Source organism: Besnoitia besnoiti (assembly GCF_002563875.1).
Source record: "Besnoitia besnoiti strain Bb-Ger1 chromosome Unknown contig00014, whole genome shotgun sequence".
Taxonomy (NCBI): domain Eukaryota; phylum Apicomplexa; class Conoidasida; order Eucoccidiorida; family Sarcocystidae; genus Besnoitia; species Besnoitia besnoiti.
The window spans coordinates 1152100-1208712 of NW_021703916.1; the positions used below are offsets into that span (position 1 = coordinate 1152100).

General features: G+C 59.6%; 8 protein-coding genes across 8 annotated transcripts; 5 read left to right on the forward strand and 3 right to left on the reverse strand.

Moving 5' to 3' along the window:
* Window positions 1-2084: 2084 nt before the first annotated feature.
* Window positions 2085-8012, forward strand: BESB_026370 (uncharacterized protein; the record flags this gene model as incomplete). Its single annotated transcript, XM_029361317.1, has 10 exons — window positions 2085-3269; window positions 3948-4335; window positions 4652-4778; window positions 5078-5283; window positions 5685-5770; window positions 5956-5986; window positions 6436-6562; window positions 6833-6846; window positions 7388-7485; window positions 7752-8012. The coding sequence occupies 10 exons, from the start codon at window positions 2085-2087 to the stop codon at window positions 8010-8012; spliced, it is 2523 nt and encodes an 840-aa protein (XP_029215672.1).
* An 860-nt stretch (window positions 8013-8872) lies between these two features.
* Window positions 8873-11337, reverse strand: BESB_026380 (uncharacterized protein; the record flags this gene model as incomplete). Its single annotated transcript, XM_029361318.1, has 4 exons — window positions 8873-9057; window positions 10140-10181; window positions 10703-10795; window positions 11076-11337. The coding sequence occupies 4 exons, from the start codon at window positions 11335-11337 to the stop codon at window positions 8873-8875; spliced, it is 582 nt and encodes a 193-aa protein (XP_029215673.1).
* A 3381-nt stretch (window positions 11338-14718) lies between these two features.
* BESB_026390 (HEAT repeat-containing protein) lies at window positions 14719-22501 on the reverse strand (the record flags this gene model as incomplete). The annotated part of the gene is made up of 13 exons (XM_029361319.1): window positions 14719-14887; window positions 15407-15621; window positions 15984-16148; window positions 16390-16770; window positions 16994-17085; window positions 17514-17618; window positions 18089-18149; window positions 18585-19082; window positions 19432-19872; window positions 20283-20374; window positions 20659-20956; window positions 21294-21404; window positions 22214-22501. 13 exons carry the CDS (start codon window positions 22499-22501, stop codon window positions 14719-14721), a joined length of 2916 nt encoding a protein of 971 aa, XP_029215674.1.
* A 3238-nt stretch (window positions 22502-25739) lies between these two features.
* Window positions 25740-29534, forward strand: BESB_026400 (uncharacterized protein; the record flags this gene model as incomplete). The annotated part of the gene is made up of 1 exon (XM_029361320.1): window positions 25740-29534. The coding sequence occupies one exon, from the start codon at window positions 25740-25742 to the stop codon at window positions 29532-29534; it is 3795 nt and encodes a 1264-aa protein (XP_029215675.1).
* A 2591-nt stretch (window positions 29535-32125) lies between these two features.
* BESB_026410 (exonuclease) lies at window positions 32126-35553 on the forward strand (the record flags this gene model as incomplete). Its single annotated transcript, XM_029361321.1, has 4 exons — window positions 32126-33030; window positions 33670-33841; window positions 34485-34722; window positions 35057-35553. 4 exons carry the CDS (start codon window positions 32126-32128, stop codon window positions 35551-35553), a joined length of 1812 nt encoding a protein of 603 aa, XP_029215676.1.
* Window positions 35554-37026: 1473 nt separating this feature from the next.
* On the reverse strand, window positions 37027-47691 carry BESB_026420 (helicase associated domain (ha2) protein; the record flags this gene model as incomplete). Its single annotated transcript, XM_029361322.1, has 16 exons — window positions 37027-37150; window positions 37506-37787; window positions 38191-38340; window positions 38599-39399; window positions 39581-39869; window positions 40258-40538; window positions 40972-41796; window positions 42038-42220; window positions 42902-43039; window positions 43535-43632; window positions 43772-43996; window positions 44188-45016; window positions 45540-45732; window positions 46273-46351; window positions 46834-46965; window positions 47533-47691. The coding sequence occupies 16 exons, from the start codon at window positions 47689-47691 to the stop codon at window positions 37027-37029; spliced, it is 4788 nt and encodes a 1595-aa protein (XP_029215677.1).
* Window positions 47692-49072: 1381 nt separating this feature from the next.
* BESB_026430 (uncharacterized protein) lies at window positions 49073-50233 on the forward strand (the record flags this gene model as incomplete). Its single annotated transcript, XM_029361323.1, has 1 exon — window positions 49073-50233. One exon carries the CDS (start codon window positions 49073-49075, stop codon window positions 50231-50233), a length of 1161 nt encoding a protein of 386 aa, XP_029215678.1.
* A 3193-nt stretch (window positions 50234-53426) lies between these two features.
* BESB_026440 (uncharacterized protein) lies at window positions 53427-56320 on the forward strand (the record flags this gene model as incomplete). The annotated part of the gene is made up of 3 exons (XM_029361324.1): window positions 53427-53976; window positions 54508-54874; window positions 55405-56320. The coding sequence occupies 3 exons, from the start codon at window positions 53427-53429 to the stop codon at window positions 56318-56320; spliced, it is 1833 nt and encodes a 610-aa protein (XP_029215679.1).
* Window positions 56321-56613: the final 293 nt, after the last annotated feature.

Genomic DNA, 56613 nt, shown 5'->3' on the forward strand with positions numbered 1-56613 from the left:
TACCGTGTTACGCCATGGGGGGCTGGGCACCTTCCGTTGCAGCAGGGCGTCTTGTCTGCAGCCCGGAGGGCTGGGCTTCTCGCAGCCATAGATAGCTTGGACCACGTGGATGAGTCGGTGACAAGCGCTTTCCTGCCTCAACAGCCTGAAATTTTGGGCGTTTCAGAGTAAATTTGGCAGATCCGGCGGACAGCTCCTTTTGTCTTGATTGGCGCTTTGTAGTCTTTCGTTTGAGTTCTTGCCAGGGGGGCGCCTCAGACAGTTGGAGTGACCATTTCCATGTCTGACACGAAAGCTTTTTGGCTCCGTCGGCGCAACCGCCTGAGCTGCGTGGCAAGCAGGCAAATCGCGGGGTTTTGACTTGTGGCAGGTGATTTCTCCACCTGCGGACGGGCTACCGTCCCAACGCTCGCTTTGCGTTCTCTAGTTATCACCAGGTTTGCATGCACGACATGACGGGCCGCCGCGAACCCGCAGGTACGAACTCGCCTGCTGGGGGGGGGCGCCGGTGCGCGTGGTAAAGTGGACGCTAACGTGGCAGTGTCATCAAACGAGATGGGGGTCGCTCTACAGGGACGCCGAAAGGTGATGCAGGAGTTTGTTTTGTATGTGGTGTGTCACCCATGCATGGTTTTATTTGGTAGAGATACTGACATTCGTCGATGGGGTGACCAGCTAGGGCTTCCGATGCTGGTGTCGACTCTACTGCGTCCAATATGCAGTGCCGTCCCTTCTCCATGTCCCTCCTACCGTAGACAGCGGCGGTGTAGCCTGGAGTTTTACTGGCTGGGGTTTTCACTATGACAAATACGCCATCCTCAGTTTTTCCGACTTTTTTCCACAAAAAGTGAGGAGTCCACCTCAAGAACTGCTGTGTTTGTGCGCCGCGAATCGTCCCGTTTTCAGCGCTGCTGGCCTCGGTCATTGTCGCGCGGACCAGTTTTATAACCGCTTGGCACACGGTGAACAGTGGTGCGGACCCTCCAGCGGCGGATGCGGATCTCCTCTCAGTTGTTGCGTATGCTTTCCCTCGTTCGCGTCGCTTCCTTCTGTGCATCACCTGTTTCAGAAAGCAGCTCTTCAACCGCCGTGTAGGTGCCTGATACTCTTCATGTTCTGTCCACTGTATTTCAGGGCGTGTGGCGCTTGCCAACTGGTTCACAGCCAGTTGAGCTGCGGGCGTGGCGGTCGCAATGACTGCTGCTCGCCGCAGGGACGTCATTGCATCGATGAGAAAGTGTACCCAGTGTAGTGCAACATTGCTCCTGATCACGGATGCTGTTATTCTTTGGCTCAATGCGAACCGTGAAAGAGAGAATGTGATTTTTCCGTCGTTTCGGAGGCTACTTCGCGCCCCGGTTCCGCTCTACACTAGCAAATCTGGCGCTCTCACCAGTAGTGAGTAGGTGAAGGTGTTCACGTCAAACCGGGCTCTGGATGCGCGTGGAGCCCTGGACTATTCCAGAAGCCCGTCGAGTCCAGCAGCGGTTGCTTCCGCCGCTGCGCAACGATCAAACGGGGGTCGCGTGTGCGTAAGCCTCGCTGGTGGTCGGCGTTCCAACCGTCGCGCATATTCATTTTATGTCAAATGAAGCGAAACCTGGTGTTTCAGTCCTTGGTGCGGCACGGTGCGCGGACAGAGATTCCGCTAGACTGTCCTGCGCAAACTAGGCGCCCAAGCAGTACACGTGCGATGGACGCCCTCGTGGACATGCGTATCGCTGGTTGATCGTATTCACCGCTTCTGTAGGGTTCGTTTCTCGACCTCAAAGCACAGGAGCCCACTGAGGTCGGGCGCGGACTCTGCACACACAAGGGAGGATCCTCGGGCAATTTCAATTCTGTATCAAAACTACCGTCGTGATTGATCGCGGTGCCAAAGCTGTTTGCTCAGTTCATCAACGCGCAGCCGGTGTTTCCGCCAAGACGCGCAGCCCGAGCACAGGCTAGTGTGCCAACAGGCGCGTCTGCAGCAGATTCTCTCTTGTGTTTCCGCATCGGGGGCCGCCGCACGTTCGCGTGAGGCTTGCCAGCGGTTGGCGCCGAACCGGTTTTGCAGACTAAGACTCCAACGCGGAATGCGTATGCCGGCAACGCCCGGGAGGCGGAACGTCGGCGCCTTTTCCGCTTTCTGTGAGGGGCGTGAGAGGTGGGCAGCTGGAAGGTCAGGCCGGGTGAGCGAGCTTCGTGTGATGCGGAGCGGCGTCCGCGACGCGAGTGAAGACGCGGAACAATCCAGGCACCGACCGAATGGCGAGATTCGCCGAGTTGATGTCGTCTCTCATAGGGCTGAGTCGAGACTACCAGGTGACGTAGAGCGGACCCTCCACTGCGGCTCGTGTATACAGGAAGGGTCGGCACTCCTTCAGCGTGTTCCTTCAGACTGCTGTTCGCAAGCAACTCGCGCCAGCACGAGCAGTTGCCTTTCTCGAAGGCGCAGTCGCCCCCCTCCCTCTGGGGCCAGAAAGCTGATTGCTGCTTTTGCCAAAGGGACACACGCGCCCCCGGACAAGTCCGCAAGCGACGAGCGAGAGGACGCCGTCGCGGTGGAGGAGCTCCCTTTCGGAATCGAAGGCCTTGCAGCTGCATCGTCGTGGCGCGACAGCCGTTGGCGCCTCTTAATTTCGCCAAGGCCCTGCAGAGAACTTGAAACCGCTGCGGGCACGCACTGCGAGCCTGCGTCCCCGCACTCTTCCAGCTGCTCCAAAGCGATGGCCAGCGGAAGGAGCGCGGGCGCGCCGTGCTGTGACTCATCGGCGGGCGGCCAACCGTCCAACGAGGAATCTCGGCGACAGCCGGAGCTCCCCCCAGTCGCGACCGGGACGACTAGCAGTTTCTTCGCAGCTTCAGATTCTCAATCCCCTGTGCAGAACAACTTCTCAGATCTCGAACAAACGACATGGGAGCGAGGAGAGAAGAGTTCTTTCCCCATCGCCGCCCCGAAGCAACCAGCTGAACGCGAGGGGCTTGTGTCAGGGAACGGCGCTCATGGAGGGCCGTCAGCGACGCCACCTGGTGGCGACGGTCTCGGCGCCCGGACGGCAGGAACCGCTTCCGTCCTGCGCGGCGAACAGAAGACACTGGCAGAAAAGCCCGAAGAACGCAGCGGCTTTCGCTCCACGTCGAAGCACGAAACTGCGGGCGACGTTCAAGAGGAGCTGTGCCTCAGCCGCCAGCCGGGACGGTGTCACCGGCAAACCTCGCTGTGCCATCTGCGCGCAACTCAGAGCGACCGGGAAGACGAGGCATCTTCCAATGAGAAGGGGATCGTATGGCGCGAACTCGGGAATATCGCGATATGTAGATCTACGTCATTACCTTGTCGGCCGCTCTCTCAGGTAAACATGCTGAAGAGCGCAGACCGATGAGACGCCCCTCAGCAGCAGGCGAACACGATCAATGACATGTTTCAGCTGGGAGCATCGTGGTCAGCAGGGCAGGGGACGCCCGCCATGCCGCAGAACGCGTAGCGCCTTGTCTCTTCTCTAGAGGCCCCATGCAAATAGTTCGAAAGGATGCGCAGAATGGCTGTATGCAGAAGGTGCATGGAGACAGTTGTGCAGCGAAACGCGTAAAAGGACAAGAGATATATTTGAAGTAGGGCTCCTGCTGTCGTGCTGGCGGGAATCCCGGAGGAGGCCGGGCTGCGGAGGAGCGGCTCTGGGCGGCCTATGTTGTAAAAGAGTGAGGCACATCCCGAAAGGTGCTGTATCAGATGGCAGCATCCGCGACGGTCACTCAGCAGACAGCTGTTGTGTTTACTTAGCCGTTGTCGTCCTGTTTCCTCACGTACTCAACCGCTCGCAGCACTGAGCAAATCACGTCCGAAGCCAGGCAATCTTTGCACTAGGTTGCTGGCGGGTGACAGCCAGCTCGCCAACAGGGCGTGTGTTTGGCATAGAGCTGATGCGCCTCTCTCTTGCCGTGTCTCTATCGTTGACATACAGGAGGGTCCAGATCTTCCGCGAAGCTGCGGAGACTCCCCTGTCGTTGCCGCCATGCAGCAGGCTCAGAGCGGAGCGCTTCAGGCGATTTCCTCTCGCAGCAAGCCTTCGTCCTGGCTGGACGGATCAGAATCAAGCAAGCCTACGCCGCCAGGCCGTCGACACACGGTTGGTGCTGGGTCGTCGTCGTGCTGGGAAAAAGCCAGGAGTCAGGTTTCGTTTGAGTGCGTCGACGGCGGGTGCCTCCGCCTTCGCCACTGTTGGAGCTGTCGGTCCGCGCTAAACGATGCGAACCGCGCTCGTCGACATGCTGCCCTCTGCCGTTCCTGTCACAACAGGAGGGAGCTCGCCCGCTGGAAGCAAATGACCGACTGGAGGGCGTCTGTTGAAGGTGAGTAAACACCGCTGCGTTGTGGAGGCGTTGCAGAAACTCGCGGCTCGAGGCACCGCAGAAAGTGACAGACTACGCCACCAGCCGACACCGCGTGATGCAGTTGGGGCCCGTCGGCCCCACAACGCTCGCCGCCTTGGCAAGGATGGTGAGGCACACTGAGAAGGTCTCCTCAGACGGCATCGTCCAGAATCTTCTTTGAGTGTGTCCAAGCGACCGACGCGATGAGACTGAGCGCCGGCGGCAAATAGGAACTGAGAGCGCAGCGCCTTCCTGGAATTCGGGGTACCTCCTTTGCCGCTGCCCGCGCCTGCAGGCATTCAGTTTCTGTCGCTCCAGAAGCACTACAAATATCAGCTGCCAAACCAGCTTGACTCGGCGGCGTTCTCAGTGCACAACAAGATTGAGAAAAGGCTCTTCTTTGTCGTCACGCATACCACCGAGTGAGTTAATCGTGTGCAGCACATTCACACTGCTGGCAGGCGTGAAACTTGTGCTTCCATTATGGCCGCGGCCTCTTGAGTGCCGACGATAGGCTGATGCGTTGGACGCCTCTCATGCGCTGGCCGCAGCCACTGTTGTCCGCGCGTTCCAAGGTGCATGCCTGCGAACACGCCAGAAAAGTGGAGACACTGTCAAGAGGCCGCTGGCGTGGAGGCGCCCGCGCCGCCTGCGAGTAAGAGCCGGGAGCGGGCGGCCAATGGTTGAGGGCTATGATGCGTTTCGCATTCTCTTCTTGCAGGCCTCGAGCTTCCCACCTGCCTGCCGGCTGGCATATGTCGCTCTATTTGCCTAATCCGTCAATTCAACATGACGTGCTGAACGTGACAGACCCCAAGTCGACAGAAGCCTTCACAGTCATTCGCGCAGACCGGCCCTGCGGCCACTCGCTGTTGTCGTATGTGTCTCGACCTCCCGTTACTGTGAAGGAGCTCGTGCACTGCCGAGGTAAGGGGGGGAAATGCGGCTCACCCGACGTGAGTTTAGGGAGCAGCCCGCTTGAATTCCTACAGCGCGCCAGTCTTTAGAGCCCTGCCGGCTCAGCACCTCTGGCGGCTTTGCGGTCACGTACGCCACCACACACGCGAAATCGGCGATCCATCGACATGCAGCTGACTGAAGGAAGAAGGGGGGTCGCCGGTGCGCAGCGGCCGCCGGCGCCGTATCTAAGCTGGATCAGTTCATTCCTCTCGAGTTCGTGGGCACATGAGCGGCCCGATATGGGCGTGTGCTCATTGTCGTTTATCTACTGCCTTAAAAACTGTATAATTACTATATTTAAGAGTTAATACAGAGAGGGCAGAGCGGTTTAATGAATGGCATCACATATATGCGGTCTCATTTTGCAGAGTCAAAGACGACGAAAAGGAAGGTCCTCGGCTATATCACGATGTCGCGTTCGCCCTTCACCGTTCTGCGCGTCCGAGATGCGCAGGTAGGTCCTATTGCAGCTCTCGTTTCAGCTGACAGCTGCTGTGCTCGCCTTCTGTTACACTGCGTATGGACTCCGTGTTCTTTGAGGGAGTTCAGCGCCTTCCTGGAGCCGTAGTGCTTATCTAGGTGCCCGTCATGGCTGCCAGAGAATAGGTTTCGAGTGCCTGATGTCTTGTTACTCTGCAGCGCCACAAACTGTTCGACCTCGTGCGACATAGTAAGTGTTTCTGAGTTAGATGCGTCTGAAAGAACGCCCGAGGGCGATGCGGCCCAACCGGTTTTGGTGCCTATCCCGATGCAGGAGAGAAAACAAAATAGTTTCTCGTGGATGTGAAGCGGGGGACACGAATTTAGACAGTCCGACCGGAAGGCGGGTGTAGGTTTCCGGAGTGAACGGCTAGCAGGGGCAGAAGGGCGGCGGGGGGGGGGGGGGGGGGGGGGGGGGGGGGGGGGGCGAGGGGGGGGCAATGGGCGCGGTCGTGGGGCGGCCCTCTTTTGGGGGGCAGCATGGCTGCCACGTACGTTGCGACGGATGCAATAACGCCTTCCGGCAGCGCTCGCGGCATACCAGTCCAAATGGACAGCCGCGCGGGTTCCTCATTAATGCGCAGAAAAGGGTTCATCCAGGGGGCTGCGAAGGTGCGTGCTTTGTGTGGCGTTTACCAGGGAAGGGCAACAAAGAGCGGCTCTTGCCCCAGGAGTGGGTGGCCTACGGGGCCAGCAAGAGTCAAGCGATGGCAGAGGTGACGCTTTTCTTGGACGAGTGCAAATCAATCGCCGGGCGAGATGCCACGTAAGGACTCGAAACCTCACTCATGGTGCACCCGACCCTCCAGACCAGTCTTCCGTGACATAAAGGTATAGAGGAGTGCGCGGAGCAACCGTCGGCTTGTAGCGTTTGTGAGAGCGGGGGGGGGGGGGGGGGGGGGGGGGGGGGGGGGGGGGGGGGGGGGGGGGGGGAGGGGGTAGAAGGGGGGTGGGGAGGGGGGGTACAAACTGTTTGTGCCGCGGCTCCTTTTTCAAAGGATTATCTACTTGTGTGATTCCATAAGGTCCTCGGCAGCTTCGTCACCTCAGGTATGGACCGTTTGGACGCCGCTGAGTGTGAGGACGTCTGTGTTTTTGGCCTCAGGATACTATTTTCCGACGAAGCGAAGGCGACGACGAAAATGCTGGCGCTCGTTTGCCTTTGCTACATTCAGCTCCTCTCGTTTGGCCGCTGCGGTGGCGCTGAAATCTGAGGGAGTCTTTGGAGACGGCGAGCTCTTTCGAGAGCTGTGCCGGCCGCATATGCATAACAGTTTTTTTTTTGGCAGCGACTTCTCTGCAAGGGTACCAAAGGGACCAATGAAACCACGCTGCTCATCGCGTGGCTTTTTTGACGGATTGCGTTTTGGCAGTCACTGTGACATTACAGTCTGCGTGGCAGTGTACAGCACGTGGGGAAGATTTTGGTCTCTAGCCTTCGCACATTACTGCGCAAGGCTGGAGCCAGTGCATATCACCATCGAATCGCGCTTCGCTTTTCGTAAACACAGTTGTGAACCAAGAGGGCCCCGCGGGTCGGTGACCCGGCGTGCGTCGTCCTACCTTTCACTGTGGATTCGTATGCGGTCAGGCTCTAAAGAGAGCAGGGTGGACGCGTCCACAGCACAAATGATGTCGCTCGCTGCTGCACTGGGAGTCGATGGCTCCCCAGTCGATCTGTATGGCATGGTACCGACGCCGCGCGGGCCGTTGGACTGCGGAGTTCCATCTCAATAAAGCGCTGGTCCTTGGGGGCATCCCGATGAGATCGACCACACCATAACGGCCAGTGTCGCCAAGATTGTGCAGAGCATTCAGTCGCGAGCAGACGCATGCGGATATGAGGGTTGCGGCCATGCCTGGTATCTTCCAGACGAGGAGTTCTGGCAGCCGCAGCTGGGTTACGTCTATAAGCGCCTCCAGCGAGCAGCGTGCGATTGACATGCGATGTGCAGAAGTGGGTGGCGACCGTTGGAGGGGTGCTATTGGATGGCACGTGGACAGAGTGCGCCCAACAGGGTGGACAGGGCCCAACGCAGTGCGTCAACGTCGGCCTGTGCCTCATTCGACGACCGCCAGGAAAGGGGCGCCTGACCCATTGCACTCAGCTGCGTTGCGAGTGTGGCTTACTGGAGGACGAGAAGCGCCTCCGGAGAGGCGTCGAGGAGGAAAGAATAGCAGGCGGAGTCGTGGAGCTTGATGCCGGCGTGCATTAGCCGAAGCAACACTGAAGTCCGTCTGTGGTCGAGGGTGAAGGCAAGCTCCATGACTGATTCAGGGAAAAACACTTCACGCGCCAGGGTGCAGAACGAAGGCTTCACCGTGTGTAGTGTGTGTGAAGCGTCTGCTCCAGCCGTAGTGGCGACTGCCCGGGGTCGCCTGCATCCGAATCTGTATGTCGGATGAGGAGTCCGGGATGCGCGCATATCGGGAGCGTCGCCCAGTGATTCAAAGGGCAGTCTCTTCCAATGGCTTCAAGCGAAGAAGTCTTTCGTCACCGTGCGTTAGTTGGAGTGTTGAATTCTACAGCGGAGACGGAACGAAATCTTATATCGGTTCCCCACGTGATTGCCGTGATTACTTTCAGCGTGCAGTACCGTTTCACAAGTGACATGATTGTCAAACCATGACCCACTTGCAAGCGAAACTCTCCGTTTCCTGTGGCATGCCTGGCGGTCGCACGGCGTATTCCGATGCCCGTTTAAGTGCCGCCTCTTTCCCGCGTCGACATTCGACATACCGCTTTTGCTCGATCAAATGAGCCTGTCTGCTTACTTCCGGGAATTCTTGAGTCTCTATTCCTCTTCTTAGCGGTTGCGCATTTTGTTGCATTCAACTGAAGCTGCGGACTGTGTGAATCACTTGTGTGATGGGATGGGTCGACTACGGTGGGAGATGGCGCAGGGACTGCGGCTCCCCGAGCCCTGGGAGGTGTGTGTCCGGGAGGGGAATGTATATTTTTTCGTGTAGTACAAAACTGTGTGGTTCCAATTTTCACGGCATGGTTTCCTACGTGTGTGTGACGCGCGAGGTGTCCACCGGGGACAAGTCGTGCAGCGTAGAAGTCTGAGAGCGACTAGCTTTCCAATTTTCCGACGAGCAGCAGGACGTCAAGGCCGAGACGCTTCAGCGGCTCGTCGAGTCCGCGTCCATCCTGGGCATGACTTCGATACGGGGATCCACCCGGGTCCAACGTAATCGAAGCCACCGTGCTGCAACTCGCCTTTTTCAAAACGGGGTGTGCGACACTCGGCGACCGCCCTACTTGGGGACAGTGCCAACGCCTAACAAAACGCATAAATGATTTTGTGTCGCGTGGACGCATCCGTAGCAATGTAGCACAAGGTCAGACCGAAGAAAGGCGGTCATCCGACTCCAGGTGTGCAGTTTCGCAGACTACGAACTTCAATAGTTCACCCGCACGTCCAGAGCGGGGTCTCTGATGTATGTTGAACTCTCCTCCTTGAGCCTCCCCGCCCCTCCTTGGGGACGGCGCTCTGCACAGAACAAGCCTCCGATTGAGGCCTTGTCGAAACTTGCGGTGACCGCCGCTTAGAGAAAATCTCTAAAAGGCCTCCACAACATCATGTGGCGGCAAATACCCCTTGCCTCGCAGGAGACGTAATCTTCAAAAGCATACACAACCTGCAGGCCTCGAACTGGTACTGAGTCGCGCGGACGCCGCGCAGCTGGGGTCCTGGGCTCAACCTGCCTCTGGGCTTGCCTTCGTCTTCGCTGGGAGGCGATTTTGCCTGAATAACTCGTCAGCAGCTCGTTCGCCAGCTTCCGTATATGCGTCAGGCAAAATGGGAGGCGCGAGACTGTCCATGGCCTACGGAGGGCATGTATGCGCAGTCTACGCATAGCAACGCTACGAAAGGACGGATGCGTGTACAAATGTTTGTTTCGTCTGACAATAGGCAGACTCCAAATGACAGGGGAAGCTGGGCGCGCCGCCGTGCATGAACCACCCACCCCAGCGCCCCCTTTCGTTTGTAGCTGTCACCACCAACGCGGGTGTAGCAGTCAAAACGCCCCGCCACAAAAAAGCTCCACGGAGCACACTTCTCTAGCTGATGCCATGATATCAGGAGCTAAGCCCAGAGTGATGCATGGAATCGTAAGGCCCCACATAAAGGAGTTTTTGACTGTTTGAAGCACGTGTGTGCGTGACTGGCTGCTGCGCCGGTGTACAACGGGCTGATCTCCGCGGAGGTCCACGGTGGAGCCTGCGAAGCGTCACCTGTATGACGCAAACGCCTGTCTCTCCACGGCAAGGCTACGGTGACCGGAAAAATCGGAACTCTGTAGCTGAGTACAAACTAGCGATACCGCAAACTCACCATGAATGCCGTGCCGCTGATGGCCGTTCTCCGCAACCGCGCCTGAGTGTCCGCAAAATCCCAGACAGGCATGCAGTCGACGCTCCGATTCCACAGATGCTGAGTCACCCTCCACTCGATATTCAAAAACGCCCAGAGGTTTGTGCCGAGCAGCTACACGTCGTATGACACTTGGCAGAAGTCATCGCACATGTCTCACTCAACCGGCCTCGTAACGTGAGAATTCACAAAAACGGGCAATTCAGCGCGCACGAATGCACTGTCCTAGAAAATAAGTCATATCCGTAGAGAGCAGAGAGGCACCCCTGTCGCGTTCAACTGCCACAGGCCCTGTTTTGCTGCCTCAGACATCTGGGTTAATCCAAGAAAGAACCGATGAGGCAGTGATGCAGGACAGCGGTGGCATAGAGGCCACAGGTCCTCAAAGGCAGTAGTGGACCAGCCACGACCGAGTGTATTCAGCGGCTGACGCCACGTCGCAGAAAATCATGCACTGTAAAGTCAGCCCGATGGTACCCGCAACAAATCCAAAACTGGAAAACCGCTCACCAGGCCCTGCTCACGGATCCGTTGTTTCCATCGGGTATACCACCAGCCGAACGCCGTTCCAGTGCTCGCAGCGGCGACATGCCACCTCCATCCGTAGAGTGGAGGCCCTGACACGCAGCGAAGGATTGAAACAAACAGAGAGCGCAGTCATCTTCGAGGCCCACGAGAAAACAAACTCCAGTGTAGACTGTAGTAATTCTGCCGTGAACCGTGACATTCGGAGAAACCAAACACCTCGCAGAGGGTACAGCGGCCTCGCTCACAACTACTATTGAAGCGCAACGCAGATGAAGTGCGCACAGAAATGCTCGCTTTACGCTGGAGACGTAAAGCTCTCAAGTCAGGGATCACTCGGTGGAACAGTCAGAAGAAATCCCATGAGCTCACTTCGTTTGAGTAGCATGTAGACAGTGCTGGAGACGGCAGCTGCGATACTGCCAGACCCCGCGGCGCGTATCAGCGCCAAGCTGTGGGCACCAAAAGAATCTGGTGCGAGCCCAACGTCGATGTGAGGTCCAACGCTTTCATTTTCATGAGTATCGAGGCTTGGGGCGGATGCTTGAGAGTCGCGGTCCGCAGTGAACCCGCCCGCCAGGGTGGTGGTTCCCGCTGCCTCCGCGGCTTCGCCTGTTTGGCGCTGTTGAGTCATTAAAATATTTGATTCAATTATAAAAAACAGGTTGCAGTCCAAATTTCCTCAGACTCGTGACTGAGTCAACGTTCATGGCGTGTCTCGCCAGTTTGTTGCCCAAAGAATGCCGTGAAAGCGTGCTTAGCAGACAATCCGGAAAATTGACGAAGTTTACGTAGTGTGGGGGCCTGACTTGTTCGCCCGCAAGCATGGAACCCAAAGGAATTGACGGGGGTCCCAGTGTCGCTTTGAAGAACTCAGCCAGAAAAGTGCGGAAACATACAGCCGACGGCAGATCGAACTCCTAGGGGAATGTCTACGTTGTAAGAGTCTGCTTGAGGCGCCGAGCTTTAGACACCTAGCGATCCAGCTTCATAAATGCCTTCCACACATACGACCACAAACACGAGCGGACTCTACCGCGGCTCGATGCCCCATGAATAAAGGGATGAGAGCTGCTGGCTACGGCCGCCCAATGCTGTACGACTTCGGCACACAAGTCCCATCGTCCGCAGGCACGAGGCCGCTTGTCTTCTCAGACTCGTGGAGCAGAACTCGGGCATCGCCGAGCGTATCAGCCACATCAGCTGTCTTTTACGACTGCCAGATGAGAGATAAGGAGTTAAAAAATAAAGGGCTTCCCTCTGCCGATTTGCTGCAAGGCCTCCAGCTTGGTCACCCAAGCGAAGGGGCAGCAGCCATCAGCAGCGGACGACACTCCCGCACCTAGCGGTGCGCACGAACGACAGTAGCCGGCAGAGCGCCTCAGGAAAAATCCAAAGGTACAGGTAAGTGCGAGGACTGCCTTTGGGCAAGAACCGAGTTCCGGGGGGTGCAGAAGATATTTCAACACATGCGTGAGCTGTCATTTTGAAGCTCCGCATGCAAGCGCTCGATCCGACCGACTAGCGCGCCCGAGCTGCGAGAGGGTCAGGGGGGCGAGGCCTCCCGCCTGGCGCAGATCGAGGCATGCCTCCGGGCGGAAACGAAATACACGAAAACACCGTCGAGAACATGGCAAACAATTACAAGACGCTACTCCAGTCTGCCTACTGCTCCATCTGTTGAAGGGTGGGATCCACTCAACACCCATGAGACCCGGCGCCACGCTGGCGGTTCAGCGCGTCGTCGAAAGCTACAGCAAGCTGGGGAAGACGCCTCTGTGTTGAGGTTGACGAAGGCCGGGCCTAGAACTCGCGTGCCATTTCTGCGCGTCCTCTGCTCGGAGCTGAGGCAACTAGCACACTGGAGCCAGTTTTGAGCAACCATACACGACGGTCGCGTTGATGTTCGTCTTCCCTGGGTTACGACCGAAGACAGATCGAGCAGCATACATAGATAGTGTCTGCGATACTACACCAAAAGCAGGTAAAATTAGGGTCAGATCAGCAGTCTAAGCCCGTAACACACACGTTGTACGCTCCATTTTCTCTGCGCTCGGGAAAATCGTGCAAACGTGTGTGACTAGCGCAGCAGCAACGGTTCAAGGCAGCCACGGTTGCCCAGCCCGCCCCGGCGCAACGCGTTCATTGTGTGTGGCAGTGCCGCTAAAACCCGTACGCGGCTCTACATCGTGCTCGCGACCACAATTTCTTGCACGCCTCCCAGAACGACCAGCGTTTAGTGGGGCAGCTTACCGCTCCCTTGGTGCGCTCGCCTCGAATGTGTATCCACTACTGGATGAGCGAGAGCCGCGCTTGTGGGCGCATCGCGCCGAGTCCATGATATGCGGCTTAGCACCAGCTGGTGACTATATCCCACGCTTGAGAAGCGTCTAGCTGTGGTTTGCCTATGAGGAACTGAAGCTCCATGGAAGCAGAAAACAACAGGCGAGTAGCCGCCAAGCAACGTGTTGGCGCGTGAGACTTAAGCGCTGTCGGTGGAGGCACCGGGGAGACGTTCTCGCGGCTTGGGTCGCGGGTCGACATGGGGTACAGCATTTCTTGCCCCGAGTTGCCGGGGTTTCCTTTAACCTCCATTATAGGTTACAGTCCCAGAAAAGCTTGCGAGCATCGGAAAAAACAAAATGCTTTCTCGCTTGACGGCAGCCAAGCCAAAATATTTCGCCCCTCTCTCGGCGGCGGGACCGGGGGCGACACAGCTGTCAGTGAACCGAGCGATGAAGAAGCAAGGCGCCGTAGCAGCAGACGACGCGCCGTCGCCCTCCATGGCATCCAGAAGCCATTCTGAGCTCAGCATTGCCTCGTCTCAACACGACTTTTCCAGAGTGGGCTGTAGAGCCGACCGCGACAGACGCCACGTGAGCCGCACACGGCCCATGGGATCGGGTGTGCGAGGCAGCGACAGAAGGGAGACAACAGCAAGGCAGCAAGTGTTCAGAAGAGACGAGACTTTACATGCAGACGCAGATGTGACTGGTTATACAAGAGGTTGTCAGACAAGAAGGAACACCGATAGACTACGGCATCCAAGGGGGAAATGACATGATTCGCACGTCTCCCCTCCAGGAGACCGTCAGGCGGGAGGGGGGTCGCGCACGGAAGAAAATCGCGATCTCGCACAACTCGAACAAGAAAACCAACAACTCCCAGCTTCTGTGGAGGTCCTCCCACGCCTCAAGGGAAGTCTCCCGCCAGTGCAAGTTCTCTTGAGAAAAAAACCTTTCGAAAAAGGAAGCATAGAGAGCGCTGGCCTGGCGTGGCAGCGACGCCCGCACGAACTCTCAAATAACAGATCTTCGCCGCCCGCACGCAGCGAACACCGCCTCGCCGGAGGTTCCACCCGCCTGCCTCCCAGGCGGCCTCCCGTCGCGCTCCCGCTTCTCCCAGGCTCGCGTATGCGCGACCTCGGTAGCCTCTTGGCTCGTAGGCGCGCAGCTCGTGTCGAGAACGAAAATACCTCGTTCGCTCGAATGTCCTGAGGCTTTCGACGCGTAGCGCCAGATGTGGGCGTCGACGCGTCCTCGCCCCCTCTCGACAGTGCGGTCGTCGCCCTCTCTTCGCCAGAGACGGAGATACCCCACACAAACGCCGAGACGCTGTCGCGGCCCCTTGCGGCCGCGCCAGACGTCAGACGATTCTCCGCGTCGTCCTCAGCTGTAGCGCGCCATCAGCTGTGAACAGGACAGAGACAGAGGCACAGGATGCGACCAACACGTTTCCGCTGCCAGACGCGATGCATCCTCGCGCGCACTTAGGATTCGATGTATTGTGGTGAAAGAGTGCTTTATCAACATACATTCTGGTTCTTCGGACATCCAGAAGTATCCCGCAAGCGGCCTCAGTGGCAGAAACGGCACAGACCGGCAACAGGATGCTTCCGCGCTCTAGGAACTACATGTATGCACACAAATATATATATATATATATATATATATATAGGTATATATATATATATATGCGTATATATATATATATGCGTGTGGCGGTCTCTGTAGCTTCAGCGAGTCCAGCGTACCTGGCGGAGCCACTGCGCTTTCTGGAGACAGGCTTCACCTCCGGCGTCTTTGCTTGCGCCGAGGGCGTCAGCGAGACGCAGCAGCTGCTCCATGAACGGCGCGCGCTGCAGGTGAAGCGTCAAGTCTCCTCCGTAGGTGCTGACCAGATCCCTGCGCGGCGGAGAAAAATCGCAGGCCCTTGCAGCAGTGGACGGCACGCCGTTTGAAGGCTGACAGACCCCGGACGTCCGCGCCGAAGCGCCCAGCCGCACCCAGAAGACATTCTCTACTCTAGCTCTCCGGTGCCTCCAAAGAGCGGGAGGAGCGACGCAGCACGACGCTGTTACGAATCGCCAGCGCTCACTACGCGCAGAGGCGCCTACTCACGCATACATACAAAGATGTACGTGCATGTACACTAGTGTACAGATATACAAACACGTAGAGAGATATGGGCATCTCTAAAGCGCTGTTCGGACTCATTCGGAAGGTGGGTGACTTCGCTGCACCGCAGCCCGCCGCATGCCAGGCGAGCGCTACCCGGCGGCCAACTCAAGTCTCGCCTCCGACGGCTCGCCAAAGTCGCGAAGCGGCTCGGGCGCAGTCCCAGGAGCGCCTCCCGAGACGTGTTTGCCGCGAATGCATATTCGCTGTGTAGCGCTGGAGGCGGACTCGCTGCTGCGGACTCACCCGACGAGCTCAATGGCCTGCTTGGCGTTCTCCTCGACGCCGCGCATTCTAGGACTGGTGGCGGCGACGGCCTTGACGACATCCAGCATCGCGTTCACGTAGAGCTTGAGCTGCTCCTGCATGCCCTTCTCCTTGAAGCTGTAGACGATCGACATGTAGGCCTGCAGCACGCCTTCGCGGAGATCGTGGATGTACCACAGCCACTCTTCGTTCATCTGCAAAGAAAGGCAGCAAAAGGCCCGCCGAGCCCAACACTCGCCTCGCGCCTCCCTCCAGACGAGAAAACCGTCTGCGGAGAGCCCACAAGCGCCGAGTGTACTTCGAGACGTGCCTTCGCTGCGCACAAGGCTGGCGTGAGGAACCGCCGAAGCGTCCCTTCTGGTTTGTGGTCGGCAGCGTCCGCGGCTCGGAAAGATCGGTGCGCCGCCCTCTTGCGGCTCCCCTGCGCCTTCGCGGTCTTCGCTGCCCTATCGAAAAACACCCCTGAAAGCCCCGTTCTCGGGAGACGCCGACGGCCGGCGCCCACTGCGGCGCTTCTTCACATCGCCTCGCACACACCCAGAGACTTGCGACGCACCTGCCAGTTACTCGGCCCCACTTCGTAGGACGTGTTGCCCGCCTGGTGAAGAATGGCCATGAACGAGTCGAGGTAGGGCGCGAAGGCCTCGCCGCCCATCGTCATCGCCGCGTCGCCCACGGCGACCATCACGCACGGCTTCAGCGCGCGCTCCACGTTCGGGTCCTAGCGATCAACAGCCGCACACAAAGTCGAAAACGCGGTGAGACCTGGAATGCCAACAGCGAACCCAGGCGCTGCCCCTCATCCCTTCCAGACCTCGCCGCAATCGCCCTGCCCCCGCTCGCCAGTCCCTCTCGCCCCGGCCTCCGCCTCTTTTGCCTCTCCCCCCCCCCCCCCCTCCCTAGCCTTGAACCCAACCGCCCCCCCCGGCGTTCGCGTTGGCGCGCCCCGCAGAGGCGCCTACCTGGAGCATTTGGTACATTCTGGCGAGCAGGGGTCCGCTGAAGGGCGCGAAGGCGGGGCCGAGCGCGCGGCTGACGTCGCCGACGAGTTCGACGCAGATGCGCACAGTCTGCAGCTCGTCCGTGGTGCTGCTTCCGGAAGTTGCGCCGGCGGCCCCCGCGCCTCCGCCGGAGCTCCCGGCCGCGGAGCCCGTCGAGTTCTCCAGACCCGAGGCGACGATGCAGACGACGTCCTCCGCGAACGCCGCCGCCGAGGGACCGGCGGCGTTTACCAGCGCGGAGGTCGCCAGCAGCGCGTCGTTCGTGATGGTTTCGCTCGCCGAGCAGCTCAGCGGCGGCAGCGTGCCCGCGGCCGCGTTCGCTGGCGGAGAGCCTCGGAAAATCTGAAAAGTCAAACAGCAAGTCGACGAAGTGCCGCATGCGGTCGCAGAGATCGCCCACAGCGGCAGAGGGCGAGCGAGGCGAAGCAGAATAAGCAAGCGCACCAGCGAGAAGAAGAGAGAGAGCGACAAAGGCATAAAAACAAAAGGCGGGACGGATAAGCGACACGCGGCTACGAGAGACACGCGTGTGCGCTGAAGTGCTGAGCTCTCCAAGTGGCCTTACTCGCTCCAAGCACGCCCAGATCTGCGGGGCGACAGGCTGAACCTGGGACCCGAGGCGCAGACAGAGGATCTGGATAACGCCGCAGAGCAGACCTGGATGAAGACATTCACACAAAAAAAACGAACTGAAAGCCACGTACTCCATCCAAGACCTGCTCCACACGTCGACGTGCAATCGAACTACGCCTTGTGAAGTGACGTCGCCGAACTATCCACCCGTACAGACGCATGCGTGAATGAGCGCCGCATGCATGCGGACGCTGTTTTAATTTCGCGTGGATTCTCGCAAAACTTTGAAGAGCTCCGCGATCAGACGCCAGCGCGTCACGCGACACACCCCTGACCCTTCTTCGAGGCCGTTCCCTCCCGCCCTCTGCTGTGCGGAAGAAAACAGGCGAGGACTGTCGCTCGCTCAGGTAGACGGCGACCCAGGCTTCAGAGACGCGCACGCCCCTGTAGACTGGAAGTCGTCGCGCGCGAGAGGCGGCAGATTCTCTCTCACGCCGTCGCGCAGTCCTCACCCTGGCGCTGACGCGTCGCTTCGTTGGCTTCAAACGCGAAAGACTGCGACAGCTGGCAGACAAAGTGGTCGAGGAGCTTCAACATGGACGACTTGCAGCTCTCGCCTGCACGCAGAATAACCCGCATATGCCAGCGCGAGTGAAAACAGACAAATCCGCACACACATACTGCACGTTTTCATACATAGATATGCATATATACATGAATAGAGAGACATAGATAGACAGATAGACATAGATAGATAGATTTCAGCGGATAGCTAGATAGACATAGATAGGCGGATAGATAGGTAGATAGTATAGATTTTTCGCGCGTTTCGCGGCGAACGACTCTATGCGAGATTGCAGCAAGACGGCTCTCAAGGGGCGGACTGGAAATGCATGGCGAGGGCTGACACTGAATCGCAGGTTTTTTTCGCATTGTTGCTTCGCGGTCATTCCCACAGAATCCGCTGGGGCGAAGCCTCGTGCTGACGCCGATGAAGTCGAGCAGTCGCAGAGCTGAACGCCGCGAAGAGCCGCTCCTTCTTAAGGCCCCGGCTTTCACAGTGCAGAGAGGATCGCAAAGAACGCACCTGCGTTGTTGATGAGTGCTCCAAGGCAGTTGAAGGCAGCATCCCTCAGGCTCCTCTCGTCCTGTCGAGTCATCCACATACAACGCGTGCGAGTGTTGAGCAGACTGGGCGCAACAAGCAGGAGAAAACGAACTCCACCGCAGCCCGAAGCAAAGACCGCGAGCTGACGCGATCCACAGGAGCAGGAGACCCGATGTGAGCGGAAAAGGCCGTCGCGAGGCTTCTCCCCGGCAGCGAACCGAGAAGTGAATACGACGCCCAGGCTTACACCGAAGTCCCGAATCCGAATGCCTCCACTCCACACGACCCCGCGTGTCTGCATGCACCCGCCGAGAGTCCGTCGCAGGGCCCCCGAACAAGCACCTACTTAAACGCATGCATAAATACAGATACGAAGATATACATATACATGTAGATAGATGTAGAGATGGAGACAGAGATAGGGATAATACGTGTGGTGTTTCGTGGCGGTTCGGTGTCTGTGTGTATGGCTTACGGCGTCGGCTCGCTCGGAGACCTGGATGAGGGCGTCGCAGAGTCTCTGGAAGAGGGGGTCGAGAGGCGTGGCTGCGGGTTTGTCGGCGGACTCCGCGACCATGTGATCAGCGAGTTCGTGGAGCAGCCAGCAGACGTTGACGGCGACGCGCGGCTGATCGAGCAGGCGGTTCACGATCGCCGCTAGGAGCGAGTTGTTCTCCGCGACGACTGTCCCGTCCGCATTGACGAGCTTCTGCAGCACCACCGGCGTGTGGAACTGCGCAATCCGCCCCAGCGTCCAGGCCGCTGTGTCGCGAACGGCCACCGACGAGTCCTGCAGCACGTTCACTAGCGACGTGAACGACTCCTCCACCAGCGGCTTCAGCGCCTCCGTGTCCGGACCCTCCATGATGCTGCCGAAAGCCAACACCGCCGCCTCGCGCCGCGTCCAGTCTGGGCTCGAAAAATTCTCAGAAACAAACTGAATCACTGGCGGAAGAATCGCGTTCTGAACCACCTGCACACAGAAACTCACGCGCCGGACATGCGCCGCAAGCCCTCAAACGGAGCCGAGCAAGCCTCAAGCTTCGCGAGAACGCGGTCGCGAACAGGAGCCGGCCGCACAAGCAAGTCGCCCCAGAAAAAAACTGTCCGCTTTTATATATATATACACATAAGGGTATAAACGTATTTGGATCAGAGACAGATGGACAGCAGCCGCGACTTGCCGCAGCTGTCCGCAGCGGATGTTGGCAGAAAACCTCGACAACGACGCAGCGACACCTGTTTCCTCCCCCACAGGGAAAGAAAACCGGAGCCTTTTTTCCATCTTTTTTCTGCGGTCGCCTCTCGCGGCATGCCCCTACCTGTGCGCAGAGCCCAAGGCAGGTGCCGGCCGCCATGGCGGAAGTCCACGAGTCAGCCGCATCGGCTTCCTCGCTCTCCTGTTTGGTCAGCGTGTTGAGGAGGATGGGTAGAAGGAAGGGCAGGGCCTGTTTGATGATGTGGCAGTTCCTCGGGAATCCCGCGGCGTCTTCGGCGTTCTCCGCCTCCGCCTCGTGCTGCTGGAGGTCGATCTCCACGTCGGCGATAGTGTTCCAGAGCTCCATCGCCGCGATGCAGACGCTGTCGTCGCCGCTCTTGAGCGCCTCCCAAGAGATCGGGCCGATGCCGCTCATGTATGGCTCCAGCAGTGCGTAGTACTCCTCCGCAGTCTTCACCAGACACTCGAAAGCAGAGACCTGAACGGCCTGGTGCGGCACCTTGGTGTTCTCCAGCACGACCTGAATGATGTATTCGCGTTCAGTCTGAAGAAACCACAGAGAACGAAAAAAAAAAAAGCTCCACGGCGCCACGCGGTGGAGGCGCATCAAGGCTCAAGGCGACGCGAAGGCAAATCGAGGAAAGGCGCAGAGACAGAGAGAAGAGAGAGGAGCTCTGGTTCCGCGCGCAGAGAAGACGCAGCCAAGGAGCGCATGGTGAAGAAAGAGACAAGGCACACGTCGTGGTAAACGAGAGTGAAGCTGGAAAGGAACCAAACGGAAAAACGCAGAGCGACATGCCCGCACAGAAACAAGACTTATCAACGAATGCCCTCGACGGCCACGGTGCGCTGAATTTCCACGTGTGTGGCGGGACTGCGGAGTCCAGTACGGGGAAGGCCAGCTCATCTCAGACCTGGCTGCCCCGAATCAAAGTGCCTTTCGTGGACACGTACCTGATTATCAAAATTCTTCTTCGAAAAGATGAGCGCGTGGTAGAGCGCCTTCAAAGCTGCGACCTTGAGTTGAATGTCTTCGTCCTTCATACCTGATCAAATCGCGCCGGCGCACGCACAGACAGCCCGCTCTGACGCCGCCCCACCTTCTCCCCCCCGCCCCCCCCCCCTCCGTACTGCAGCCACACTAAGGGCCTCAGCAATTATGGAACGGGTAGAACGCAGCTCGCATTCAGCCTCCGCGCACGCACGGCGCATCCCTGTTTTCCCTCCTCTCCCCTTCTCCTTTCCCCTCCCCCCCCCCCCCCCGCGCCGTGTGTTGGTACGCTGGAGTGTGAATTGCGTCTTTTTGCAAGCGGGAATCGAAGGCACTTACCCTGAACCACAGCCGTGAGGATGTTGTTGCAGTGTGCCTCGCTCAAGACGTCGGCGGGCTCTTCGCCGGTCTCCTCGACGATGTCTGCATGCTCCTCACAGAGGTACGCCAGGCAGGTGAGTGCATTCCGACCAAACACCTTGCGGTGTGCAGACGCGTCTGTCGCCGCGCTGGCTTCCGGCGCGATCGTGGCCTCGGTCACAAGCGTCAACAGGAAGGGCAGGAGCTCCGGAAAGCCGTCAGAGGGCAGCTCGATGCGGCCAATCTTTGACAGCACTTGGCAGACTGCATTTGCCACCTGAGTCGCAGAGGCACGCGCGGGCGCAGGGGGCGCCTCGGGGTGAGAGACGCGCACGCAAACACCGCAGAGAACACGCCACAAAAGGCAACAAGGACGCCACTAGCCCACAATGTCGGACTCGGCTCTGCATCTGGCAGGCTCCACAAGCGACCGACAAACACACCGCCAGAGGCTCAGTACGTATATATATATATATATACATACATATACACATACATATACATATATATGCACGCGTGCGTCAGATAGAGACGTATATAGCCACTGCATGGAAAACTTGCGAAGCCGCTTGCAGACGCTGGTAGCCTTGTGAAATCGAACTCGAAGAACGAACCTGTGTGTGCTCCGTCTTGATTGCGGCGAGCAGCTGCAGCCGCATGGCTTGTTTCGCGTCCTCCGCGACCGCCCGCCATTTCTCCGCCGCTGCGCTGTCGAGGACGAGGTCCTGAAAACATAGAAAAAACAAAAAGATCTGAAAATTCACAGGGCCCAAGTCGGCATTCGCAGCGCCCCAAGCTCATGCTCCACACGAACGAGCTATCGCTGTGGCGATGCAAAGGCGCTGAAGCGATAGCGGTTTGCCCGTGCCGGTAAGGAATCCGTGAAAAACGGCGCAGCGGAGAAGGCAAAGACAAGAAGACTGCGAGCACGGCACCAGGCTTTCCCGGACACAGTGTGCATGCACCTCGCGGCGAAGCATGCGATGTCCGTTTCCAGGTATTGTTCCCAGGGTTCAGATATGAGGCGCCGGAAACAAGCAAGTTCACGAGTCTCCTGGAAGCCAGATTGACATGTGAAGAGAGGAAAACAGCAAGGCAGGACAGGAAACTGCGAATCAGAGTCCCCCTGACACCCTCCCCCCCTTCCGAACCGTGAGCCAGGGCAGTCCGCAGAGAGGGCCGGGTGTGTGCGTGTGCGGCATTCACAGGACAAACACCCTCCAGTCTCCACTGCACCACTTCTCCAGGCCCTTCATCGCCGCAAGACGAAGACCTGCGGACTTTTCTCCTCTAGTCCGCACTGCCTCGAGGCCTCCACCTCTGGGATACCGCCACCCAGTTTGAGAGTCTCTGGTGATACATCCGATTCAAACGTCGACGCGCACGCACGTCTGGGGCAAACCCCCGCGGCAAAAACATGCCCGCCTCCTCACTCCCCCCCTTTTCCCGCCCCCCCCTTCCCCCCCCCCCCCCCCCGTCAGCGGGTCACACGCGCGCCTGGAGGCGAGGCCGCATGCAGATGCTCGACTCATACCTTGGCACTGATGCAGTTTTTGAAGGTGACGGCGGCGATTTGTTTGGCGAGAAGCTGCTCCTGAGCCTGAGGCGTCCCGGCGGCGCCTACGGCCTCGTCGATGACGCGCGCGAGAGACACGAGAAAGAGGCTGAAGTCCGCATCGCGGGCGCCGACGAGCTGCTGCTCGGCCTGCTCGCGGATCTGCTGACGCGGATCAAGCGTGGAGAGAAGGAGTTGCTGCATAAGCTGCAGAGACGCGCCGTCTCCGCCTGCGGATGCGGCACCAGACGGCGCAGTCGTCGCCATTTCGCAGAAGACGCGCGAAGGCGCAGAAACCGGAGGGAGGGGGGAAGCGGCGAAGGAACAGACGGCGGAGGCGCGCGAGCGACAGGCAGACCAGAGAGAAGCGCGGGAAAAGAGAGTGAGAGAGAGGAGACGATGGAGAAGAAGGCCCGCGAGAAGAAACAGAGAGACGAAGACTGGGTTTGCTGACGATCAGGTAGCCGAAGCACCCGGGACGGAAAAAGACGTGACGAAGGAAACGAGCTGAGAAGCCGAACGTGGCGAGAGAGGAGACGGACAGACTTTGCAGATGGAGAGGACAAGAGGCGCGCAGACGGAGCTGCGGAGAACAGGAGGACGCGAAACCCCGCCTCCGGAGGCGCCCAGAACGAAAGAAAGATCCGGTCGCAGCGACCGGTACAACGACGAGAGAAACGAAAGGAAAGGTAGAAAGGCGAATGGCGCGCGCTCGATGAAAGACCGCGTAAACTTCCTAAGTTGCGGCTTTTGACAGAAAGTGGTTTCCCGGCGGAGCGACTTCACGCCTCTCTCGAGCAAGTAAGTCGCCCGAGTGCTCACAGAGAACCAGTCCGACCCGCGAGAGAGACGAACAGCTTTCGGCTTCCTCTCGTCCCCTCCGGTCTCCTCTTGAAGCAACTGCTCACGCGGGGGGACGCTGCGACGCGCCGCCTTCTTGCTCGCGTTCCTCAACCTTCCCTCTCTCTCGCTTCGGGGACCGCAAGGCGCAGAGTGAAACGGCGCGGTCGCCTTACGCCTCCACCGCCGTCAAGCGTCGCCCGCACGAACGGGAGAGACACACGAGACAGCCTGTTCGGAGCGAAGTGCGGGCGAAACGGCCTCTGGGCACGGCAGGACCGGGAAGTGGATGAGAGCGATTCGAGGAGCTACACCAGGTCAGATGCGCTTCTCTCTTCTTTCCGCGAAGCAGACTGCGGCGAGAGAGGAGGCAGTCTACAGAGTGCTCAGGCGAGAGACTGGTGCAGAGCCCACGGTCCCGAGACAACGAAGCTTCGAGAGCGAAGGCGGGCGCAGAGAGAAGGGACAGCGTGTGAAGTGAGGCGAGGAAGGGAAGGGGAAGTTGAGACATGCGGAGAACACGAGCAGGCGAGAAAGAATTGACCAGAACGGAAACAGCGGCGTGCGCGCCGAGCAGCGCTGTGAGTCAGAAGACGCCCAGGCGAAGAGGCGAGACGACGAGGTGAGGAAAGACGGCTACGTCTGAACGCGCTCGATTTCTCTAGCAGAGCAAAGAGAGCGAAACGTCGCGCGACAAGACTCGGAACCCAGGAGGGAGGGAGGAAACGGAGCGCGCGCGCCAGCAGACAGAGGCTGAGTGAGAAGATGGAACGACGGGAGAGGACGCGGTGGGGAATTGACGAGTCCACGCTGAAGAGAAAAAGGAGGAAAAAAGAAGCTTGATGGGTCGCCGCCGCCGTTTCCGCACGCGTGCGTGCGGGGGTGAAGGAGAGTGAGCAGAAGAAAAGGCGCGACGGTTTGTCGGGAGAGATAGAGGGAGGGCGCGTTTTGAAGAGGAAAATTCACTCTTCGCGCGACGAAGAAGATAAACGAGAAAAAAGGCGAAAGACGAACAAGCAGCACGTCCTTCCCAGTACGAGCGTTCCTCCACCTCAGAAAAGCTTTCTGTCTAAATCCCTAGCTCGCGCAAGCTCATACACAGTGGGGATGCGGTATCTGACGACGACCCAGAGAGAAAGAGGCAGCAGAGGAGAGAGGAGAGACACCGCGCTCGCGCTCGCGCAAGCTGTCACGTTGTTGCCGCAAGAGAGCAGCAGCGCCCGCGCGCAGGGAGTCTGTTGCCGTCGGGATTTTTCTCGCGCCCCCCTCCTCTCTCTCCTCTCTCCCTCCTCGCGTGCTCCGACCGGGCGGCGACCGCGAGCCTCTCTCCTCACGGCTGCTTGCAGCGCTTCACTCTCGCGCTTTCCTGAGGACCTCTTTCGCGCGTTCCTTCGACTGACCTGCGCTCCCGCGCTTCTCGGAACCAGTGCGCAGCCAGTCAACCCTACCTCTTCGCGAAAAATCCGAAAACGCAACGCCGTCCGCTGCGCCGCCGCTCCTAACAACACTGCGAGGGAGACGTCGTCGCCTTCCGCTCTCTTCTCGAGTGTTCGCGAAAACTGCGCAAAGACGCCGTAGGGGGGGCGGTCAATCAACGCGGACTCGCCCTCCGCTGAAACACACTCCCAGAGCGCCGCAGTCTCCTAGCTGACACGAACCGCGTCAAACAAGCAAAAAACCCGAGCAAGTCTGCGTCTCACGACACTCAGCGCCTCTCCAGATACTACCCGGGGCGGAGATTTTCTGACGCCCTGCGCCCAGACGCCCGCCAGGCTCCGCTCGCCGCTGCCCAACCCGCCTGTGTGTCTTGGAATCTCTTGGAACCTCTGAAAAGGCGAATGCAGACGCTCGGCGGTCTTCGTTCGCGCCAAGGTGTCAGCTTTAGGCTCAGCGTCAATTGCGACTGAGCTAACTTTGAAGACACAAAAAAGCGGAGAAGGTGTGCCTTTTTCTTCGGGTCCTCGGTGTTGAGGCGGCAGCCCTGAGGAGGTCTGGTGTCTGCTGAGCTGTAGGAGCAGCGGGAGGTCGTCGCGTGTTGGCAGATGACATTCTTGGGTTTTCAATTTGCAAAACGCGCGAGCTATCGACGAAAGCGCTTTCACCGTTCCTCGCGTGTCTATCGAAGCAGCCTTACTGAAGTTTTTGGGATTCGCGGCTGCGGGGCGAACTAGGCAACGGGAGAGACTGGCAGCAGATGCACACCGCGCGGCGGCGGTTCGCGCGAAGCAGGACGGTCCTGCGAATCGCGCATTCGTTTGAATTCTGTCCGCCTGACTTTTTTGTCGCTGCCTTCGCAAACATCTTCGGCTCAGCGTGCGTGACCAAGCGTGTCAGTGAAGAGTTATTCGTGTCTTCGCGTTGGCTGAAGCCACTTTCGTGCAGCCCTGGGCAAGACACGACCCCGAGAGGCTCAGGTCCCCCAGCGGGAGACTCTCTGCCGGTGGAACGAGCAACGGAGAGCGAAAACCCGTCGCCCTGTGGCCTGTTAGGGGAAAAGGAGCCGCCTGAAGTCAGGCTTCCACCTTGTGCAGATGCAGGAAGTGACTGCGCGGTCGCGTCATGGGGATAATGGACCCGTTTCTTTGAACTGCGTGCTTCAAGCGGAGACCGCTGTCGAGGTCGATGTTCTGCCGATCCAGTCTCTGTTTCGATCGCGTCCGTCGCCATGGTTCTGCTTATCTTTCTTGCCTTTCTGTCACTCTGGGGCGGTCTAGCTGCTGCAGAGCGCCGCCAGTGGAGTGGAATGGCGGGCCGCGGGTGGGGATCCGCCTGCCTGCTCTCTGCGGTGAGAGCAATGGGCAAAGATGCTCTCTGTCTGTCTGCCGCAGAGTTCGCGCCATTTCCACTGAGTCCGCTCCTGAGGAGGCCTCAGCCGGCAGGCCAGGCGCCGCTGCGCGATGTGCCGCTGCTTCACGCTTGCGGCGGCAGACAGCGGAAGCTAGCTGCAGCTACGCCTCGGGCGAGACATGGCGGGCGTCGCAGCAGAGACTGGCTCGCTTGCTGCCAGGGAGGGAGCGACTCGCGCGCGAGCGAGGCAGGGACAGGGTTTTCTTCAGGCGGGGTCCGGCGGCCTCGGTCAGGGTGGAACGATCGCTCAGGATTCCTGCAAAGCCGGCCGGCGTTTCTCTCGAGGACTCTTCCCCCGCGTCTGCCCGCTCGGAACGCCTCCAGCTTCTCATGGTCGCGTAGCGCGAAACGCGATACGTGTGCATCGGGAACTCGACCGAGTTCCCGATGCGCGCAATTCCGCAAGTGGCTTACGCACCCCTCTCTCAGCTTCGCGAGCCGCCTCCTGGGGTCGTCCCCTGCCCCCTCAGACACATGGAGGCGCCCGTTTGGGTGGCGCCGAGACGCTGTGGCGTTTTCGAGGGGCGATTCTCTCCCTCCAGCTTCGCGGTCTGCTTCCTCCGTGTCTTCTTCCCGCTTCAATCCCGTCCGCGGCAGCCAAGATCTCCCTCCGCTGCTGTGGCGGCTCCACCATTGGCTTTTCTCGCGATGGCGAGAGACCGCCACTTCGTTCGGATTTCAGGAATTCTCCACGCCGGTTGTGGAGCACGCGGAGCTGTACGTCCACCCTGCGGGCGAGCCCCGCAGTCGCCGCCTGGAGGGCGCGTGCGACGCCGAAGGAGACGCCCGGAAAGGGTGGGACGTCGGTTTCGCCCGCAACTCCGCCGGACCGCGTTCAGCAGCAGAGTCGCTCGAGCCTGGAGGAGAGGCAAATGGTGAGGAGATGCACTCCTCCGCTCGGGGGGGCGCCTCTCAGGGCCACGGCGCGCCCGTGGCGGGGGGGAGCCTGGGCGGCTCCGGTGCCGCCTCAGACTCCGCAGCAGAGCGGCAGACGCGAAGCGCGCAGGGCGCGTCACGCGAATGCTGCGTGGGCAATGTCCCTCCGCATCTGTATCTGTTCAGAGACCAGAGCGCGAGGGTCCTCGCGCTTCGGCCGGAACTCACGCCGTCTCTGTGTCGCCTGCTGCTGCGCCTCTACCACGCGAAGCCGGGGCGGGAGGCGAGCAGCCTGCCGCGCGACGAGGAGGGAGCCTCGCAGGAGGGCGAGAAGGCCGGAGGCGAGCCGCAACGAGGCGGCTGCGCCCTGGCGACCCTCGAGCGCCTCGTCGCCTCGCCAACCCTGCCTGTGCGGTGGACGTCGATTGCAGACTGCTGGCGCTACGAGCGCATGGCGCGCGGCCGCCGCAGGCAGCACTGGCAGTGGAATCTAGATATCGTGACGGGGCCGAGCGACGCGGCAGACAACTTTTGGAAGGCCGGCCAGGAAGAGCCGCGAGCGACTGACCGACAGGTCGGAACCGACGGCGAAGGCAGACGAGAAGGGGGGGCAGACCTCGAGAAACCACGTCTTCCCGATGTGCGCCCCGAAGCAGAAGTTCTCGCGGCGGCCGTCTCTTTGCTCGAGAAGCTGGGTCTCGGCCCCGAAGACGTCGAAATCCGCGTAGGGAGCCGCAGGGTCCTGGAGGCGCTTCTTGTCCGGCTCGGGGTCGTAGACGGACCGGCGCTCTGGCTGGAGGGCGGAGAGGGAGCGGCGGGGCAAAGCCACGCAAACCTCAAAGCGAGAGAGACTGGAGTAGAGGGAGCGCGTGCCGCGGCAGTGAGCGGGGGGGAAGAGGGATGGCAGGAGGGCCCTGCGATAGGAGTCGCAGGCGCGCCTAGTGACGAGGGACACGCTCAAAAATGCGCAGTTGGGTCGCCAGCTGAGGCGCGGCGAAACGCCGACCCGCAGGGCGGCGACCTGCGGCAGGCGACCCGAAGGATCGGGGACCAAGAGAGACGGGCTTGCGACGCGCTTGACGTGGTGGACGGCACAAGCCTCGAATCACGAGAGGTGAAGCGGGGAAGCAGGCAAGAAAGGGGCACGCAGAACTCCCGTCGGGTGACAGAGAGAGAGGAAGAGCGCAACAAAGTCGAGCAGATCTGTCAACTGCTGGATCGGCTCGAACGCACCCCTGTGGACGCGGTGCTCCCGCAGCTCGTACACGTCACGGGGTTGGACCGTGCAAAGGCTCTCTCTCTGATTGACGCCATCCAGTCGTTCGATCCCTTAACTCCGTCGAGCCCTCCGGAATCAACCCCTCGCGGCGTGCCCTCTGCTTCCTGCGTGCCACGCTCTCCATCGCCCCCTGCCGCAACTTCTTTGGCCGGCGGAGGCTGTGCGGCCGCACAGCTGCCCGCCTCGTCTTTGTCCGTAAGCGACGCTTATCTCCGCGCAGCCGCTGAGGAAGTGCGAGCGCTCTTCAAGCTCTTTCCTCTGTACGGATTCTCGCCGCGGTGGCTGAAGTGGCATCCGCTAACCGTCCGCGGGCTGAGCTACTACACGGGCCTCGTGTTTGAGGCGTTCGAGCGCGTCGCCTCTTCGCCCCCCGCGTCTCAGGAGGAGGGTTCAGCGACCCGATTCAGCGAGGCCGGCGCTGAAGCACGCGGAGGAAACGCGGGCGCAGATAGCGTCGGCGGCGCGCGGCCGGCCTTGCCTGACTCCGCTGCGCCGTCGGCAGTTGCTTCTCTCTTCAGACCGCGGGCCCTTTTTGGAGGCGGGCGCTATGTGAAGCGCGGCCGACAGCCGGGCGAAAGCTCTACGCCGTTCGCGGACTCTCCCCGAGACCGCGGCTCGCGCGAGGCGAAGGAAGCTGGCAAGCCCCTCGCAGACCGCGCGACTTTTCCAGTCGGCCTCTCGCTGAGGAAACGGTTCTCGAAGAGCGGCATTTCGGCTGTCGGCCTCGGCATGGGGGACGCAGTCTTGCTCGATCTCCTTGACCGCAGGGGCCTTCTCCCAGACCTCCGCCCCTCTGCGGAGCCGCTCGTCGACTTGCTTGTCGGCGTCCTCGACCCCTGCACTCAGGCCGTGCAGGCCGCGGACGGTGCGGGCGTCTCCGCCTCTGTCGCCGGTCAAGGAACCCCAGCCCGGACGCAGGGCTGCCAGTCCCTCGGAGACGGCTGCGGGCATGCGGACGCCGCCCATGCGGCGGCGATCGGCCTGGCGCAGAAACTCAGGCGGGAAGACTGGAGCGTGGAGCTGTTCCTTGGCAGCGCAGACGGCGAGGCCACGTGGCAGACGCTGCTGAAGAGAGCCGCGGAGCTCGGTGCCCGCGTGGTCGTGGGCGTCGCAGCCCCAGCGAGACTCGAGAGCGAGGAGGCAATTGAAACCGACGCGCGCAGCCACATCGCAACACAGACACAGCCGCGGGTCCTGTATTCCGTGCGTCTCGTTTCACCGCTCGCTTCGCGTTGCGACAGGGGGACGCGTGAACACCGGGCGTCGCAGAAGCGCGAGAAAGGAAATCGTGAGGACAAAGCAGACTGCCTCCTGAGGTCTAAGAGGTCGACGGAGAGAGAAGACAAGACGCCGATCTTGCTAACGGCGCATGACGCGAGGGCAGTCGCAGACGCGCTGAAAGGCTTGGAAGCCGATCTTCGGGGCAAGGTACGAGCTCCAAAAGACGGAGCGTCATGACAGCTCTGCTGTGAAGCAGAGAACGACGCAAGCAGTCCGAGCAAAGTGTCACGGGGGGCGGAGGGGGGGGGGGGGGGGGGCCTCCAGTGAAGCGGATCAACACGACAGCGCACGCCAGTGAAGCTCATGAAGTGTGGCGTGAGGCGGGCTTCGTTTAATGGAAGAGGAAGGCATGATTTGCCAGTTCCAAAGACGGGCGCACACCTGTCGTTCAAGCGCCTTCGGTGTTGCCTGGGGTAGCCTTCCACTGTGTTGGCAAATCTGTGTGCAGTTCGATTTTGAACGTGCAGCGACTTTTTGAACGGGAGCATTTGGATCGAAGTGTTCACTGACAGAGCGAGAAAACCCAAGCAGCCGAGACACACGCGGCTCACAGTGCGCGAGCAGCGATTAAGCAGCGAAGGAAAACCAGATTTTTTGTGGCAGATGGCGCCGGAAACGCGTGACGTAGACGGCTTAGCGCTGGCAAATGAGACACGGCGGCGGAAAACCGTCGGCTACCATGATTCCTGATGTGTTTGACTTGAAAACGGGAGTTAGCTGCCCACCCGCAGGTCGAATTTTTTGAGAAAGTGGCTTCCACGGCATGTATGCAAGAGAGACAAGCACAGGGAGCTGCGTATTCTAGGTTTCAGCTTTACGCCAAGAAGGATACCAGCTTATCCTGACTGCTTTTAGTCTATTAGTACATGGCATTCTATTGGATCTAGTCTATATATTTCTTGGGCAGCCTCAGATGTGATTGACAACGCAGCACATCCGACCAAGTATGCGTAAATGAAGGTATACATAGGAAGGGTCTAGCAACCTGAAGAGCTTTGGCGGGAATTCGTCCAAGCTTGTTTTCGTAGTGTATACGGGGGGCGGCGGTGATCGGCAAGCCTTCATAAAGCTCTCTCTCAACGGAGAAAGGGTCTCGTCTGGCTCACCCTTCGTACTCTCGCGGAGCGGCAGCGCGGTTCATAGGAGATGTAGAGCTGAGACAGGCCTTCACTCGGCAAGAAGGTTACCGAAATCCCCAACTGGAGCGCCCCCTCTTCAAACGCAGAGTGGCGGCGGTAAAGAGGCACTCGCAGCATCGCGCTGAGACTCGTTTGCGGTTGATTCGTCTGAATCAGATGTCGCTGACAGGCAGGCAGACAATGGGAAGCTCCTGCTATTGGCGTTTGAGCCGGAGCACGCCCAGAGTATGGGATTTTTCTGATTCTCCAAGCAGATACCACCTTACCAGAAGTACAGCTGCGTTAACTACCCTGGAATGCGTGTGAGTTCGGCCTCCATTCTTCAAAGAAAGAGAGCTGATTATCTTATGGTCGGCGCCTAAGGCCAATACTTTCTTTTATATTTTACAGTGTCCTACACGTCTTCCTTACAGCGGGCGGATGGAAGAACGCCCCATGCCAGCGTATCAGCCACGTCCGAGCGTTTCTTCAGGTCTACTCTACAGAGCGTCGCTTTCGATCTAAATTTGAGTTTTTGTCTTCTGAAGGAACCCGAGAATTTCGATGAATGCGGACGGGCTGATGCCCCAGCCCCTCGCGCGGTGTCTCTCGGCGCCTTTGCCGGCTACACGCGCGCATGAGGCCCTGTCTCCGTTCGTCACGACGAGACATGCGCCGCGATATTTGTCATCCTCTTTTCCACGCCTCCAAGAAAAAGTCTAGCTCTCACTTACCATTTGTCTCCCGTTTCTCACGCCCATTTCTGAGGCGACTGGGCTTCAGAGGAAGTTCTCAATGTCTTGCTTCGCCTCGTCAATGCTCGCCCGCGACCGCCTGCGCCGCGGAAGACACAGAGACAAAACGGCTTCTGCTTCGCATTCTTGTTGCCCCTTGCTTGCCACTCACCTGCGATGCAAGGGTCGTTTTTGTTATTTCTAGATTGTAGGGGTGGCGTGTCGTTTCCTTTCAGGGGGATATCAGTTGCTGTGCCCACGATGCATTTATGGCTCGCTCCGGTACGCCAGCTTCAGGATAGGGGAGTCGCGTTGATTTTCCACTCTCCCGCTCCGCCTTCAGCCACGTATTGGCCTGATTCGTTCGCTTCTTATCGCCCGCCTTCGCGCGCAGCGAGGTAGTTGGATCTGTCTCCCGGCTTCTTCAAGTCGCGAGAAAGCCGCCGCAGCGGCTGCACTGTCTCCCTCTATCCTGTTTCTCCGGTCCGGGCTCACCGGAACACAGAGGGCTGCGAAGGCAGGTGCCTGAGCAGAAGCGCATCTCGGCGGGCCTGGAGGGCGACGAAAGGCGCGCTCTCTCTCAGTGGCTGCCGTCACAAGCGGCTAAGCGCGCTGCGTAGAAAACCTCGCTAAGTCCTCAGTCAATAACAAAAACGATCCGTGTGTCGCGGGGTGAGTGGCAAGCAAGGGGCAACAAGAATGCGAACCAGAAGCCGTTTTGTCTCTGTGTCTTCTGTAAGAAGGAGCGATCCTACAGGCTCACTGCCTTCCTTCTCTGCAGACACCGTGTCTCGGCGCCAGCGCTCTTCCTCTCTCACTCCTGTTTCAATCTGCGAGGGCTGCTTTTCGTTCCGTTCCACTCCCTCGGCGCGCCGCCGCAAGAGAAGCCGAACGCCGCCCGCTGGAAAGACTCGCGATGGGGGAAGTTTCGCCGCCTCGCAACTCGGGCGCGGCGCCTGCGCCCCCTCAGCAGCGTGCCGAAACGAATGCAGAAGGCAGAGGCGGGAAGCAAGAGAAAAGGAAAGCGACAGAAGGAGAGGATCGCCGGTGCTTCGGCGGGGAGGGTAGGGCATGTGTCTCCACGTCGGCGTGCGCTGAGCCTCATCTACCGCGTCAGTCGCGACAGGGGAAGGAGGCGAACGGTGAAGATGAAGCCGCAGGCGACCCTGGAGGTGCTTCGTCTCGCAAAGGGAGTCTGAGCTGTCGGAGGCCAAGCCTCAATGCAGCTTCGTACGCGCGCACGACTTCCAGCGGAGAGTCCAGAGGCGCCGACGCTCAGCCTGCGGTCTGCGCGGGCGACCTCGTTGCGATTGAGCCGCTGAGTCAAACGCGGAGGCTACGCAAAGGAACAGAAGTCCCGCTCGCGCGGACGGAGAGAGGCGGCCTCGGGGGCGAGGACAGACAAGAAGCCGAGGGTGGGCACGCAGGTCCAAGGGTCGCGAGTGTGGAAGAGAAGGACGAAGAAGCAGACCGGTGTGCGAAAGAAGCAGAACGAGAAGAAGCGGCAAACCGCGAGGAAAAGAGAGAGGATCACAGTGGAGTACAGGAGACAGAGGCCTCCAAAGGACGGGACAGGGATGCCGAAGAAAAAAACGGCGGCAACGGGATGCGCAAACGAGCCGAACGACAGAGAAGGGAGAAAGGAGAGAATGGAGAGAAGGAGGGAGGCACGGACGAGGTGAACAGAGGCAGCCCCGAAGCTTTTCAACGGGGCGAAGTCATCTGCGTGTATGAGAACGAAGCCAAGGAGACAGTCGCGGACGTCCTGCGGTATACGGCAGCTGGAAAGCCCTTCAAGAGTCTGAGGGCGGGCATCCTCTTGTACGTTTTTCTCAGCAGCTGCGGCTGAGAACCGCGCCACACGCATGAGCAAATGAGCTCGCGCTTTGTTGTCGGCTCCGCGCTTGTTCAAACGCGCAAGAGAGTTCTGTCGGCTTCGTCCTCCGCAGATCTAAGTGTCTCGTCGTACGCTGAAGTAATTACAGCGCTGTACTTTGTTCGCGCCGAATCCAGATGCGGATATATATGTATATATATGTATATATACATGTGTATATATACGTATATATATACATGTATGTATAGCGACGCCAGGTGTCCGTTGAAGGGGTTCTGGCACTGTGTGCATCCAGGCCTGGCTTTGGGTGGTGCATGCGCCCCCGATGTCGTGTATCTCTCTCGTGTTTTGGAAAGTCTTGTCGCGCAAGCTACGACCGGAAATACGCACACTTGCATGTAGAGGCCGGCCTGTTTATCCACGGCAGGCAGATGCAGAGGCTGGTGGCGTCTGCTGTAGCCCCTTGCAAGGCGCGCACTTTTTCAAGAAGACGATACGAGTTGATGGCCCGTGTACACTTCTGTCACTTCCCCGGCTGTCTCGCCTGCTGCTGACGCACGCGTCACTGCCTCCCCGCGCTGCCTCACTCCTGCCAGCTGCTGGTTGTGCGTTTCTCGCTGCAGAGGTATCCCCGTGTCCCGCCTGCGGCGCCTCGAAGCCCACTGGGACCGGATCGCCTCCGACCGCCGCGCCGGTCGGTCTGTGCCTTGCCCGCATCGGGCTTTCCAGTTGCCGCCGTCGCCCTTCTTCACGCGCGCAGTCGATCGTGATCGAGGAGCTCTCTGTTTCTTCTGGGTACGCCACTCTCTGTCGCGGCTGCGCCAGCTACGGCCCGGGGTCAGCCGTACGCTTACATGCACATGATACGCACGCAGATTTGAATATAGATATTTATGTAGTTGTGTATTTCTCCGTGGGGCGTCGCCGCGTAGGGGTGATGTCCTCGAGTTGGATCTCCAGAATTTGCATTCTCCGTCGCCTTTCCCGAATGGCTCAGGCTTTGACGGGGGCTGGAGGTGGTAGAGGGCTTACAGTGCATATTGTGAGGCTCAGCGTCCGCTAGGCCTTCCAGAGCGTATCGGAGGAAGGAAGCATCCACTGCAGATTCCAGCGGTATCTCTGCCGATGATTCAGGCTTCACCAGCGTGGCAAGAGCCTACTCATCGCAAACGTGTGCCGTAGACATTCCTGTGGGCGTCGCCTCCGTGATGACCGAACCGGGTTCCGCAGTGACCCCAAGCATATATCTACTTGTGAGACAAAATTAGATCGGGTGGCGAGGGTATGTGCCATGATGTTTTCGCCGGATACAGACTACAGACACAGACGTTTCCCGATTGTGCAATATGTTTTTCTTTGTCCTTTTCTTCTGGACCACAATCATTCCGGTGGGCGGTTGTCCACGCATGCACCATGCAATGTTGGTGCTGACTCGCAGGACCTAGAAACTACAGGCTTGGAAATCGCCTCATGCGAAATCACGCAGATCGGCTGCGTACCCCGCCTCTTCCGCGAGGGCCGCTGGGAACGACTTGCCGTCCCTGGTCTCCAGGAGACAGACACGCCCGTCGCCTCCGAGGAGGCAGCGTTTTCGGCGTATATTCGGATAAAAGGATCCATTCCCAAAGTCGTGCAGGAGTTGACAGGGATAACCGAATCCCTGCTCGAACAGAAAGGTACGAGCCCGATGTGCGGGCTGGCGGATGCAGACTCGAGAACGCCACTGGTGGAACGCGTCCAGATTGGAGGGGGCCAGCTGCATGCGGGGGGAACGAGCCCCTCGCGGATAAATGTGTACAGGGTCGATGTAAGACTGCATTCGCTGAGAGAGTCACGAAGCAGGCCATATCGGCTCTTCCACGGCCTAGGCTCTGTGGGAGATGGGTGTGTCGTCGAGTAGTAGCCTCTAGGCAGGAAGGGGGATGCTCTTCTTCGTCGCTCTTTCACTCGCGGCGAGGAGAAACCGAGGGAAGGAACCGCCTTCGCCATGGCTCTTTTCGTGTGCTTCAGGCATTCCGCTGAGCTCGGCGCTTCTTAAGTGGGCTGTGTGGGTGCGCGCGGTCGCGGGCCGCTGCCCTTCCGTGCCCATCTGGTTCGTTGCGCACAACGGCTCCGCGTTCGACGTGCCGGTCCTGCTGCGGCAAGAGGCTGACGCGAAGGCGGCGGCTGCTGCTGGGCTGTTTCCTGTTGGGTGTTTTTTCCGCGACGTCGAGTGCGCCTTCACCGTCGACACGCTCGCGCTCTCGCGCGCGCTGCCGTGGCCTGACAAGCGCGAACAGTCTCACAGTCTGAGTCTGCTTTTCTCGCAGTTGACCGGCAAAGGTCGGGAGAAAGACCAGGAACACAACGCGCTGGGCGACTGTCTGGTGCTCGCAGAGCTCATGGAGAAGGAGCCGTTCTTGTCGGCCTGGCAGAGAATGAACCTAGGCCGGACGCTCGCCGAGGAAGCCCAGCACCAGGCCAGATGGCAGTGGCTCGACCTGTCGGGTCTCTTCGGGGCTTGTTGAATCGCTCAGAAGCCGACGCAGCGCCAGTCGAGGCCTGCAAGCTGCCAGAAGGAGTCGAACGCCGGAGGAACGACTTCCTCCCTCCAAGGTACGCAGACCGCGTGCCTCTGCGTGTCTGTCTCTGCCCAGCGGCTCTGATGCAGCGGCCATGGGGGACAGGTGCGCACTCCTGCACATCAAATGCATGCGACCTGTCTGCTTTTTAAGATATAACTGCATTTCGACATGTACATACAGCCGCCTGACCGGAAGCGAGATACAGGTTTCTGGCTCCTGCGCTCGAGCAAGGAGACTAGGCGACTGTGGGCTCTTGCTTTCGGCCCGCATCGTGCGATGGCGTTCTTTGCGGCGCGGCGGCCTGCACAGAAGTGAGGCCAGAGTGTGGGCTTTAGACGTCGGTCCTAAGACATTTCTCACGCTTCAGTCTGCCAGTCACCTGCCTTTATGGCTCTCGTGGAACGCGCGCAAAATTCTCCGCGCGCGAGTGTGCCTTCACAACGGAGCCGATGTGCAGCAGTCGATCGCTGGTACCGTAGAAATAGGGTATCGCCACGATTCGACGCGTTGCGTATCAGAAAACTTCCTGCTTCGCCGCAGCCGCCCCACGAGAGACAACAGGCGAGATCAGAGAGCGCGAATCGGCGATGTAGCCACCCCCGTCGCACTCCATGTGTGCGCACCTACATGTGCAGATAGATAGTGAGATGGAGATGCAAACTGGTAGTTGCACGTTCGCGCATGCGTCCAAATCTGCACTACGTTCTCAGTGCACTGGCTGCGGCAGGCAGCGAAACTTGTTCGGCGCTTGCGTGAGCGCTTGCAGCAAAATGTCAGGCTCCGACAAACTGGTATCGCGCAGTCGGCCAGAGGCGGAACCGTCGCCTCCTCAGATTTCTGCTGGTGGAGTCTGCAGCGTTTTCAGGTGCAGGATTTCCGGGACGAGAGGTCGCCAGCTAGACCGTAGACGGGCGTGCAGGCAGAAAGTTCTACGGGTAATTGTCTGTGTGTGTAGGGCCCCGATTCACGCGCGCGGAAGCGGAAAATAATTCGCACTCCTCAGTCCGCGTTTGAACAAATATCTACGACGGACAAGCAACAAGCCAAAGCCGTCCAGCCGAACACAGCGGACACTGAAGCCGAAGGGAAGGCCCTTAACTTGGCTCCGTCGCTCCTTCACAATGCAGGCCTAGTAGGAAGCACAGAATAACACAACAACGCCGGAAAGCGACTGGCTCTGCGCCCCTAACAGCAGACGCGTATCCGCATCGAGGTCAGTAAGAATATCATATACATGTATAAAAATATATATACACATCTGTATGCCTGTGTGGACGGCGTGGCCACGGTGTCTTCTTGACGCGTGAGCTGAAGGTTGAAGCAACAAGAGATGGACTCGCGAACACAACGGACGAGAATCTGTACGGATGCTCGCTTGAATTCGTCGGCAGAAAGACAGAGAACTGCCGATCTCCTTTATATCGGGGGCCAGAGGTCACTGAGTTCGCGAATGGTCTTGTAGTCGGCGAAGCGCTGCAGCTTGATGTAATCCGACAAGAGGAAGCCCTTGGATTCCTTCCACTTTTCCAGGAACGCCTTTCTGCAGCAGAAAACAGAGAGAACAGCAGCAGAGCAACTGTAAAGGTGCATGAGCACTCGTACGTGCATCTACACACATGCTTGCACGCAGGCACTAATTCGTCCTCTGAAGCCCACGTATACGCCGCAGCCCCCTACCGAAGCGACACGCTGGGCGCGGAGAAGCGCTTCTGCGCGACGCGATCCACGCACACAAAAAGAAAGGAGTGTTCGCTCTCCTCTCCTCGCGCGCCTCCTGTTGAGCGTCCGCTGGCGTCCGAGCGTGTCGCTCAGTCCACGTGGCTTTCTCTGCCCTTCTCGCGAAGGAGGCGCGGCTCGGAGCGCATGTGTCCGACGGGGCAGGAAAACGTGCGTACCTGCTGCCGATTCTGTTTCGCTGGAGTTCGCGGATGAACTCACGAAGCGCGTGCGAGGAGGAGCGCGCGCCGGCAAGCGCCATTTGGGGGGCTACGAGGAGGTTGGAGACGTAGGACGCGAGTTTGTGAAACAGCTTGCCCTCCAGGAAGGCGCACGCGAGTGTCGCATACAACAGCTCGTGGGTCGGCGGCAGCGGCGTCTCCACAGCAGGCAGGGCGAGACTCAGTGGGGCGTACTGGGGCTTCTGCCAGCCGATGACTGCGTCCCGCGTTGGGTCGTAGCTGAGCGCACAGATCAAAAAGCCGAGACCAAAAAGTGGGAGGACACAGGGACGGCGACGGCGAAAGACCCACGGACAACGGAACCGCAGGCGTGCGCGAGGAGGGCGAACGCCCAGAGGACGCACAGTCAACCGCTAAGAGCAAGGACCAGAACTCCACGCATACACGCTACACTTTGACACACGCCGATCCAGACACTCAGACAAGTTAAGCCGAACGCGGAGCGTCTCAGTGAACATGCGGTGCGATCCAGAACTGAACAACTCACACCAAGTAAACAAAGACGCAGGTCACGGACTCCTGAAAAATCGAATACGCGGAGAGAAAACGGGGTATTAGCAAGCTCTTGAAATCGAAGTAGAGAGCGACCGTCAGCATGGAGAAGGCGCGGTGTCAGGCTTACGTGGGCGCGGGGATGTCTAGGAAAGTCCCTGGGCGGATAAGCGGCGAGGCGCAGAGGCTGAGGGCTCTGACGTCGACGGCCATGCAGTCTCGCAAGAAGGGCCTCGAAGTGCTCAGAATGAAGTTGTACGCAACAAGCAACGGGCGCGGCCTGCAGACACAAGACACCACTCCGCGAAACTGGCCGTGTGGAAGATGCACCGCTTCTCGTGCTGCTTTCTCTATCGCGCAGTGCCCGAATGTGCCTTCGCCTGTGTCACGAGGACTGCCGCGGTTTTTGTCACAAATGCAAATACCCACGCATCCGTCGCGGGTGGCGTTCGTTCTCTTCTCCCTTTTCTGCAGACTGGGGCCCGCGTCGCATCTCCCGCTCCTCCTCTCGGTCCTATTCTTCCTCTGCCTGTCTCACCTGTGTCGCGCGAGGTTGGACGTCGGATGGAGGAATGCGAGGCGCTGTTCGCCGCCGCGCTTCAGCTCCGCGGCGCTGTAGCCGCCGTCTCGCGCGGGTGCGCCGAGATCTCTCGCGCGGTCGCCGCCCGTCAGGTCGGCGCGCGTCGAGCCTTCAGTCCAGACAGCCACGTGGTCGACGAGCCCCTCCAAGACGCACGCATGCAGCGCCAGGCGGACCTCCGGCGTGGGGGGCTGAGGCTTGAGCGGGACGACGAGCGGCTGGGGAACTCCGCCGTCTGCGTGTTTCTTCTTCGCCTTGAGGGCCTTCCTCGCCTCGCGGTCGGCTCCCTGCGCTCCAGCTTGCCCAGCATGCTTGGTGTACATGGGCAGGAGGATGCTGGCGAGCTGGTTCCCGAGCAGATACACGTCCTTCATCTTCTTCGAATTTAAGCCGAACCGCCGACAGAACTTGCCGCGGTTCGCAGCGTGGCAGTACGCGCCGCACATCCACAAATACGCGTCGATGTCGTTATTGTAGTCGCGCCACGGATACTGGGGCTCGTTCTGGTCGCCTGTGTCGCGCGTGTCTGCTTCCGCCTTCTCATCTTCATCCTCGTCGTCGTCGTCGCTGTCGATGTCTAGTCCCGTGCCCGCCGCTGCAGGCCCCTTGGCGGACTTTTGTTTCTCGTTCTTTTTCTCTCGCGTTGACTCCAGCGCCGGCCGCGAAAACCGCGCGTGCTGCGCGACGAGCTCGCCCACGGACAGCGCGCCGACGAGGAGGCAGCACAGACCGAGGCAGTCCGGCCCCAGCTGGCGAGATCTGAAGCCACACAGAAGCGCGGAACACGACGCCGCAAAAGAATGACTAACAAAGCGCAGGACGCCTGAGATACCCTGTCTACGTGTTAACGTCTCCTGGCGATTTCTGAGTCCTCTCGTTCTGCTCCATGGTACCTCACGGTCGTGTTTGGCTTCTTGCCTTGCTCATCTGCATCGCTCACTTTAAAAGCGCAAAAATTAGCATTTTGGCGTAGCGTGGCGGAATCGGCAAATCCGCAAGCTTCGCGCCCAGCTTTGTGCATTTGTCTTCTTCGTTTCCCCGGCGCGGCCTCGGGTCTTCCTGTCTGCCGCTGGCTAGCTCGCCCCCCCGCAGACGGCTAGTCGCCGGCGGGGAAGGCGGCAGGGCCTTGGGCTCCAAAACTCCCAGCGCCACAAGACGCTCCCGCGCGCCCGCAAGCGCTTGCGCCGGCGGCGGTGAAGGGAAAGGGAATGTCGAGAGACGCGAAATTCCTGGCAAACGCGGGGCGCGGAAACACGAGGAAATCGCGCGATGTTGAGGCAATTAGATGCACACACAGTGAACATAACGAGGGGCGGCAGGAACTGCAACTCGACGAGACACGTGAATCCACATGTGCTCAGTTGCATGCATCTGCGTGCGGCGTTGCACATTGCACTGCCCCTTCCTACGCGACGCTTGTCGCACGACGCCCGGCTCTCTCCCTTCGCGAAATCAACTCTGGGGCGGAACTTTCTCTAGATCTCGAAGTGAAGCGTCTGCGCCCGACCAGCCACCGCGCCTGGCAGGACTGTTCGCGGCGCTTGTGTCGCGGCCGACTGTATGCCTCAGGCCCCCCAGCCCGCGTTTTCGGTCGCGCTGCATGCGACTTCTGCTCACCGAGGTTGGCCATGTAGAGCAGCAGCGAGTCAAGCGGCGTGCGCATGATCGCAGGCTCGCTGGACGGCTGGAAGACGTGCTCGTAGACGCTGGAGGAGTAGAGGCGGTAGCAGAAGCCTGCACCCACGCGCCCCGCGCGGCCGGCTCTCTGCAGCGCAGAGGCCTGCGTGATGAACGAGATCTGGAAGCGCGAGACGCAGGAAGCCTCAGAGGCGCCGACGCTCGCGGCGCTCTCCGAAGCAAACACGCGGCGCTTCTCCCGACCCGTGTCAATCACGTACCTGAAAGCCACGCCTCAAACGCCTGAGACAAGAATAGAGATAAAGCGAGAAGAAACAGACAGGCGCTGCCCCCCCCCCCCCAGGGCAAAGCACCGTCCAGGAGGGCCGCTTCATCACGCGCGAGCCAGGAAGCTGCCGCCGGCAGACGGCTGAAACCATGTGCTAGATGGTGCAGCTCAGCTCTTCGGCACACATGTACATCTACTCAGGTCCGCGGATGCCCTCAGCCTCTTCAGAGCGCCAAGGTGCAGCAGCATACATGTCCTCTAGCGTCGAAACGGAAGGCGAAGCACGCGTGCGCAGGCGCAACAGATATACAGCTATCGAGATAGATCTGAGGATCACTAGGCTCGGCGCTGTGCGGAGGCACACGCTCGGATCTGAGGAGTACAAGAAGGAGGCGATTCGAAAGCCATCTGGTGCGCCTACTCACCGCACGTTTGGGAGCGTGACGGAGGTTTCCGCCACGTTGGTCGCGACAATGACGAGGCGTTCGTGGGGCTTGGGGAGTCTGAAAGCCTTGAGCTGCTCTCTGGGCGGCAGCGCCGCGTAGAGCGGAATGGCGGTCAACTGCGAGTGAAACGGGTCGTCCCCCTTCTCCCAAGGCGACTTGCTTGATCCCGACATCGCGCCTGAAGCCTCCTGCTCGCGCTTGGCCCGTCGGGGGGTCATCCCCGACCCGCCGGCGCCCTGCCAGACTGTTGAGCCTTCGCCGCGGCGCTCGCGGCGACTCAGCCGCTTTTCTTCTGAGGCGTTCTCGAAGCTGTCGAACAACGCAGACAAGGCTGACTCCGGCGCCTCCGCCCCGTCCGCGGGAGGCCCTTCAGTCTCCGCCTCTGCCTCGGACTCGCTGTCGACCATTTGCCAAGTCGCCTTTCGCTCCGCCACGCGCTCTGCGCCTCCGCCCCGTCTCTGCGTCTCCGCTCGCTCGCGCCGCCTCGCAGCGCCGCAGTGATCTGCCGCCCAGTCGTCTTCTCCGTCGGAACCCGAGGACCCCTCGGCGTCTGCGGAGAGCCCGTCGTCGCCCTCCTCGTCCTCTTGGTCCGAAAGCTCGAAGGCCTGCGCGGCGTCCGCCTCCTCCCCGCCGTCGCCGCCGCCGTCACCGTCACCGTCGCCGTCCGCCGCCGGCAGGCCCGCGGCTCGGCGCCTCGCCTCTCGCTCCGCCCGCCACGCGTCCCAGCGCCCCAAGGCCGCAACGACTTCCTCCACTTCTTCGCGACCCGTGACGAAGAGAAGAATCGACCCCGGGGGAAGTTTGCTGCATCCACAAACACGCAACACGTCCACGTCCTCTTGTGCGAGGTTGAACAGACAAATATGCATGTATAAATGCGCCACGATTCTCCGTATAGGTGCGCATACAAATAGACCCAGACAGAGAGAGACAGACGGGCAGCGAGGGACCGATACAGAGATGAAGAGTGAGACAGATATGATGTGTGTCTGCGCATAGGTGCGCGGCTGTTCCGCTGGGCGCGTCATGTCGCGCAGCGGCCTACCAGTGCGCCTGAATGCACTTCTTGATCGCAGCCTTCACATAGTTGTCGGGCGTTCGCCGGGAGAAGAAGGACGTGACGTGGAACTGTTTGGCGGGAATGGAGAGCAGCGCAGGGGCCGGGCAGAAGAGGTTCGCGTTATCGGTGAAGTCCTTCGCGCGCAGCGACGCGGACATGATCACGAGTCTGGCGAACAGACACAAATCTTCGAAAAGGCAGGTGAGTCAAGGCAAGAAGGGCAAAGGTAACGGAAGGCGGGAGTCCCCAGTGGTCTGACAAGCCGGTTGGAGACAGTCGGAGACTGGCGCAGAGCACACTGGGAGAACGCGGGTGTGGCGTGAGGCACGGGCAGGGATCGAACAGCTATCGGGGGCGGGCAGTGAAAGAAAAACGAGATAAACAGCTAGAGCAGGCCGTAGACGTGTTGCGGCACTTTCGAAAACCAACGTAAAAACCTGTATGCGAAGGCGGATGTGGTGGAGGCATTTCAGCCGGACACTCTATTTTTCTCCTGAATAAAGCAAATTTTCACAGTCAGCCCGAAGGCGTGGCACGCTCGCATCGAAAGCCCCGCACTCGCTAGCGAAAGATCTGCGCGTGGGCGGGGGTACGCCACAGAAACACCCTGAGACAAAAACGCCCCTTTCAGAAACTGTCGTCTCTGCTGAGCCACCTTGCACCCGAGGCCGGACGACAAAAACTTTGGAGGCGCCTTCCATCCCCCGTGACTCGTCGAGGAGATCACGTCCGCTTGGGAGGCGAGATACTTTAGCTTCGTCCAGCGACTCAGGAGGAAACTCGAGGAAGGCCCGACAGCAGGCGATGAGCAGGCAACCGCGAATCCGAAGTCGTCGACGCTCGACTCACTTGAGGGGCGGCAGCTGGAGCTCGCCAGACTCAAACTTTGCTCGGCGCAGCTTCACAGCGCGCGAGAGAAGGCCGATAAGAAGATCTGTGTTGACAGAGCGCTCATGGGCCTCATCGATGATGATGCATGCGTATTCGCTGCAGCAGAAAGAGGAAAGTAAAGAAAGGGCTCTCGTCACTACGGCTCTGCAGTCCCCCGGACAGAGCGCGCAGGTCGACCGTATCCACATCCCAACAGCGCAGATATACGGACTAGAAGCAAATAAACAGTTGCATGATGGCTGGGACGCATGTGCTCAGACCGATCACGTCACCACGCATACACATGGCGCCCGCGGGTCCTCCGCACGCGCAAAAGAATAACAGGGCTTATTTCAACGCAGCGTCAACGACGAGAGCCGCGCTCTCTACTCGCCCAGAGGAGACAGCTCCTCAAGACTTTATCTGCCTTTCCTGACTCGTAGGAAAGACAGGACAGAGCGCGAACTCCGAAGGGGTGTGTACCGATGGAGGCAGCGATGTCGGTCACGCCTCCACGCTTCCCCAAGAGGGGCACAGGCGGGCAGCTCCGTAGCCAGAGCAGCGAAACGCAACGAGAAGCGCGGAAAAAGGGGCGGGAATTTGAGCACTTACGAGCACAGAAAGTCGCGCTGGATTTCTCGCAGGAGCACCCCGTCGGTCATGAACTTGATGCGGCAGTCCGGCCCCAAGTTTTCGCTCTTGTGGCGGATCTGAAAAAGCCAAACGAGACACAGGGCGCCTCCAGTGCATGCGTGCTTCCCCGGCCAGCCGAAGGCGCCCCCCCCCCTTCCGCTCTGAGGGACCCGGGGCCGTTCTCCTCTGTAGGGCGAATCCCAGCTGCGCGCGTACGTGGTATCCGACGAGCTTCTGTGTCCCCATTTCCTCCGCGACGCGCCGAGCGACCATCACTGCGGCCACGCGGCGAGGCTGCGTGACGCCGATCTTCAGCTTCAGCCGCGCAGGCGGCGGAGACGCCGCGGGCGCATCCGGCGCAGACGCGGGCGCAGGCGGCGGAGACGAGGCCGGGTGAAGAGTGGGGTAGCAGATGCCGGCTTCGAAAAAGAATTGAGGAATCTGCAGGCCGCGACAAACCACGGAACCGGCGCAGTGAGCCAGGGGCGGACGCAGGAGAAACAGACGAGAAATCGAGAACCAGGCGGGCTAGACGCTAAACCCTAATGCGGTTGAGTGGGGACAGCGAGTGGCGAGGCAGATCTCCAACACGGTGTTCCGAGCTCTCTCTCGTCTGCGACGCCTCTCCTCACCTGCGTACTCTTCCCCGAACCGGTTTCTCCGCACACGCAGAGGACGTCGGCGTGCCTCCTTCGCTTCATCAGCTTTTCTCTCCTTTTCTTCTTTTCCTGCAGCCGCCAGCTCGGGCGCGCTGCACCCGGCTGGCTGGGCTTCGCCTCGTCGTCGGGCTCCTCCTCGGAGAGCGAGGAGAGGCCCGCGGCGTGCTCGTCATCGGAGACGACGTCTTCGTCCGCGTCTTCTCGGCGGGGATGCCGATGCTGATTGGAGAATACAACAAACTTGCTCTCAACCTCGGCGGCAGGCAGCGCCAGGCGCGCGGCCTCAATCGCGCTGCTTCGATGGAGCTCGGCTGTCGCGCGGAGCGGATCATACACCACGCGCGGCAGACACGGCAAAGGCGAGGTCCCCGAAGAACACGACGCCGACGGCGGCGACGGAGCCGACGAAGAGGAGCAAGAAGGCGCAGACGACGCAGCAGACGCGGGAGAAGCTGAAGCCAAGGGGGAAGCGGCTTTCGAAGGGACAGACGCTGACGAAGGAGAAGAAGGGCACGTAGCTTTGGTCTCTTTGTCTTCACTCTTCGGGGGCGGGTGCGCGACGTTTTTCTGCTGCGCGGCCGGCGCGGAGTCGCCTTTCAACTCTGCTTCTGCGTTTGGCTGGTCTTGGGTTGCCCCGGCCTGCGCCGCGCCGAGCTCTTTCCGCTCCTTCTCTTGCTGCGCCTTCGTCTCTCTCGCCGCTGCAGCCTGTCTGGCTCGCTCCTTCGCCTCGGTCTTCCGCGCCTCTACCGCCTTCTGCCGCTCCTTCAGCTCGCGCTCGCGCGCAAGGCGGGCGGTCTCCTCGCTGCACACCAGCCACCACGGACGACACGAGATAGACGCGAAAGTAAGGAGGAAAGCACGAAAATGCGAAAAGCTCGACAGGGCCCCTGATAGGCACCGATACACATCTATATATAAAGGTCGGAGCGGTGCGCCGGCAGCAAAAACGGGAGAGAAGCGGGTGGCGCCAGCGAGCGGGCGCTGCTCAGCCAGAAGGCTACAGAGCGTGAGACAGCTGCAGCAGACGCGGAGGCGGAGACGGGTGGAGTCGGACAAAACACTCCAGAGTTATACAGACCCAGCGCCGAATGAGACGAAATCGCGAGCAAAGCAGGCGCCGTCCACGCGTCCGCAGCGACATGCGCTGAGAGGCTCGGTAACCGATAGCAGAGTTTCCCTTCAACCGCACGCGAAGACGCGCCGGTTTTAGGTTCTACATTGAAGGGAGGGGAGGTGTTTTGATGTCTTGCAGTCACGGCTGCTGCGTTTTTTTCCGGCTTCTCAGCAGTTCGTCGGCGCGCAGAGCGAGAACGCCTTCCGCTTACAGGGCCATCTTTCTCTCCATGCGCGCTTCCATTCGCTTCCTCTTGCCTTTCCGCAGAGGCTGAAGAGCGCCGAATGCGCTCGCTTTCTTCGCGGTCTGATCGGCGCCCAGCAGCGGCAGAGCCCCGCCGGCCGCCAGGCAACTCTCGGTTTGATTCACCTGGCTCCCGCTCGTCTCCTCGCCGTCCTCTGCTGCTGCAGAAAAAACAAGACGAAAAGGGTCGCGGCCAAAATTGAGAAGAGAGAGACAGGCAAAGGCTGAAAGGACAGGGCGCCGGCGGCCGGGAGTGCAAATCAGGCGAACCGAGCGCAAGCGAAGGGGCGAGAAGTCACAGACACAAGGAGACCCAAGCACACTGCGAACCGACGGTCAACTGTGGAAAAGGACCGGGATTTGCATGACATAGATACACAGTGTCTCCGAGCACATCGCTGCCAGACGTGGAGATGGACGCGGAGGAACCTGCAAAGGCAGAGCTGCGGCCCGCGGGTCTGCCGGAAAGACGCCAGAATCTGCGCGTGTAGTTAGGTCGCAACAATTAGGTCGCAACAAATACAAAGATATAGATACGTTTTCAGGGAGATATGTAGATACAGGCATATGCAAGTCGCATCCGCAGCGCAGACTCTCAGTCCTAAACCCTCCAGAAAATACGGTATATTCTCCTGGGGGACCCTGGCAAGCGGCAGAGTCTGACAGATCTTTCTGCGCGCGACAGAGACAGCGCCTCTCACCCGCGGAGGGCTTGTCCAGGCGATACAGCTGCAGCTCCGTCATTACGGCCTCGCGCCGCGCGCTAGCATCGTGCTTCTTCTGCGAAAACAGAGACGCGAGGCGCAGCTAGAAAAAACACAGTGCTCGTCAGGCATATTCACATGTGCTCAGCACCATTCAGACACGCAAATGCTTACATTCACGAGGTAATGCTAGCTGTGAGACAGACATGTATCCGCATATACAGAGAGAGGCATGGACAAGCATGGGCGCATATATGTGTCTCCTAGCCGCCATACAAAGATGCACTGAAACATACTCTGGGTGAGCACAGGAGCAGCAACGCCGCTGCAAGCCTAGGTGGCGAGCCGCAAGACATCCCGTGCTGTGTGGCGGAAGGAGCGAAAGGTTTGGATGGAAAGATGAAAAGCAGCTGATGCAACCGAAGTCGTCCAGGAAGCAGAAGGCAGAGATGCGTTCTATTAGAAGTTTCTCTAAAGCTTGTAGTCATTTTATGTGAATATAAAATCTTCAAAAAACACAAAACAAAAATAAATCGGCGCCGCTTAAGCCAGTTCTACCTGTAGCTGTTCGAGTTTCCGGCGCTTCCGCTTGGACATCTTCTTCTCGCCTTCTCCCTCGCCCTTTTCGGGTTCTGTTCGCGGGGGCCTGTCCTGTGGCAGAATGATCAAGGCGTTGGGGTCGTGGCCGTGCTGCGATAACACAGTCGAGGCGAAACAATGAAGATAGACGGGGGGGCGCGGGAGCTACGGGCCGATCTCCGTGAGTTTTCTTCAGCTATTATTACGAATGTAGTTTATGGTCCCTTCAGAGAACGCTAAAAATGATTCGATGTCCCTTTGTTAAAAGCGTATGTCGGATCCGAGATTCGCAGTCCACAGCCAACGGACCACGTTCAAGACCAGGACATGGTTTACGAAACGAGAGGTGAAGGCAACTGGCAATCGCAGTGAGGCCGAACAGCAAAAGACGAAAGCCTGACCAAATAATAGGGCAGCGACTGATGCACTAGTACATAGAGAGGCAAACGGCGGAAGAGGACGACAGGCTTGGTGTAAAGCTGGGAACAAGGGACACAAAGTGCGTGCGTGGGAAGACGCCTCATCGGGCTTGGGAGAGGCGGCTCCAGCGACCGGAAAAGGCGAAGACGAGGAAAACGACAGCGGCGGCGAGCCGGGTGATGGGTTTGCCCTCTTCACTTCGCAGAAGTCGCGGGATCTCACTGCGCTCAGTGACTCGTTCACGGGGGATTGTCTCACCGCAGAGAAGTCGTCGCTGCAAGAAAATACATGAGGATCAAGGAGAGGAGCGGAGGCGAGGCAAACGTCAGTCTGATTGACGTTTGAAGCGGATACGGTGGGCGCGGCGTCGCCCGAGCCGGGGCGCATGCGCGCCACCTTCTTCTTCGCCTTTTTCATGACGGTAGACGCAAAGGAAAGTGGCTCCAGGCAGCGACTTAGAAAGAAGGACAAAGCGAGAAGAAGGGCCTGCGGGCGAAGGCCAGCAGGAGGGGAGAAAAGCGCGCAAAGCGAGCATGCAGGTCGAAGGGACAATCAGCGAAAAGCTCCGACGGCGAAGAGCGGATAAGAAGGAGGAAAAAGCGGCAGCCTGCGAAGAACAGGAGGGCCGGCGTGAGGAATATCAAAGGAGACAAGGAGAGAGACAAAGCCTGATTCGGAAAAATTCGCATGGTCAACTAAAATACGCTGCGAGCAGCGCTTACGCATGTGCCCGCCTTTCACAGCGATGAGGATGCGGGAGTCGCTTGAAAACCCGTCTAAACAGGAGAAGAAAGATAGAAATACGCGTCGAAGAGAACGGACCTACCAGAGAGAACCAAAGCGTAAAAAGGCTCTTTCATTCTTCGTCGTAGTCCTGTAGAATCGCGAGGTTTCCGAGCAAAGAAGCCCCGGGCATACCTTCGCGTAGAATGCATGCCTAGCTGGCGTCTGCGCTGCACACGTTCGGTGCGACGACGCCGCGAAGGCGGATTTGCGTCTTTCTTCGCACATTGTTCTTTATTTTTCATGTCGCGCTTTGCTCGCGTGTGCGTCTTCAGGTAAACTCTTTCCCACACGAACCGCTTTTGTGCCTTCGTCTCGAAACTTGACGCCGCGCCTATCCCCGGGTCTGGCAGAGTAGCTCGCTTTGCGAAGCTGAAGAAAGGGCGGCACGGGGGGAAGAGAAGGCTATTTCGGAGATAAAGCGCGGTTTCCTCTTTTTTCACAGTGCTTCTTCCACAGAGTCTCCTGAGCCTGCATCCGCACCCGTCGTCTGCGGCCTGCTGCAGCGCAGCCCTCCTGTCTTCCTCTTCGCTGTCGAGACGCCACCGAAAGCGCGCGCGTCGAGGATTCTCCTCTGTGTCTTTGTTCGTTTCCTTCTTCGTTGTTGCTCTCGCCCGCCGTTGTTGTTGGCTTCTTTCTGCGTCCTCACAGTTTGCTGGGGGGGAGGCAGCTTTCATCGAGTCGAATCGTGCGTCCCGTTTGGCAGCAGACTTGGGTCCCCGTTTCCTGCCCTCTCATCAGGACATCACACAGTTTTCCTTTGTCAGGCTTCCGCGTATTTTCTCCAACTTTTCCGCGTTGCCTGCGCGGCGGCGAGGCGACGTGGAGCCGCGCTGACTTCCTCGTCTCGTCTTCACGACCCTCACCTCTCCCTCCTCCGCGGAGGCAGTGTGCGTCTCTGGACTCCTGTCTCTCTCCTCTCCGTCCTCTGTCCTGGCTTCGCTCGTGTGAGGGCGTCTCACCACCGAGCCGCGTTCGTGTCTTCCGCCGCGCTTGTGTGGTGCAGCGCGCAAAGATGGCCGCAGCTGGCGAGCGGCTTCCCCCGGCGGCAGAGGCCGCCACCTCGGAAGGGAGCTTCGGCGCTGCGGGTGCCGCGGAGAGTTTCCCGCTCTCGATCCTGCCGACTATGACGTATGCCGAGATGACTTCTTCGCCTCTGCTGTACGTAGCGTGCATCGCGTCATTCTTCCTCACGCATGCGCTTCTGGTCTGTCTGCTGCGGCTGTGCCGCGCCAAGTCGCCTCTGCTCGCCGAGTGTGCGTTCCCGCGGCACGGCGTCAACCGCATCATTTCCACGCTGCATGCATGCATCGTGATCAACTGGTCGCTACTGGTCTTGCTGGAAGACTCGCGCAGCGCGGAGCCGGCGGGCGCGGCGGGCGCGGCGGGCTCGCGCTGCCTCTTCCACTTTGGGCGCCCGGTCACGGTTTTTGAGCGCCCGCTGCTGCTCTTCTCGTTCAGCTACTTCCTCTATGACACCTTCTACGAGCTCGCCTCGTGGGATATCTCCTCGGTGCTGCATCACGTGACTTGCATCGTGGATATCCTCGTCGTGCTTGCAAACGACCGCGCCGGCACCGACCTCGTCACCGCCCTCCTCATCGCGGAAATCAGCACCCCGGCGCTCCATCTCCGCTACGGGCTCGTTCAGTACTCAAAGAAGGCTGACGCGCTTGCCAAGAGCCTGGCGGAGAAGGAGGAGGGGGGGGCGAACACCAGCCAGGGCGAGCGGCAGGCGGAGGCGCAGGGGGCTGTGGAGGCAGCGAGCCACTCGGGCGCCGCGACGTGGGCGCCAGAGGTCGTCGCGGAGGCGCTGAAGACCTACGACTTCAAGAGGCCACTGGATGCTGTCGAGCGCGCGTTCTTCATCATCTTTCTCTTTGGCAGAGGCGTCGCAGCGCCCTGCCTCGTCTACGCCTGCGTGACTTGCCGCACCACGCCGAACCTCGTCCGCATCGGATCTGTGGGCATCCTAGTGGTCAGCGTCTTCTGGATCGTCCTCCTCTTCCGCGGCCTCATCAAGCGGATAAAAAACCGACCCCGCGGGTCTCTCGCGGGTCAGAAGGTCCCGACCAAGTGCAAGAAGCGCGAATTCGGCGTGCTGCCCGTCGAGGCCGCGCGAGCCGAAGGTGACTCGCCGCGCGGCGGCGACGCAGACAACAAGAAGGTGGAGTAGAAACGCGAAAGACTGGTGTATAAAAGGGACAGATGTTGTGCGTCGCGTGGCTGCGAGGCACGTTGCTCCTGCTTCTTGCTCGAATCAGAGCTCGCGTACCAAGAGGAGCAGACGAGCGGCATCTGCTGGGGGGAGGGTGGCGGGTCCGTCCTAGGTGTTTGTTTCCTTCTGCTCGCCAGCCAACCCTCCGGCAACGCGACAGGGGAGGCGCGGGCAGTGAGCCTGTCAGCGACGGGCTCCAACTGTCAGGGGCACCCGGGAGTCTCTGTGGCTCAGCGTTTGTGAGCAGACGGGAAGTGTCTTTTGCTCGCGGCTACCGCCCACTGCTGCCTGAGGGCGCTCGGACGGTGCGCATGCGTCTCTTGAGAAACGACGCAACGGTTTTTTCTGGATATATCGTACGCTGGGGAGGCGTCAGGACCCGAAGACGCCGTCTACACTGCGCGTGCGTTCTCGTGTTCACTGCAAAGACACATGCGTAACCGTGGTTTTACATTCCTGCGGACTCTCCGTGAATTTCTTCGCACATCTGGAACACAGTACACATATACATATATATATCTTTGATGCTCTCCGTATGATAGATCGCCACTAGTATATATACACAAATATTAGTAGCTGCGGCGAGCCCGCCGGGTACCTGTGCGAAGCAGGGTCTATGCTGTCGTAGGTAGGAGCAGCAATGGCTGCATGTCGGGTTCCCGCTGCGGAGGCTTCTACTGTCGCAGCTGAAATCTCTGGTGCAGGCCCCATCTCCTCGAAAAAGCGGGTTTTTGAGACGGGTTAAGCAGTGAAGATCCGTCGCGCTCACGGATGAAAGAGTGCGTCTGTGTGTGGGACGACAAAAACCTCAGGGTGGCACAGGCGCTCACTCATGCAGAGGGAAATGGAGATTCTGAACGAATGGCGCCGGTCGCTCATTGTGCGAATATGCGCATACATATGGCCCCCGCTGAACTGCATTAGTTTTCTCCTTCTAGGCGGTGCGTGTGCGAAGCTATATATATATATATATTGCGAACCTATATATTTATACATATATATAGCGAGATATATATATGCACAGATATCCATGAGTCTTGTACGCGTGAATGTGTATCGAGAGACAGAAGGCGTTGCGTGAGCGTAAGCGACTGTGTGCTGTCGATGACCGGCCCTGTGACACAATTGTCTGTCTTTCTGTCTGTGTCTTTTCATGTGGGGCTGAAAGCCGCCGCGACCTCTCTGAGAGGCTGGTGCTTCTCGGCTGTAGATCAGACGGAAGTTTGTTACATTAATCGGATCTTTGCTTCACACAGCCTCTCGCATGCGTTCAGCGAATGTATTTCGAGGTGTGTGTCAGACATGCAGCACCAGAAGCTGCCTTCTCGACACTGAGAGAAGCAGACCCTAGGCTGCAGTCACTACGCTTTGGTGCGGAATGGCGCGTCGCAGGGCGCTGTGGCGGCTGAGCAGACTAAAGCTGCGGCCGTAGTAGAGCATTTCAATCATTTTCCAGTACTATGTGCAATCGCCATCAAGTGGCATTTAGCTATGTCGGAGAAGTCCCCGAAAACCGATGGGGACGTTCGTGGACGTAATGAACGATACACTCACTCCCTGCCCTGTTGCGGCAGCGCATTAACACGCACCTAAAACTGGTGGCGAAAACCACACTATCGAGCACGACGACCTGCAGGGGGTTCGATCCTCCATTTCTCTCCTGGTGTCCCATGCTCTCGCCTGGGGGCGAATCTACACGCCGTCGTGGGCGCGTTTGCCTAGCACAGACGCGCACAACTACCGAATTTGCCTCCGCGCGTCTTCCCAGCATCGCTCCGTGAGGCTGCCTCCATTCTCGACGCTGCAAGCTGCCCCCGGTCCTCTGCAGTATTCCGCGTGACCGCGTGTATCGATTGCCTTCGAAGGGAAACCTTGTTTCAGCGAGTGCTGCCTCGCGTGTCACGTTTCGTACAATACAGCGGATCGATTCGACTACTCGCTTTGCACACGTGGTCAGGTGGTGTCGCGCCAAAGTCTTCGCTGTTCTTCGGGCGATTCCGCCTTTCCGTGAAGGGCTTCGTGCCACAAAACAACACGAGGCGAGGGAGAGCGCAACTTTTTAGGTGGCGCGTTCCCCCCCCTGTCTTCACCACGTATCGCCATCCGCTGCCTTCCTGCGACCGTGCGCGCATGCGTGCCGTGTAGCGCAGCGCGAATCGGCCTTTTCGTTGAGAACAAAACTCCAAAGGAACGGCTCGCTCTCTGGTTCTTCTGGGTTACGGTGCCTCTCCTGTCTTCGGCTGCGATGCTTACCTCGGGGTGTGACCAGTTTTCCTTCCGCTGGAAGTCGGCGCGAGGTTCAGTCACGAGTGTGCAGCAGCTGCCAGGGCAGCATGTGCAATGTTTTTCGCAGCTGAGTCCTTCGTCGTCTTTTGTCCATGTCCCCCGCGCTCGTAGTTTTCCGGCATCTTTCTCTGCTAAGTAGCTTTTCTGGACGGCCAAAAGCACGCCTCTCGAGGTGCGAAAGCGCGAGTTTCGCGCTGTCTTCACAGCGTGCGGCTCACGCGCACGCGCAGCGGTCCATCGTCCTCGTCTGCCCTCCTTCCGTTCTGCTCTGGTGACCGTCTGCCCGCCTTGTCGTTTTCTCTCCAGCTTCCTCCTCTCTCTGCTCTTTCTGAGGCCGATCCAGACCAGCGGAGTTCCGGTGCTATCTTCCTGGACCCAACTGTTGCTCCTCGCGCGGAGAGGATAGGTCACTGCGCGCTGGAATGGCTGCGCTCGCCTAGCTGCGCAAAAAGTAGGCTGAGACGCTAAGCGCGCAAGGAAGGGATGCTGCTTTTGTAAGTTCAGGATTTGCTGTGCGGCGAAACAGTGCGAAGATCCGTCGCGGGCGAGCGTCCTGAGCCCGTCCCTGCTTCAACTGCGGTGCCGAGGGAGCGGCCTCTCTGGGACCGTCTAAGGGGCGGCCCGCGAGGAGGAAACGGGCGCAGCAAACGACGCGAGAAGGCGACTTTCTTTGTTTTGGCGAGACAGAAGGAAGGGGGAAGGCTGGCGAATCTCAGTCGCCGCATACGGCCTAGGGGGTGCGGACGGGGCGAGGCAGAGGCCGCTCGCCAGCTGCAAGGAGGCCGTCTTGAGTCTTCTTTCGAGGATCGGCTTGCCTCCTCCTGTCTAGAGTTCGCCTCTAAGTGACTGCTGCCTCTTTGCCACAATGGCGGGTCGGCAACCACTGCCTTCTCTCTTGTCTCACTTCTCCATTTCCTCTGTTTCCCTCGCGTCTGGTTGTCTCTCGCGCACCGGCCGCCTCTCTTGTCTTGTCGTCCGCGTCGCGCTGCTCCTTCTTCTCTGCGCTGTCTCTTCTCCACGCGCTGCGCTCCCGTCTCCGCCAGGCTCCTCCCCGGTTGCCTTCGTGGCTGCTTCAGAGGCGGCACCTGCGGCCTTCGCGAGCTCGGCGGCGTTCCAGAGATTTGAGGAGCTCCGCCGCCGCGCAGAGGCTTCGCCCTCGTTCGTCTTTTTCTTCGACATCGACCACTACAACTCGCTCCTTCTCCAGACGCTCCCCGCGGCGCGCGTGAGGCCTCGGCGGGGTCAGCTAGCCCCCAGAGGACCGTCGCTCTTCAGGCGTCACGGGCCTTTCCGACCCTATCACCTCTTTGTCCTCTACTCGCTTGTCGGTGACGCTCAGCGCCTCGCGAACTGCAACGAATGCAAAGACGCAGTGGAGGCTTTCACAAAAGTCGCCGAGGCGTACCATGGCGCAGGTAAAAACGAAGGGAGGCAAGGAAGCGGCCGCCAGGGGATCCCGCCGACCCGCAGCGGGTCGGTCTCCCCCGCGTTGAACTCCCCCCCGAATCCCCTCTATTCAGGGTCGCCTGTTGAGCGATTCCCTTCGTCGTGAGCATCTTCTGGTCTGGCTGCAGCCCCCCTCAGCATGGTGAAATACATACTTGCATATGTATATACATATGTGAGCGCATCTGTAAAGGGTCGTGGCAGGATGTTCAGACGCTAGGCGTCACATGCTGACTGGACTCGAGACCCGAGGCTGCGGAGTGGCTTCTTCCCTTCCGATGACCAGACTCGGCGTTCAGGCCGAGCCCTCCATGGTGCACTCAGTCTGGAGCCGCGCGAGGGGCTCTTCCTGCGGCACGTGTGCGTCCACGACGCAGGTGGATAACTACCTGTGTGTAAGTATATCTGTATGAATGTATAAATTTATAGGTAGTTGTATAAGAATGGCATGTGTTGGTTGCGTCGCAGCTCCTTTTCGACGAGTTTTTTTCTGTTCGCAGGCGCCTCAGTTTTTCCCTGGCCAGCGGAGGGTGGGAATCCTGCGACCCCGGCGGCCTCCGTCGCGCCTGTGCTTTTTGCCATCGTCGACGTCGCGACCCTGAACCGGACTCCCGCCTTGCATGCGCTGCCGTCGCTGCCGGCGGTCGCGCACATCCCTCCCTCACTGTCTCCCGAAGAGGAGGAAGACGACGGCGAAGACGGCGAGGAGGAGGAAGACGACTTCAACCCCGGGGACCAGTGGGCTAAGATGAGCGCCAACGCGCCGCTTCCTTTCCCGCGCGAAGAAGTTCTCGTCCTTCAGAGAGCCATAAACGACGCCGGCGTCAAGAAAAGCATGCTGGAATGGGTCAACATGAAGTCTCAGAGGTGCGTCTCGCGCCGCAGGCGGCTCCGCGTGGCGCTCCCTGCTCCAGAGAGAGAGCGACGTCGCTGGGTACAGGTGTATGTGCTGCTTTATCAGTTTTTGCAGATCTCGCGCGAAGCTCTTCATCTCCGGGCGTCTGTCGTGACCGATTGCTGTCTGCGGACACCCGCACAGAGAGGCCTTCCGGCGGCGTCTCGAGTTCGGGGTGCCTGCGCAAAAGTCTGGAAACGGCCAGCGAAGAAGGGACTGCACATCCTCTCTTAGTCTGCAGTTCTGTCGCCCGCTGTTTTCTTCCAACCGATCTCTGATGAGACTCCGATGCGCCTTTTCATACGTGGTTTGGGACGCTTGTCATCCGCAGAGAGGAGCGATCGCGGCGTCGGGGTTGGGTCTTCAGGAGTATGTGTGTCTTTCCCTACCTCGCGTTCGCTAGGAGTTCTGCGTGTGCGCCTTCGGCCTTGGGGGAGTTCGATCGTCCTTTCGCTGCGTTGACAGGCCTCACCTGCTTTTTTCGCGTGCGTCTCTCGTTCAGGACAGTCACGATTCCGACAACGATCTGGATGGACGCATGGTCGCTGTGCGGGCTCTTGGCGATCGCTAGCGTGCTCCTGGCGGTCGTTCGGCGGCTGCTGCGCCTGCTGCCAGAGTATCCCTGGCTCCTTTCTGGAGGCGCGTGCTTCGTTTACTGGCTGAGCACAAGCGGGTTGGTTTTTTCCATTCAGCACCGCGTCCCGCTCTTCGCGGTTCAACCGGAGACGCAGCAGAAAGTGTTTGTCGCCCCCAACGCGCGAAGCCAGTATTTCTTGGAGGGGTTGACCATGAGTGCATGCGCATTGGCGTGCGGCGTCGCCGCGGCCTTCCTCATCTTCTTGCCGTCTTCCTTTCTTCCTTCGCGCCAGGATCTTCTGGAAAGCGAAGAGCCCTCCTCCCGCGCGCGAGACGCGTCTGTGTCTGGCAAGCGCCGCTGTCTGCTCGTGGCCGTGGCGCGGCCTCCGCGCCTCCGGTGGCCGTGCGGGCTCGGGGGCGAGGAGGCCGCGCCAGGGGCCCCGAGCGACAACGAAGGGTCAGGGGAACGCGGCGGCGGCGCCTCTTCGAACTCCTCTGCAGGGGCGCGGAGGCGCCAAGGGACAGTCGGAGGCGGGAAAGAAGCGACCCTCGCGGATGCGCGGAGGCGAGAGCGAGAGGAGGAGGAAGAAAAAGAGATCCTCCAGTGGATTAAGGCGGAGGAGCGCCTACTACGACACGAAGAAGGAACGGGGTCGAGCTCTTGGCCGACTCGCCTCTGCTTACTTGTTTGCCTGTTTATGACGGCCTTCACGTTCATCGGATCTGCCAGCATCGTGTTCCAGGCCTACAGGCAGAAAGCTGTGTGGTACAAGGTCCCCTTCTTCCCTCCGCCGACGTACAAACGCGGCCCAATGAGAGTCGATCGGGGCAATGAGCTCTGAGAGCCGAGGCAAGGAGTAGCGAGTGCCAAGGCAGTGACCCTCCCGTTTTTCTGCTTCGTGCTTGCTATGCCAAAGAGCCGGCGAAACATGTGGACTCTTTTCCGCAGTGAGACAGTGTCCTCAATACCTAGCAAAACCATGTGCGCTGCACCAAACGGTCTCCTCCCCCCTCCCCGCCCCGCCCCGCCCCCCCCCCTTCCCCCCCTTCCCCCCCCTTCCCCCCCGGTTCAGCCCCGCAGCAATGCCCCCACAGCGGTGATCAGAGTTAGCCGCGAGGAGTTCTCCTGATGTCT